This window comes from Budorcas taxicolor, chromosome 5 (genome assembly GCF_023091745.1).
Source record: "Budorcas taxicolor isolate Tak-1 chromosome 5, Takin1.1, whole genome shotgun sequence".
Lineage (NCBI taxonomy): Eukaryota > Metazoa > Chordata > Mammalia > Artiodactyla > Bovidae > Budorcas > Budorcas taxicolor.
The window spans coordinates 155,874,517-155,938,412 of record NC_068914.1 but is presented as its reverse complement, the minus strand read 5'-3'; the positions used below and the strand labels follow the sequence as shown (position 1 = coordinate 155,938,412).

Here is a 63,896-nt window from a genome sequence, read left to right as displayed (position 1 = left end):
TTAACAAATAATGTAGCAATGCCCTCCTACTGGGGGAGGGGGCAGACTCTCCAGCAATGTGGGTAAACCAGGCCCCCTCGCCTCTCTCCAGGAGGAACCCAAGGCCAGCACCCAGTTGGTTCTTGGGACATTCTCTCCGCATTCCTCACGTGTCTGACATAGTTCAGGCATTTGTGTTTGATCTGACTAAATGGCAAGTCTGCAGCCTTGGTAGCTCTTCAGGAAACCAGAATAAATATTGTTATTTATTCCATTCAAAATTGGCAATGAAGTTTGTTTTCAGGCACCAGAATGGAATTTAAAACATTCAGTTCAAATAAACCAAACTAATCAGAGGCAGTCTGCTTTTCTCTTCAAAACATTAAAAAAAGAAAGAAAGCAGACAAAGGGGCCTGGAACAGCCACTCTCCTCTCATTCCCACCTCACACTCAAAAGGTGACTTGTTTTGCATGTGTAATGAAAAGAACCCCAGAGATCTGGCTTCCACTATTTTTTGTCTAAATTACTGTGTAATTTAGGTTATTTGACCTCTGGGCTTAGTTCTCCATTTGCTGAAAAGAGAACAGGGGCTTCCCTGGTTGTTCAGTTGCTAAGACTCGGTGCTCCCAATTCAGGGGGCCCAGGTTCAGCCTTGGTCAACGAACTGAGAGTTTGCACGTGGAAACTAAACGTTCGCATTGCCACAACTAAAGATCTTGCATGCTGCAATTAAGACCCGGTGCAGCCAAATAAATACTAAAAAAAAAAAGAACAACAACAAAAGGAAAGAGGCAAGGGATGGCCTAAGATGGTTCCATCTGTCCATTCCATTCTTTTCTCAGGGTCAGGCAAACAGACTAGTCTCTCTGAAAGAGTGAGTTGGAGAAAGTGAGGGGAAGAGAGAAAGAAGATGCTTGGAAACACTGACGTTTCAGGACTCTGTGTTGCAGGAAGTGGGACCCCTTCCAGGGCCCGAGGATGGGCTCTTGTTTAACACTCGGAAATGAATTGTCCAAGGAGACACAATGCGCTGACAAAGCAAGAGATTTTATTGGGAAGGGGCGCCCAGGCAGAGAGCAATAGGGTAAGGTCACTCAGGAGGGCTGTTCTGCCACGTGGCTTGCAGTCTTGGGTTTTATGGTGATGGGATTAGTTTCTGGGTTGTCTTTAGCCAATGATTCTGACTCAGAGTCCTTCCTGATGGCACACTCATCACATCGCTCAGCCAAGATGGATGCCAGCAAGAAGGATTCTGGAAGGTGGTCGAACACGTGGTGTCTCCTTTTGACCTTTCCCTAACTCTTCCCATTGGTGGTGGCCTATTAGTTCCGTGTTCCTTACCGGGAACTCCTGTCTTAAAACAACTCATGCAAATGGTTACCCAGGTACTTGGTCAGGGTGGGCGATTTCAGTCTGCGTGCTTTCCCTAACATTTGGACTCAGTGTGCAAACCCCCTCCTCCCTTTTAAACTGTAGTCTCCGCATTTTAAAGGGGTCTGAGATAGAATCTAGATTGAGGAGTAACAAACAGAATCTGTGTTGCTAAGGGCCTGGATTTGTGATTTTTAGCTTTGAACGTGAACACCTTCAAGCAGAACACCTACCCATTGGTTCTCCAACAGACGCCGTGGGACCCCGTTACTACCCTGGGCTTTGAAGGCCATTGAGTTTCTGCTAAGAAACTTGCAGTTGTAAAAACCCTGTGATCCGTCACCCAGACAAGGAGGCAGGGATGTTCTGCCACCCACTTCCCTCTTTTCTCTGGGAGGTCCCCATCAGAAGAAAATCTCAGAAAGTAAAACTAGAAGAGGGAGGCTTAGGGTCACCCTAAGGAAAATTCAGGCTGATTTGGTCAGTCCTAGCCAGAATCAGCTCAGGAATAACATCAGGCCTAGTTGGAAGCTTCTCAGCCTTTTCAGATGATGATTCATTTTAAGGAGACATCCTGTGACCCTGACTGAAATCCAGTTCAAATGAGGAAACCTGTGGGCTGGAAGAAGCACAAGCTGGAATCAAGATTGCTGGGAGAAATATCAATAACCTCAGATATGCAGATGACACCACCCTTATGGTAGAAAGTGAAGAAAAACTAAACAGCCTCTTGATGAAAGTGAAAGAGGAGAGTGAAAAAGTTGACTTAAAGCTCAACATCCAGAAAACTAATATCATGGCATCTGGTCCCATCACTTCATGGCAAATAGATGGGGAAACAGTGGAAACAGTGGCTGACTTTATTTTGGGGGGCCCTAAAATCACTGCAGATGGTGATTGCAGCCATGAAATTAAAAGACCCTTGCTCCTTGGAAGGAAAGTTATGGCCAACCTAGACAGCATATTAAAAAGCAGAGACATTACTTTGCCAACAAAGGTCCATCACTAGATGGTTATGGTTTTTCCAGTAGTCATGTATGGATGTGAGAGTTGGACTATAAAGAAAGCTGAGCACTGAAGAATCGATGCTTTTGAACTATGGTGTTGGAGAAGACTCTTGAGAGTCCCTTGGACTGCAAGGAGATCCAACCAGTCCATCCTAAAGGAGATGAGTCCTCGGTGTTCATTGGAAGGACTGATGTTGAAGCTGAAACTCCAGCACTTTAGCCACCTGATGCGAAGAGCTGACTCATTGGGAAAGACCCTGATGCTGGGAAAGATTGAGGGCAGGAGGAGAAGGGGACGACAGAAGATGAGATGGTTGGATGGCATCACTGATTCAATGGACATGAGTTTGGGTAAGCTTCAGGAGTTGGTGATGAACAGGGAGGCCTGGCGTGCTGTGGTTCATGGGGTAGCAAAGAGTCGGACACAACTGAGCAACTGAACTGAACAGAACTGAGGTACCTATGACAGGCCAGGACCCCAGAGAATGTTGCCCAGATAGAAAGAGTGAAGGAGGAAGCTGCCAAGTAGAATGTTAACTCTGTGAAGAAGCTCTCATACCCACTGCTGTGGGGTCTGAAGCTTGCTGGGGGGCCCACAGGAAGCAGATTCATTCAGGTTGGAGTCACCAGGGCAAGGAAAGCCTCCTGGAGGAAGTGGCATTTAATACGGGCTTTGGCTTCCCTGGTGGCTCAGAAGGTAAAGCGTCTGCCTGCCATGCAGGAGGCCTGGGTTCGATCCCTGGGTCAGGAAGATCGCATGGAGAAGGAAATGGCAACCCACTCCAGTACTCTTGCCTGGAAAATCCCATGGACAGAGAGGCCTGGTAGACTACAGTCCATGGGATCGCAAAGAGTTAGACACGACTGAGCAACTTCACTTCACTTCACTTTGCAGGCAGAAGAGGAAAGGCAGAATATAGGATCCATAACTCAGTAGTAGTGTGGACTAGAGTCTGGAGCTTCTGTTTTCTCATCTCTGCCGGGAAGGGTAGCAATGATGCCCTTTTCCTTTGTGGTGGTAAAGATTAATTTAGTTGTATGAGGAAGAATCTGGCACATACTACGTTTAACTCTGCTCTGCTGCTGCTGCTAAGTCGCTTCAGTCTTGTCCGACCCTGTGCGACCCCATAGACGGCAGCCCTCCAGGCTCCCCCGTCCCTGGGGTTCTCCAGGCAAGAACACTGGAGTGGGTTGCCATTTCCTTCTCCAATGCATAGAAGTGAAAAGTGAAAATGAAGTCGCTCAGTCGTGTCCGACTCTTAGCGACCCCGTGGACTGCAGCCTACCAGGCTCCTCGGTCCACGGGATTTTCCAGGCAAGAGTACTGGAGTTGGGTGTCATTGCCTTCTCATTGCAGGTAAAGCAAAAGCGTAAGCGGGTGTGTGGGCCAAGTTGTGAGAGGTAACTTTGGAAGAGAAGTCTGCCTGTGTTGACGGTGCTGATCTCTGGGAACTAGAGTTTCTTGGGTAACATTTACTTTTCTGTTACTATCCTGTTCTATGTTGGTTGAAGTGTTTATAATGAACTCCTTATTTATATAATGGTTAAAAAGTTCTTTGTGGAAAAAAAGCTACTTGTATTCTGTTACTTAAAAATTCGAACCTAGAGAAAAGTAGCAAAAATGTTCAAAGAACTCCCACAGACCCTTCACCCAGATTCACTTGTTAACATTTTGCTATACTTGCGCTTTCTAGCGTTACATATGGATGCATACATTTTTTAAGCCATTCCAGAGTAGGTTCGGTGAAGGCAATGGCACCCCACTTCAGTACTCTTGCCTGGAAAATCCCGTGGATGGAGGAGCCTGGTAGGCTGCAGTTCATGGGATCACTAAGAGTCGGACACGACTGAGCGACTTCATTTTCACTTTTCACTTCCATGCATTGGAGAAGGAAATGGCAACCCACTCTAGTGTTCTTGCCTGGAGAATCCTAGGAACGGGGGTAACCCCAGTCGGCTGCCGTCTATGGGGTCACACAGAGTCGGACACGACTGAAGCGACTTAGCAGAGTAGGTTGCAAACATCATGCCTGTAATTATTTCAGCATGTATTTCCCAAGAACAAGGGCAGTCTCTTACATAATCAGGTACAATTTAAAAGGAACAACAGGTTTAACATGGAAACAATGCTATTATCCTTTTTTTTTTACAACGTTATTATCTAACATACAAATTTTTCTGTCTCAATATTGCCCTTTATAGTGATTCTCTGTACCCCGACCCCAAGATCCAATCCAGGACCACGTGTTGCATTTAATTATCGTGTCTTTTTAGTCACGTTTAATCTGCAACAGCTCCTTAGCTTTTCTGTCTCACGACACAGACATTTTTGGAAGAGTACAGACACATTATTCCGTAACGTGTTCCTCAGTTGGGTAGGTCCGATGGTTCCTCACGATTAGAGTAATTTTATGCGTTGCGGGGACTGGACGGTGACGCTGTGTCCTTCTCAGCACAGCACTGCGGGAGGTGTGCGATGGATGTCAGCGTCTGTGTAGCGTTAACGTGAACGTTAATGTGGTTAAGGGTGGTGTGGCAGAGTTTCTTTGCTACAGAGTTACTATTTCCCCCCGTCCTTTTAATTATCAAGGAATTTGTGGCTGTTTTTGGTAAAGTCCTCGAATGTCCTTCCAATTTCATGGGACAAAAGAAAGCGAGGTTTTCCCTTTAGGAAATGGACACCTCTTAGCTAGCGGAACAGATTGAGCTTCGAGTCTCCGTCAGCACCAGCCTTTGTCAATAAAGTTACGTGAACGTGAACATGTCCGGAAGGGCGGAGCCGGCCCGGCCTCAAGGCATTTAGGGAATTGTAGTCTTCCTGGGAGCTCGCGGTTCAACGCCGCCCAGCGGCCTCCGGGAGAAAGAGCCAGAAGCCGCAAAAGGGAGGGCACAGAGGGACCTAGCGGAGGCGCCGGGACGCCGCGCGGGTATTATGGAAATGGTAGTTCGTGGGCGCGACTCTGCGGTGTCTAGCCGCTCCCCGCGCAGGAGAAGCGGACTACCATACCCGACAGGCCGCGCGCGCGGGGGTAGGGGAAGCCGGACCGGGCCTCCGACAAATCAAATCGAAGGAAAGAAACTGCCGGCTTTCAAAATCCACCTCCCTCCGCCATCATCCGCCGCCGTGCGGGGAGCAGGTGGTGTCGGAGGTGCGAGCGGAGAGAAGCGGTTGGGCAAAGCTGACGGACGTCTACCGGTGGGGCTGAGCATCGGGAGCGCCGGACCGGAGGCGGCGACCCCGATCTGACCTGACCTGACCTGACCCGGACCCTAAATCCGTCCGCGCCCGCCGGACGCACGCGCGCACTCCGGTCGCCCCACGCGGCGGCGCAGCCTGTGTACGGTAGGGTCGGGGATCCCTTTCCTTTCCTTGTCACCTGCCCGGGGATGCAGGCGGGGGTGGCGCGGCCCTGGAACCGGGCGAGGAAGGTGTGGCGCTTTCTGCGTGCCCCCCTCAGCTTTCATCCCCTGTGCCCTCGACCGCCGAGCGCCGAGCCGGGTGGGAGTTGGGGCGCTGTCCCTTTTCCCAAGCGGCGAGGCTGAAGCTTAAGAGAGGGCGTCAGGCCCACCCGGCTCGCCCAGCCGGCAGCGGCGTCCCCTGTTCGCGTCGGTGTCAATCCGAGGGCGGTGAACGTCCGCCTGGGATCCCGGATGGGGCTCTGGTGCGGCCCCGCCTGTCATTGGCGTCCCGAACTCGCGCGTCGCTCTCCCGCCGCCGCCTCGCAAGAGGCCCACACCCGCCGAGGACATGGGCTGGTGCCGCCGCAGCCCCGGGGACCCGCGTGAGTCACTGCCGACGCTGGGCAGGAGTGGTGGATGTGCACGGAGGCAAATGTGCCAGGCTCCTGCTCGGGAGGGAGAGGAGATTTTTGCGTTTACTTCGCCGCTAGCCTTTTGCAGACCTTGGACCAGTCAATTCATCTCTCTGTGGTCCAGTTGCCTAGACTTTATAGTGAGTGGTGTGTGTTGCCTAGTCTTTGTAGTGGATAGGATGGGGGTGTGTGTGTGTGTGTGTGTGTGTGTGTGTGTGTGCACGTACGTACTGGACTTCTCTTCCAGCTGAGAAGTTCTGTGTTCCTGTTTCATCTGGACGCCTCACCACCGTTTTTCTAGCCTTAAATTGTCCCAAACCAGAATTACAAAGAGTGGGGTGGTGGTGTTGTCAGGCTATTTTATGTTCAGTTTCATCCCCTCATTCATTCTTGAAGCAGCTTTGAGATTCCCAGCCTCACGCAGCAGATAGAGTGATCCTGTCAGAACATAACTCACATCACAGTCCCTCTTCTGCTAGAAACCCTCCAGTGGCTCTCTTTGTCATTCAGAGTAAAAGCTTTAGTTCTTAAACTGGCATTTGTGACTGGGGCCTCTTGTTAATTCTCTTTATCTCTTACCTCTTTTCTCCTTCCCTCTCTGTGTTCCAGCTCCACTGGCCTCCTTGCACTTCCTCTGACCCCCACTTCCCCCACGAGAGCCTTTGCAAGAATGTTCTTCCCCCAGATATCTGCGTGGGTCAGTCCCCAATATCCTTCAAATCTTTGTTTCTTTCTTGATAATACCTTCTCTAAGACTCTTGAGAGTCCCCTTGGATTGCAAGGAGATCAAACTAGTCAATCCTAAAGGAAATCAGTCCTGAATATTCGTTGGAAGGGCTGAAACTGAAGCCCCAGGACTTTGGCCACCTGATGTGAAGAACTGACTCCTTGGAAAAGACCCCGATACTGGGAAATATTGAAGGCAGGAGAAGGGGACGACAGAGGACAAGATGGTTGGATGGCGTCACCGACTCAATGGACATGAGTTTGAGCAAGCTGCAGGAGACGGTGAAGGACAGGGAACCCTGGTGTGCTCCAGTCCATGGGGTTGCAAACAGTTGGACGCGACTAAGCGCCTGAACAACAACCACCACTCTAAATTAGATTAAATCCATTCCCCCCTCCCAAGAAAAAAGGAAAACAGCAAAGCTTCTTACCCCTTTTCCTGTTTATTTTTTTTCTTGCCACTGCCTGAGACACTAAATAACCTTGTTCTTCCTGATCACCCATTCCTCTTTGGGGAAATGTAGTGATCCTTTCTGCCAGTCTGCTGAACTACAGGCTGGAAGCTCCTTTTTCTCAACAACTCTGTCCTTAGTCTGTTGTGATGGTGGCTATTGTGATGTAGAGACCTCTGGTCGCCTAGGAACCCCTGAGGTCTGGCCGTCATGGGCTGCCCAGTCTCCTGGCCACGGTTGAAACCAGCTGTGCAGTAGGCTGTGCCCTGTGCCCCACCCCCAGAGTCATGCCAGTGAGGGCAGTGGGGCATTCTTTGGGATGGATAACCTGGATCCCATAGCCATCCATGTCCTGTTTGAGGAATGGGACCCTCAAACAGAGAGCGCCCAACATGATCAGGCAGGTGTGTGCTCTGGGGAGACTCTTCATAGCCGTCAGACTGGGGCTTGACTGCCGTTCCCTGGGGACCCAGTGGTCAACTCACATGGCTCTGCTTGGTACCCTGCCTGGGGCAGTTGGGCAGAGGAGGGCTTGTAGTGGGACAGTAACTCTGCAGAGGTTGAAACCTTTGCCCTTTTAGAACTCTTTCTTGCTCAGTGTTGTTTTTATTTCTCCCAGTGGTTTAGCGCTTGGGATTTCCGTATCCTGGGGGGTGGGATCAGGCAGCTGAAATGGTCCTCCCCGGCCCTCCCCAACCTGGAGATGCCCAGAGATCCTCTCTCTTAATGCACTTTGACCTCTTCAGTCTGCAGATTTCCAGGGGAGCCCACCAACACAGCCACCATGGCCTCTGAAGATATTGCCAAGCTAGCAGAGACGCTTGCCAAGACCCAGGTGGCCGGGGGACAGCTGAGTTTCAAGGGCAAGAGCCTCAAACTCAACACTGCGGATGATGGTGAGTCCCCGTGTGGACTGGCCCTGGAGGGACAGGGAACAAGCGAGAGAGCGCCTCCTCGTCCCACTTGTCAGGCCCAGTTAGCTTCATGATCACACTCGTCCTAGCCCAGTGAGGCTTGAAGATGTTTTGTCCACGAGCACGTGGTGGACATCCCTGCCAGTGGCTTCAGGTCGGCAGATGGGAAGGGCCTTTTTAGGGGAATGGTCGGCAGTGAGGGACCATAGTGAGCTGCAGTCCCGGGATCCAGCCTTGATTTCTTGCTTTAGATCCACCGCTACGTTCACCACACGATCCAGAGCTGGTCTGGGAATAGTCATTGCCTTCCCAAGAGCGGGAAGTTTCTGAGCACTGCACCCCCGAGAGCAGTGAGGCTGCATGAAAGGACAGTCCACGGGTTTCCCTGGCGGTCCAGTGGTTAAGACTCTGCACTTCCACTGCAGGGGCCATAGGTTCAATCCCTGGTCAGGGAACTAAGATCCTACATGCTGTGCAGTGCAGGCCAAAAAAAAGAGAGAAACTCCGGGCCCCCTTGGGAGTCTCGTCCATGCAGTGAATGCCCCTGGGGGAGGGATGGATGTGCCTCTCTGTGAACAGGCATCAGGACCGGACAGAACTAGAAGCAGAATGCAGACCCTGTCTTTGCTTCCGTGGCCAGAGTATGGCTGGCACGGATCCACCCCGAATCCCGGGCATCTGGAAGTGAAGGCGCTTGCATCGGGGCCTCTTGAGGTTCCGGCCCAACCAGAGAAACTGGTCTGGACTTGCCTGGTTGTCCTGGTGTACAGGCAGGCTGGCTCCCGTCCTCCAGGTCAGAGACCGCTTGAGTCCTTGCACATTCCTGATGTCTCTGTAGGGCCTTAACCTCTAGAGTTCCTCCCTGTGCTTTATCACTTTTGACCCTTACATCATCCCTGGGGAAGGGAGGTAAACATGTTGCCATTTAATGAATAAAGAGTAAAGGACTCGGGAGTCTTCAGTAACTTACTCGACTGCAGTAACTTACTCAAGCTGCTGTAGCCCTGAATAGCAGAGCCAGGATTCCGTCAGAGGTACAGCGGAGTCCCTGGTCTGATGTGTCTCAGTGTACATTCAGCCCAGCTTAGTAAACGTGAATTTGCTATTAAATGCTGGTCGTTAACACTGGGTCAGGTAGTCTTCAGTGCTGTACAAAGAGTGTTTCCATTTATCCCCCCCGAAAAGGTCTGGAGGTAGGTTTCACCCCATTTTGAAAATTGGGAAGTTGAGGCCTAGGGAGGGTCGTGATAGGACTTTCCTAAGGCCCAGCTCTAAGCAGTGGAGCTGGGAAGAAAATTCAGGTTTGTCTGCTCCCAAAATCGATGCACATAACCACTTCATTGGCTCAGGCTGGACGTGCCGCCTCCTGCTTTGGTGGTCACCAGGGATGGGCAGCTTAGAGCCCGAGCCTCTGAGGAGCTCCTGACCTGGAGTAGGAGTGAGGTCCTCAGACAGCCAACAGGAGAGGGATGAAACACACTCTCAGAGACGTGGAAGAGCTCTGGGAAGTAAGGTTGGGGAAGGGATCACTTGTTTTCCACTTAGGGAGAGGCTTAGGAGGGCTCCGAAAGCCCCCGAGGATGAGCAGACACTTGAATGAGAGTGGGCACCGCAGGCAGGAGAACCATGTGATTGGGTCAGGAGCTGGGACACACAGGGTGGGCTTGAGAGAGAAGAAGTCAGAATCCCAGAAGGAGCCCTGGGCAGAGGCCCTTGAGTGCTGTATCAGGGGCCCTGGTGGCCTGATCGTGAGCCCAGAAAGGGCCTCTGTCTTGGCTGGGAGTGAGCAGGTGAGGTCCAGGGAAGGCCATGAGGCCATTGATTAGAACTAGGCCCCAAATTGGAAAACAAAGAACTAGGTCCTTGTCTCTCCTCACTGAGTCATGTAAGGACCAAAGTAAGGCCTTGCTGCCTCATGTAGCAGAGCCCCCAGGACTTGTTCCTTTGTGAGGCAGTCGAGGCTGAAAAGAGAAACCCCTTCCACACAGCCTGGTGACAGTTGGTGGTTAGTCAGGGCCAGCTGGGGCCCACCCCTGGCCTGTTTTTAAGTTCTGCGTAAAGTAACTCTGGGTTGCCGGTCAGGTGAGAGGCGACCCGGCTGTGAGCCCACCCTCTCCCGTCCCTGCGCTTTCCATTTGGGTGCTCGTCCTTGCATGCTCACTCTGTGGCTCCCTGGCTAAGCGCACGGCAAGCACAGAACTTTCCGGTCTCTGTACCTGTGTCACATACTCGGCTCCCCCTGGGGCCCTGGCATCTCTCGCCTCGCTCTGAGGACAGTGTAAACATTCCCGTGAGCAGCCATCTTCCCTCCTGGTGAGCCGGCCGTTCCCTGGATGTTAGGGGGACGCCCTGTTGGAGCAGGTCTTCCAAAGGGCTGAGAGGCCACGCCAGCCCTGCCCCTGAGTGCCAGCTGCAGAAGCGGCCTGGACACCTGGCGCTCTGGAGTTGCAGCTCCAAAGGGGGAGAGGGGTTCAGGGGTTTCTCTGCCGAGGTCCCCCTGTGTGAAGTCTGTGCTTGTGCACAGAAGCAAGGCTTTGGGGAGCAGCACATAAGTTCATTTTGGGAAAACCAGTCTGAAGCTCAGTGTTGCCATTTCCCCTGAACTCCTGGGCAGAGTGGCTTCATTCTTTGAAGCCCCAGCGTACCTTCCTAGGAAATGGGAGGCTCGTACCTGTCCAGCCTTTCTCGTCATAAAATGAATGCTGGTCACTACTCTGTAGCTGTGTGACCTTCGCAGGCACTTCCTTACTTCAGGTCACTCAACGAGACCAGACCTGTCAGTGACAACCTTAGGAGATGTGGTGGCAGTGAGCAGAGGCAAAGTGAGAAGAGGAAAGGCCTTTTCTTCACAAACCGATGGCCCAGTGAGGAAGCTGGTATTAATAACGTCTCTGCATAATGATCAAGTATCCATTCAGGGACCTCCCTGGCGGTCCAGTGGATAAGACTCCACACAGTCCATCCCAGCTAAGATCCAGCATACTGCACAACAGGGCTGAAGGAAAAACTGACCTGGCTGGAGGTAGCAAGGGTTTCTGAGGAGGTGCTACTGTTGCGGGGGGCGGGAGGGGGAAGAGGAGGAAGACAGGCGCACGGGGAGACCCCCATCTTTCCCCCAGCTCTGACAGCTTCTCAGGGAGACCCTTAGAGGCTGCAGGTCACAAACTTCCTCTTTTAAAACTGTTTGTTTGTTGGGCTGCACCGGGTCTTCGTTGTAGCTGTAGCCTGTGGGATCTAGTTCCCTGACCAGGGATCGAACCCAGGCCCCCTGCATTGGGAATTTCTTAACCACTGGACCACCAGGGAAGTCCTAGCATATCACAGACTTTCTGACAACCCTTCTGTGGTTGTTGTAGCCTAGAAGGTTGTGTTCCCTCTTCTCTCTCACATTCCTCTCCGTGTCTCCCCACCATGTTACCCCAATCCATCCTGTGCCAGCCAGACTAGGTTTGTCTTTCATGTAACCTGCGTGATTTTTTCAGATTGTGAGATTAATACATGCTCATTGTGGCATATAGAAGAAGCACTGAGAGAAGGGGGGAAGCTATCTTCATTGTAACACAGCCCAGGGGCGTAACTACTGTTAATTTTGATGCATTTTTTTTTCAAGTTTTGTGTTTTTTTCCCAAAACATATAGTTGAGTTCCTTTTTTTTTAAGTAATTGGGATCATAATTACAGATACTTAAAAAGCTGCTTTCTAACCAGACACATTGAGAGTACATTGAACAGATGCTGGGAAAACACAGATTGAGCCAGAATCCCACCACCTGGAGATAACTGCTTTAACGTGCGTGTTTGTGTGTGTGTGTGTCTGTGTGTGTCTGTGTCTATGTGTGTGTGTCTGTGTGTATCTGTGTATCTGTGTCTGTGTGTGTGTCTGTGTGTGTTTATCTCTGTGTGTGTGTGTGTGTGTGTTTTCATACAACGTTTTACAAGACCAAACAGCGTTGGATAACCTCATTTTCCACTTATCACTGTAAAATGATTATTTTTCAAGTCAGGTAAACACCTCTGTTGCCATTCATAGTGACATCAGTGTGACTATTTATATCACACGCCCCAGTGAGTTAACCTGCCCTCCGTTGATTGGCATTTAGAGTGTATGGCATTTTGCATCACAATAAAGCAGCGCTCCGATGCACACGCCAGCCCGAGTCCCTCACCCTAGATGCCTGTGTGCTGCCTCCCTGCCCTGCTGGGGTTCTCCCCTTCTTGGCAGGTTCCACCCACACTGCCAGCAGGGTACTGGTCAGGTCCTCTTTTCCCTTGTTCCCAAGCCTTGCGTACATTACTTGTTTCAACACTCATTACAGAGGAATTGTGACTCAGATGGTCAAGAATCTGCCTACAATGCAGGAGACCCGGGTTCCATTCCTGTGTTGGGAAGATCCTCTGGAGAAGGGAATGGCTGCCCACTCAAGTATTTTTGCCTGGAGAGTCCCATGGACGGGAGCCTGGCGGGGCACAGTCCATGGGGTCTCAAAGAGTCAGACACGACTGAGCGACTAACTGCTAACGACTACAGAGGAACTGCCCGCATAGCCACTTGCCTGCTGTGCTGTGAGCCTGTCTGAGCCCTTGGTGAGCCGGGCCTGGCACCCAGGAGGCGCACTGTAGCCCTGGGAGTCGTGAGGGACGAGGTGGTTGCTAGGCCTCAGCTCCTGCATCTGTGGCCCAGGACTCCAAAAGTCTGAGATTCTGATTTTTTTGGTCCCCGGGCAGCCAAAGACGTGATTAAGGAGATTGAAGACTTTGACGGCTTAGAGGCCCTGCGCCTGGAGGGCAACACGGTGGGCGTGGAGGCAGCCAGGGTCATCGCCAAGGCCTTGGAGAAGAAGTCAGAGCTGAAGGTGAGGTCGGGGGCGAGCAGGCCCAGCCTGGTTGGGGACAGGCCTCCGCTCACACACCACCCCCCAGGCAGGTGCCTGTGTCCAGTCCCTCCTGGGCCCTGGGGTGGTCACCTCGGGGCACAGCGCCGGCCGGGCCCCCTCTGCCCGTGTGATGTGTCTGCTAGAGCCCAGCGGTCATAGACCCGGAGAAGGTGTCAGGAGGATAAGAGGTTTACCGGGTCACGTGAGAAAGGGAAAAAGGAAAGAGCAGAGCTGGAGAGAGCCTGCAGCTGGTGTCGCAGGTCTGGGAGCTGTTCTGACAGGTGCTCAGCCCAGCCTCGGCAAAGACTCCTCAGCAAAGACTGCCCCTCGGAGGAGGCAGGTTTGGGGCAGAAATGGCCCACCCTTCAGCTCAGGTCCTGGTGGTTGGGAGGCTGCTCACTGGGGGCCTTCTAGCTGCCCTTCTCACAGCCGAATGGCTGGTCCTTTCTTGAAGGTTAGACGCAAGCGGTGCCCTCCCTTAGCCAACCCAGAGATTCTTCTGTTTTGGTGTTTGTCAGCGAGTTCCTCTGAATGCTGGCCCTTCAGCATGCTCTGTGAGAGAAGTGCCGTCATAAAGCTGTGTCTCCATCTTGTGAGTCAAGGGAACTGAGGCCTCAGAGCGGCTGAGTCAGCCTCCCTAGAACCTGCTGCTGGTCAGAGGCTGAGCTGTGCTCACATTTCCAAGTCCAGCACACGTTCCGTGGCCCCGAGGGCTCTCTGAAAGGGAAGGCAGACAAGGCCAGGGCCGCGAGAGGAAGCGGAGGGCCCTGAGCTGGTCAACGGCGTGGCCCCTGATGTTCGTGTCCTCAGGAGGATCACGGTTAGGTTAACAGACAGCCAAGGCAGGGCTTCTTCTGCTCTCCTGCCCAGGGCCTGTCCTTTGCCTGCGCATGAGCTGGGACGTTTTTCTGTGAAGGAACTCTGCTCTCCCGGGTGATCCCTGAAGGACAGGAACAGAGGAGACGTGCTTGCGGCTGAGCCTAGGCATCCATTGGCTGCAGGCTACACTGCCTGGCCTTGCGTGGCGTCTGGGCTCCTTGATGCAGAGGAGTTTTTCCTCCGTGGGTGGTTGCCATGGTGACCACAGGCCGGCTGGAGCGAGAGCGCTTGCGCTGTGGGAGCAGGGCCTGTTCTGCATCCCCCTGTGCAGACCCAGGGCCTTGACTCACCTCGCCGCAGAGTCACAAGCTTGCCTCTGCAGGAAGAAGCTGAGGGTGTTGGAGCAGCGGCCGGGGCAGAGGTGCCCGTGAGCCCGGTGCCCTTCTGGGCATAGCGCTGAGGCGAGATAAGATGGTAGCTCCACTCCGGTAGCGCCTCACACGTTAGGTCTTGCCAGGTGAGCGAAGGGTGACCCAGGCTCACCCAGCCCAGACAGTACCCCAGCCTCTCAACTGCTGCGCTGCCCACGTGGAGATGAGTGAGGCCTGAAGCCTGTTTCAGAGATAAGATGCTGGGGCTCAGTCAGGGGGTGGCAGGCCTGGGTCAGCTGAGCCAGGACTAGAAGGCAGCCGCATGCCCTAGAGCCCCTGGCCTCAGCCCGTCAGAGCTGGGTTGGGGAAGCTTCCGGATGAGAACACTGTCTGTAGGGAGGTGCTTGGGCTGGAGCTGCCGGTTCTGACCCCACACACCTGCGTACAGGTGTAGAACGTGTAGAATGTCTGCAGAGGTGTTAGTGATTTGCTTTATTGGAGGATGCGAGAGTTTTGCCAACATCAGCTTCTTTAGTACTTAATGCTGGGTCTGGTTCACACGTGTTGAGGCCTGGGTTTCAGGGGAGAGTTGCTTCTCCTGTGTCCATTTTTCTGAGGGTTGGCCAGGAAAGGCGAGAGCTGCCAGAGGTGATATTTTAAGTGGACACAGAGCTAGCGTTAGAGTTAGGGCTGTGTGCTGGGAGCCTCAACTCTGCTCCCCAGCATGGTATGTGACCCAGCCACGTGGCCACTGCTTTTGTGATATTTAACTGGTATGGCCTTTAAATCAGCTTACTTGGAAGTAATTTAAAAGCAAACACTATTTTTTCTCTAACTGGAAAATCACATCCCTTACTGCAAAGGAAATCAGTGTCATTAAATTCTAGTTCAAGGTCGCCGCCGTGTAAAGGGTCTGAACCTGAAGCCTTCTCTCCCTTTGTTAAAAAGGCAGATGAGCTGGAAGTGGGGGCATGGGTGAGACTCACCAACCCCAAACCAAACCTGTCTTCTGGAGGTGGTAAGGAGGGTTGAAAAGAGTAATTTCTTCACTGCTGGGTTCTATATTATCTCGTTTCCGTTCCTCCACTCTCCAAGATCATGTCCCGTGTTGCTATGGCCCACACCATGGGGGAAAATTGGACTGGGAAGGAGCACTGGGCCAGGAGTCTGGTGTCTTGGTCCTGGTCCTTCCGCTTGCCTTGCCGGGGGGGCCAGGGGCCAGTCCCCTCGCTCTCAGCCTGATTACTTTTTTCTCAGAACTGGAGGGTTTTCCTGACACTGCTGCTGATCCCCATGGTCCTTTCCTCTGGGGCTTCCAGGTCCTGTCAGTGTCCATTGCAGCTGGTCCCAAGTCCATGGGGGTGAGGGGCTGTCTGAAGGCCACCTCTTAGGGTTTCGGCTAACTTTCTTTCTCCTTCCAAAGCGATGCCACTGGAGCGACATGTTCACGGGGAGGCTGCGGTCGGAGATCCCTCCCGCCCTGGTGAGTGAAGGCGACCTCTGCCTGCGACCCGGGCCGCAGGGACCCCTTTAGCGCCTCCCAGGGCTTTCCCTCACAGCCTCCTCTTTGTGGAGGCTGAGAGTGCCCTGGGGGTGGCCGAGATTGTGCCCTGGCAGCCTGGCGAGCACAGTCGCTGTCTGTGTCCTGACAAGCAGGTGGCAGTGCACGCAGTGATGGGGAGCCAGAAGTGAGGACTCAGGGTCCCTGGGAGACTGGGCGGCCCAGTGACAGGAAGTGCAGCAGAGACCTGAGCTCAGAGATTTCGCCTACAAGCAGCGTGGGTCTCCTCCCCAGATGATTATCCCCTCACCCCAGCCCCTCCTTCTCTGCATCCTGAGGTCCCTCTCGACTTGACTCTGCACATAGGCCGCCCTGTCTTCCTCCGGCCCCTCCCTTTCTCCAATGCCACTCTTTCTGCTTTGGTTCTCATCATGGGTGCCTTCTCTCTGTCTGTTTTCCATTTCCCCAGTCCTGGGGCTCAGCTTGGCTTGGATGGCGCTCCCAGCCTGTGTGCATGTGTGGGAGGCACTGGAGGGTCACAGGACCCAACGTGGTTTGCCTGGGGCTCAAGGGGAGGGGGCGGGGCTGGCAGCCTCCCAGTGAGGCCTCCCAGCACAGGGTGCCCTCGGCAAGGTTGCAGTCCTATCTTCTCAGGCCTCTGATCAGTCAGCACCGGCCCTCCTAAGATGCCAGCACTAGCTTCATCTCTAAAGTACTTCTGTCCAATAGACAGTTAAGGGCCATCCAGGATGGGACAGCTGTCCCCACGGGGAAGCTGGAGGGCGGGCTCCCTGGGTGGGAGATTGATGGAGCCCCAGCAGAGTTGCTCAAGCTGGATGCTAGCCCCCAAGGGTGGACAGGAACCAGGGGCGGCTAGGATTCAGAGCGCAGGTTAAATGAATCGATGTGAGTGTGTGCAGAAGGATTTTGAGTTAGAAAAGTTGAAGGAGACTGACTGGCTAGATCCTAGCTGGGCGCCTCTGCACTGTTGTCTTACCTACATTTTAGCCTTTAATCTTCTCAAGTTCTGCAGAAGGCATGATTTCCATGTTAAACTTACAGTGAGAGCAAGTCTCAGAAACAGGAATACGAATTTGGGGTCAGGGAATGGCGTGAAATGCAGGAAGGGTGGAGTGGTATAGAGGGAGGGCTTGAGCTTCTGACTGCCTAAGGGCTGAGGTCAGTTGCCGCCGGATCACTGGGGCTGGGCTTTCTTCAGCGGGGTAGTGGGGGAGCCAGAGAATGGCCCTTCGTTGTCGATCTGGGGTTGGGGGCCGTGGAAACTGCCTCAGCTGCCCTGTCCATTGCCGGGTCAAGGGCAGTGTCTTCCCCATGCCTGCCACCTTGAACCCCTGCCCCCTCCATGCCCAGCCCTGGCAGAGCCGCCTCGCACCACCCACTTGTCCTGGGGAACTTCGGTGTCCCAGCCTGGCAGGTTCCGGGAGAGCTCAGTGCCTTCTGGCCACATCTGGTCCTGAGCTGAGGCAGGGAAAGGGGCACCCACCCCGGGTGCTCAGTCACCACTGGAAACCCTGGGGCATTGGTGGTTCTTCCTCCCCTCCCCGTCCAGTGAACCCGTCTCTGCAGGTCCCCCCTCCCTCTGTGAGAACCCTGCCGAGACTCAGTTTCCCCTCCACCACCTGTCATCACACTGGCCCCCGCAGCCGCTCCTGTTGCCTGGATCCCTATCTCACACCCCGGGTGGGACTCAGCCTCCAGCCTCCCTCCGCCTGTCCGTCTGCCCTCCCCAGGTCTGGGGCCCTGTCTTCTGTACCCTTCACGTGCCTCCAAGCCCACTGTGCTCAGGCCCCAGTTCACAGTTCTTGGCCTGGCGCCTGCCTGAGTTGACCCCACCTCTCGTGGAGGCTTGTCCCCCAGACACACAGCTTGCTGCTTCGTGCTGTGTCCCTCTGCTCCTGGGTTTACTGCTGGCTGGAACTTCCTCATATTCCATGACTGGCTGCTGCTCGTCCAGACTGAGCTCAGATGTGGCCTCCTGCAGAAAGCTTTCCCAAATGACTGAGCCCCAGGCTGCAGCTGAATTAAGAGTCCTCTGCAGGGTTTTCAGTCTGATGTAACATGGTCAGCTCTGTACTGAAACGGTCTGTGTCTCTGCCAGATGCCCCCCGAGGGCAGGAAGGGCCTGGCACAGAAGTAGCACCTGGTCCCTGTCTGTGAAACTAACACGAGCTCCTCTGTGCCCAGATCTCTCTCGGGGAGGGACTCATCACGGCCGGGGCCCAGCTGGTGGAGCTGGACCTGAGTGACAACGCCTTCGGGCCTGACGGTGTGCGAGGCTTCGAGGCCCTGCTCAAGAGCTCCGCCTGCTTCACGCTGCACGAACTCAAGCTCAACAACTGTGGCATGGGCATCGGTGGTGGCAAGGTGGGTGCGGCCACTCTCTCCCCCACATCCCTGTGTCCTCCGCCTTCCTCCCTGCCTGGTCCCCTGCTACGTCTGCATCCGCCTGGAGTATGTGCCCTTGGCCACCCACCGTCTGGGATGGTTCGCCTCTTGTTTTTCTCTTCGAAGGACAAAGGCCTCAAAGGCAGCAGCCTATGGCCAGTGGGGAGAGGAGATGGATCTGTGAGGGTGGGGTTGCCAAGCAACCATCCTCAGTTCTGTGTTGCCTTGGCAACCCACAGGCAGTATTGCAGACGTGCTCCAACCTGCTGGCTCTGCAGAGCACAGGGTTTGGGCATCACCAGACCGGCTGTGCCCTTGGAACAGCTGCCAGAGCCACATGAGGCCTGGCGTGTGCAGTGGCAGAGGGAGCCCAGAGCGAGGGGCCACTCAGGGAGGCCCGGGCACAGCTCACCTCTGTCTCTGGTCAGAGCCTTGCCCAGGGTGCCTCCCCTGTCCTGCCAGCAATGAGGCTGGCCAGGGCAGACGGGCCGGGGAGGCCAGTCTTGATTATTCTCTTCTTGGCCCATTCTGGCTGCTTCTGGCCCAGCTTCTAGAAAGGCCAAGCGCCGGTCTGCATTCCCATTCTTCCCTCACTGTCTGACCAAAAAGAACAGGGGGCCAGGACTTAGGAACTGACAGCAAACAGGGACGTCTTCTCTTTGAAGGTGTGTCACCGTAATTCTCCCCGCTTACTGAGAGGTGAGTGACACTGTCCCTGCCTTTTCGGGTAACGGCACTTGAGCTTAGAGCTCTTGGGTTGAGTGCCTCAGATGATGTAGCTAGCATGGGCCAGATGTGGGATTTGAACCAGCATCCCTGTGGCCGGTCAGAGCAGCAGGAGGCACCTGTGTATGCTTGAGGTGGCCCAGGCTGAGGAGCCACAGTGGCCTGCCCTGCACATGGCCTATCGCCTCCTGCCCCATGGGAGGGTGGGCAGTTCATGCTGGGCTGTCTCAGCCCGCACGCCTCCGGTCTAGGGGCAGTAAGCTGTGTGTTAAGACAGCAGTGTTTGCCTCACCACAGGAGACCAGTCCAGCCCCACGCGGGGTAGAGCCGCCTCTGCAGATCCCTCAGGCTGGCCTGTAGCAAGAGTCGCCGGGCTCTGACCTGAGCACACGCCCGACCCGTCGTGGGGTCAAGCTGGCGGTGTCCCGGGTCCTGTATGTGCCCCAGAGTAGAGCTGTGTGCAGCCACACTGACCCAGCTGCCTCGTTGTAGAGCAAGGCTAATACCTTCTGTCTCCCAGCTGGTTTTGAGGTTGAATGAGGTGTGAAAGCATCTTGGCCGGGAGCGCTCAGGGCCTAGCAGGTGTGTGTAAGCGTCTCTGCTGCTGCGCTGCCCGAGAACCATTAATATTCTCTATACTGCGGTCTCTCCACTTCCAACCCACCAGCCGACTGGTATTTGTGACCTCTTGCTCTGTTGGTGTCACCAGATAGAGGCCGCCTCCTGGCACCACCCCAGGGTCAGGGCAAACCCGGTTTTAGGTTTTTACCCCCAGCAGCTGAGCCCCCGCTGTATGGCTGGTCGGAGCCTGGGCGGGTGTCAGCTGGGTCATGGTGGGGTGAGCCCTGCCCTCTTGGCTGGCTCCCCTGAGGCCTTGCGGAGCGTGGAGGAGATGCCAGAAGGTTCGGGTTCTGTCCAGCGTGTGCTGCTTGCGTGGTATCTGCGGGAAAGTTTCTGTCTCTTTCTGAGCCCGAGTTTCTTCAGCCAGAGTGTGGGAGTTGTGATGGTGCCCACCTGACAGAGGGTCCTGGCGCTAAAGTGGGCTGACCATGAAGCCCCTTGCCCACATCACTCGGTGTTGGTGTCTCCCTCTCCCCGTCCCTACCATGGGGTTAAGCCCCACAGGCTGATGGGACAGGCGGACACAGAGGTGGATGTCACAGCCCGTGTTCCTGCAAACTGCTGGGCCCAGCTGAGGGGCTTGCTGCCGGGCTGTTCCTCGTCCCGCATCCACCCGGGCTGTGTGTGGTGCGGCATGTTGGAGACCAGGGCCTCCTGCCTCCCCCAGATCCTGGCAGCAGCTCTGACCGAGTGCCATCGGAAGTCCAGTGCCCAAGGCAAGCCGCTGGCACTGAAAGTCTTCGTGGCCGGCAGAAACCGTCTGGAGAATGACGGAGCCACCGCCTTGGCAGAAGCTTTCGGGGTGAGTGGTTTCTGCCCTCCCTGCCCTGGGGCGGGCTGAGCATGGCCGGCGGACGCTAGAACTTGGCCAAGAGACCTCGGGCGGCTCGCCTCCCCCTCCGAGGCTGCTAGCTCACCCTCTCGGGACAGGATCCTCATCACTCAGGTCTGAAAGGTGGCGTGATCCGCCTTCTGGGGTGAAGCATCAGTGCTGTTTGTGACCTGCCAGGCTGGGGAACGAGCGGCAGTGCCAGAGCAGCGTGAGTGCTGGCCCCGGCCTGTGGGGTCGCAGTGTCTGGCTCCAGTGAGGAGGGCGCTGGGATGGAGCCCGTGAAGCTGGCCCATGAGCCCGGGAGGAGGGCGGGAGCAGCAGCTGGAGCAGGCGCTCTCAGGCGTCCTTCAGGGCAGGGCGTCTGGCTCAGCTCCGTGGACTTCCCCGGCGGCTCAGTGGTAGAGAGTCTGCCTTCTAATGCAGGAGACACAGGAGACTGGGTTCGATCCCTGGGTCAGGAAGATCCCCCTGAGTAGGAAATGGCAACCCGCGCCAATGTTCTTGCCTGGAAAATCCCACGGACAGAGGAGCCTGGTGGGCTATGGTCCATGGTATTGCATAGAGTTGGACATGACCGAGCATGCACGCTGTGGGACCCCACTGGTTTGTGAACAGAGGTCAGGAATGCTTTGAACGCGGCCAGGGGGATATTGCATGATTGTTTCACTACCAGAGCTAATAAAATGCAGCATTTACCTTCCATGGTGAATGTGGACAGTAAACTTCAGCTTTAGAAATTCTTGTGGCTTTGTTACCAGGAGAAATCACAGGTATCTTCATGTCAAATGATAGCAGTTGTGGATAGACAGAGTTATTTGTTTCTCATACATTAAGGTTAATGGTACACCAAGGTCTTATTATCCGTTGGTTTAAGACGTATGTGTATGACTACAGCAGACATTTAGGCAGTTTTCTAAATGTTTTGATACTTGTCTTCCAGTTGAATTGATTTGTTATTCTGTATAATTTAGCTTAAAATTTAAAAACATCCAGAAGGGGAGCCCCGGGGCTTTACCAGGTTGCCTGATGGTCCGTGGTACAGAAAATATTAAGAGCCCTGACTTGGAATGTGCCTCAGTTGGGCTGCCTGTGTTCATTTGTGAATCCCCATGCTGTGCTGGGTGCCCAGAGCCTACAAGGTGCCTGGGTACAGAGTTAGGCCAGGCCTGTCCTCAGCCCCTCCAGGGTGGTGTTGGAGACTGGCACGTGGGCCTCTCCTTGAGATCTTGGGGGCTGTTGAGATGCAGACAGGAAGGTGGCTTTGACACTTCAGAGGGATAAACACCGTGAGAGGGCAAGGATGAGGCGCTCTGGGGGCAGAGAGGAAGAGTGCTGGGTTGTGCTGGGGTGGGGTTGGGGTAGGGTAATCCAGGAACTCTTCCTGGGGGAGGAGGCATCCAAAATGAGAGCTATTGAACACATGAGGATCAGCCTGTCAAGAAAATGCCAGCAAAAGGAGGAGACAGAGTGTTCCAGGCAGAGAAAAGGAGGTAGGGAAGGCTGGAATGAGGGGGTTCGCTAGGTTCAGGAAGCCCCCTCACTCCCACAAAAGGATGCAGAACATGGGCTGCTACTCGTACCCTGTAAATAAGGCAGCAGGACCCCAATAAAGAAAGGCCAAGCGGCGCTGCATTACACAGAGCAGGGCCTGGGCTGACTGCAGGCCAGAGCCCAGGGTCCCTGCAGTGCAGAGGTGCCAGACAGAGATGCCAGTGCTCAGAGCTGTGTGGCCCTGGGCCAGTGACTTAGCCCCTCTGATCTCAGTCATCTCTCTGGTGACGGTCCTAATCCCAGGTAGGTCTCCCTCGTGAGACTGGAGAGGATCAGGTGTGGTCGTGCCCCGACGGACAAGCCCCTCCCATGCCTGGTGGGTGGTACTGCCCTCTTGCCCGCGGGGTGTCCCCTGGCCCCGCCCCACGCCTCGGGGCCCACTGCTCTCCCTCCTGCCCCCCGCAGATCATCGGGACTCTGGAGGAGGTCCACATGCCCCAGAACGGGATCAACCACCCCGGCGTCACTGCCCTGGCCCAAGCCTTCGCCATCAACCCCTTGCTGCGAGTCATCAACCTGAACGACAACACCTTCACCGAGAAGGGCGCCGTGGCCATGGCCAAGGTGAGAGGGGTGCAGCAGGGCCGGAGTGGGCCACGGGAACCGGGACTGGTGGCTGTCTTTTCTGTGCACCCGTCGGCCGATGGCTGCTCTCCCCCCGGCCCACCCACCTCGTGTGTATCCTGTGGCTTCAGCCACATGCGCGTGTCCTGAATGGGGCAACTGTCACCAGGGGGCCTGGGCTCTGGGGGCAGCTCTGTGTGTCTGCGCTGCCCCATCCTGAGTGGCCTCCATGCGCCCGCAGCTGTTGGTGCTGATTTTGTTCTCAGAGGCCACATAGAGGCTGCTTCTTGTCGATTCTTTCCTCAGCTGTTTATTGAGCCCCTGTCTAGTGCCCAGCGCTGCACCAAGTGCAGGCCACACAGAGCTGAGTCTGAGACTCTGCCTTCAAGGAGCCCCAAGGGCGAGGAGGGAAGGAAGGAGCCACTCAGCTGCGAGCACAGTGGCTGCTAGGCGTCGGGGCCGCTGGGTGGGAACGCCGCTGCTCCCTTCAACCTCAGAGGCCTGCACGACCCCCCAGGAGTCTGGCAGGCCTGCTGTGGGGTCTTAAAGACGCTCACAAGCGTTGGGGAGCACACAGGGAGTTCCAGCCAGACGCAGGGCAGGCTTCCTGAAAGAGGCCACCTTGTGGCCAAGTTCTCCAGGACAAGTGAACTTTGTATGGATAGGGAGGGCAGGAGGGGTGTTTCGGGCAAAGGGGTCAGCAGCCCGTGGGCAGGCCAGAGACGGGAGTGACCCTTGCTCCATTGGGCCTGGTGTGACAGGCCAGGGGTCAAGGTGTGTCTGAGGGCTGGGGGGTGGAGGGGGCCTTGCTGACTCCTTGAGACTTCCCGTGAGCAATAGGGAGCCTTGGAGGGGGCTTAGCCAGAGGCCGGGAGGCCTCCCGGGGGCCACGGGAAGAGCTGATGAGGCAGCTGGACTGGGTGCAGAGCGACAGGCTGCGATGGGGTGTAACGCTGGCTCGAGGGCCTCACCCTGGTCCCCCACCTCCTCCTCCAGACGCTGAAGACCTTGCGGCAGGTGGAGGTGATCAACTTCGGGGACTGCCTGGTGCGTTCCAAGGGCGCCGTCGCCATCGCAGATGCCACCCGCGGGGGCCTGCCGAAGCTGAAGGTGCTGTCCGACCCCCTGCCTCCTCCCTCCGGGGTCCAGGCTCCCCCGTGCTCAGGGTGACAGCTGTGCGGGGAGCAGGGTTCAGGCCTGTCAAGGCAGGTGGGCCTGGCTTCACAGCCCGGCCCTTCCACCTCCTCCTCCCCCGGTGACTCTGCAGGTCTTCACCCCTCCGAGCTAGGGTTTCTGACTTTCCAAAGAGAAGAGTGACTCGGGTCGTTGTGGTTTAGTGGGAGTCGTTGGGTGAATAGCATTCCTTTTGTTGTGGCGATGTTCTGTCTCGCCGGACAGAGTCTGCCTCAAACCCTCACCTGGGGAAGTGGAGGCTCCTGACCCCCGTGTCTCCTGGTCCCCCTGTCTCCTGGCTCCTGTGTCTGCCTGCCTCTACCCCTTCCTGTTATCTTTTAGGAGCTGAACTTGTCATTCGGTGAGATCAAGAGAGAGGCTGCTCTGTCCGTCGCTGAGGCCGTGGCAGACAAGACGGAACTGGAGAAACTGGACCTCAATGGTAGGAGGGGGGTGGCCTCGGCCCCAGCCTGCTCGGTGGGCCCCACCCCGTGCTGACCCCCGGCCCCTCCCCGCGAGCAGGCAACATGCTGGGAGAAGAAGGCTGTGAGCAGCTGCAGGAAGTGCTGGAAGGCTTCAACATGGCCGCGGTGCTGGCGTCCCTCAGGTGGGGGGTCTGGGGCCCTGGCTTCTTTGTTCCTCCCTTCATTCATTCAGAAAACATGGGTGGAGTCCCTGTGGTGTGCCGGGCACCGTGCTGGGCATTAGGGGATTGACAGCGAGACAGTCTAGGTTTCTGACTCGTGAGGCCTTGTTGCCGTGGGCGAGGGACCAAGGAATGAGCCAATGATAATTGAGTGATCGCGTGTAAATATCACAGGGACATAGAGAGGCTGAGGGTAGTCACCCTATTGAGCAGGAGGGTCGGGGAGGCCTCTCAAGGGACGTGCTTCGATCTGAGGTGATGCTACGTGGGGCAGCAGTGATGTGGGGCGCAGTGGCCGTGGGATGGGCCCAGGTTGTCCCTGAGACCAGTCTTGGAGGTCGACTGGAGAAGGCAGAGGTTGATGCAGGAGCGGGGGCCTTCTGGGTTTGAGGGGCGGGGGGCTGCCTCCTCCGTCTGGACGGGAGCTGGCTCGGCAGTCAGCACCCGTCTCCGCCTGCCTCTCTGACCTCTAGACGGCATCATTCCTGTGTCAGGCTCTCCATCGCGTCCCACCAGGGCCAGGCCCCGCGCTGCTGCAAGACCTAGGCCAGGAAGGGATGGGCCCTGAGGGTCCCTGGATTCTTCGTTCCTCCCTTTATTCATTCAGAAAACATGGGTGGAGACCCTGTGATGTGCCGGGCACCGTGCTGGGCATTACGGGATCGACAGTGAGACAGTCAAGGTTTCTGACTCGTGCGGCCTTGTTGCCGTGGGCGAGGGACCAAGGAACGAGACAATGATAGTCGAGTGATCTAGAAGCCCTAGGCCATGAGGGGCCCCCCAGTCCGGGCGAAGTGGAACAGGCTTCATCAGAGGCAGGGCGGCCCCCTTGCTCCGCCTTGACCATAGTTTGCCGTGGTCAGCAAGACATGGGTGGCACCGTCCTGGGCGTCTCAGCCTGGGCAGTGTTCCCACCTGGCCCTGGGCCCCAGCTGTGACAGAGTGCTTCCTTTCCTCCGTCTCCCCCGTGAGACTGCGGGTTCTTTGGGACAAGGACAAGATGCAGCGCAGGTGTCCCTGTGGGATGGGCCTCCAGGTGACTCCCGGGTCCCCAGTCCGGGACAGCTGCTCCCCGGCCCTCCCTGCCCAGCTCCTGCCCGGCTGGGGTCTGTGGGTTCTTGGGGCCAACGTGGGCCACTGGGCAGGGAGGGGTCTGCTTCAGCCAGACCTCCCTTTGCAGTGATGATGAGGGTGAGGACGACGAGGATGAGGATGACGAGGAGGAGGAGGAGGAGGAAGGAGAGGAGGAGGAGGAGGAGGAGGAAGAGGAGGAGGAGGAAGAGGAGCCACAGCAGGAAGAGCAGGGCGAGGAGTCGAACACACCTTCAAGGAGGGGCCAGGGCCCGAGCAGTGGGGTGAGTCCTGCAGGCCAGAGCCCCGCCCCGGGCCCTGGGGTCCTGAGACCGCTCCCCCGGGAGGTGGGGGTGGGGGTGTCTTGGTCACAGGACTGCAGACTCGTTCTGCCTGTGCGCTTCCATGTGGAAAAGGAAATCACCCCAGTGCAGCTGCATTTGTCTGTCCTTAACCCCAGTACGGACGTGTCTGTTCATTTACAAGTTATCCACACGTACAGTGCTGCTGCGTGGCGTGCAGCAGACTGCTGAACAGCATGGGTGTGCCCTGCACGAGCCCACTTCTGTGTGGACGTCTGCGGTAACTGAGCTGCAGCGCGGCTCCGTGATCTGCCGTTGGTTGAATCTGTGGGTGTAGAACCTCAGACACAGAGGCCAACTGTAAAGTCATACCTGGGTTTTCAGTTGTGCTGGAGGCATATAACTGTTTCTAAAAGAGTAAGGTGTCTTCCTCCCCATCTTGGTGACCACTAGGGATGGTCCCCATTCTGGAGATGGTGGCCGGGTTGTGACCCAGCTTGGATACTTGGTGTCCCTTTCCCGGCCAGGAGGCATGTCTGTCCCCTCCGCTTCCCAGGTAGAGCTTCTAGGGGACTTTGGGCTGGGCACAGAGGGCCACGCTATGTTGAGTGTGGCTTACTGTCCAGTGTGGTGGCCAGGCGCCTCTGGTGCCCGCCGGCAGTGGTCATCCCAGCTAAGACAGTAGCTCCTGGCGGGGCCCCTTGAGCCCTGGAGTCATTTCTGCAGTATCTCGTCATCCCAAGGATCCCCTTGGCCGCACCAGGCTCTTAGAGTCTGAAGGAAGTGCTTGCCCACACCCCAGAGGCTCCTACGTGAAGAGCTGACCAGGGGCAGCCTCTGCAGGCCCCTTGCCCTTGGGGAATTGGGGGAAATTCTGGACTCTGAGCCTTGAGCGGCCCGAGGGGGGGCATCCTTCGGGGCGAGGAGTCTGGACGTGGACCTCTCCAGAGCCACCTGTGCCGCCTGTCCCCCAGGAACCAGCTCCTGTCCTGTCCTCCCCGCCTCCCGCAGACGTCTCCACCTTCCTGGCCTTCCCCTCCCCGGAGAAGCTGCTGCGCCTCGGGCCCAAGAGCTCCGTGCTGATAGCCCAGCAGGTAATAGCACCACTGACGCCAGCCCGCTCGGGCCTCGGCTGCTAGAGCCGCCGGAGCAGAGGTTCCGGCGCAGCTCGGGGTTTGGGCAGGGGCGGGGCTGCCAAGCGCCATATCTAATGCACACTCGTGTAATGAGTGTGACCAGCGCTGGCACAGGTCTGCGCACACTGTGGACACAATTTGGGCCGCAAGGAAGGGTAGGCCTGGGGCGTCTCAGGGATAACTGGGGTTTGGGAGTTTTCGCAGGACTGTCGTGGGAGCACACGGTTAGGCTTCCCTCTGCACGTCCTGTAGGACCAGCTGCTTCTGGAACGGCTCTCCTGCCCCAGGCCCCCGAGCAGGTCCCAGGCTGCTCACTTGCTCGTTGTTGGGGCGTGACTCGTTCTCGCTGAGATGATTGCCGAGCCCCCTGAGCTCAGCAGCGCACAGTGCCTGTCTGCCTGCCCTGTTCTGAGCACTTGACATGATTTTATTCAACCTTCTGGGCACCTCGGAATGTAGACCCTTCTTCTGTCATTTGACAGATGAGAAAGCTGAGGCTGCATGTTTGTGTTTTTTACACAAATGGAAGTCCGTGGCAGCTGTGGTGAGCAAGTCTGTTGATGCTGTGGTTGCAGCCGCGTTTGCTCGCTCGGTGTCTCTGTCCCATTTTGGTATTTCTTACAGTGTTTCATACCTTCCACTGACAAAAGATCATGACTTTCTGAAGGCTCAGATAACAGCATGCTCTAGTAAGAGCGTGTTTTTGAGTTAATGTACGTGCTTTTTTAGACGTGACGCTCCTGCACACTTCATAGACGAACACACAGGGAGACCCAAAGTTCACGCGGCTGGCTTTCCTGCGGTATTTGCTTTATTGCTGTGGTCTGGAACCAAGCCCACAGTATCTCTGAGGTGTGTCTAGAAGAAATAAAAGGGGCCACTCGCAGAGTTGGCTTGATATTTTGGCTTTTTATTGCCCTCTTCTGTTCTTCTGTAATCTTTTTTTTTCCTGTAATCTGTTTTTCCCCCATGGTAAATGAGATTTATATGATGCAGACCTTCGTGTGGCCAGACTTTCACTGAACACCATTCATTGTTTTCTGTGTCAGTACAACTCTTCTCACGCCCTTTATGTCAGTGAACAGATGTAGCACTTAAACCATCCGCAGTTTCTGTGGATTGCCAGTATTTCCGCTTTTCCTCTGTTGTCGGTTAAGCTGAGGCAGGTTTCCTTTCGTATGAACGTCGTTTGCATGCTGGTTAGACTGCAAGAGGGGGTCCCTGGAGACAGTGGTTTTTAGCGTGTACACTCTCCGTGGGTGCTGCACACCTGTGGTGGCCGGGCCCCTGCCGGCTCTGGGGGGACAGCGCGTCCCTGCCAAGCAAAGGCCCGTGTCCTGCCAAGGCCTCCTCTAGCCACAGGCAGGTGCCCACGTCTGCCAAGTTCCCTGGTGACCAGCCGTTGTCTCCTGTGTCCTCAGACTGACACGTCTGACCCGGAGAAGGTGGTCTCGGCCTTCCTGAAAGTGTCCTCCGTGTTCAAGGACGAAGCCTCGGTGCGGACGGCTGTGCAGGATGCAGTAGGTGCGTGCGGGGGCGGCTCGGACAGCTGCGGCCTCTTCGCTGCCCCAGGCTTGGCTCAGAGCGCTGCCCTCCCATCTGTTCTCCGTCGGGTTCTCGCCGTAGTTTGGGCCAGGTGCTCGCCTCTCTGTTTTTTGCAGATGGGGAGCCTGAGGCCCTTCCCAAAGCCATACAGTTCTATACGGTGAGAACTCGGGCCAGGTGGCGCCCTCTGCAGGAAGGTCAGACCTCTCCAAGGAGGGGTGATGAGAGCTGAACCCTGTCCCCACCTCCGAGCTGCTGCACACACCGTCCCCTCCACCCGCAGGTCCCCAGGCCTTCCCCAGGCTTCCGAGGGTCTCTGGTTCTGTTGAGACCCTCTCTCGCCACCCCAGCCTCTCAGTTCCTCTCCTCACAGCACCTCTCACCTTCCACCTTGCCAGTGTTTGAGCTGCCAGGTTGGGCCAGGCAGGGAGGGGAGGACAGGCTGGAAGCGATTGGAGAACTGGGTGACGCTTGGTGGGCTGGTGGAGGGGAGGCTGGGAGGGGCCAGGCAGGGGTCTCTGTGTCTGCTCCCTGAGGGCCCAGCCCCGCCCCTCCTGGGGCATTTGTGGGGACAAGTTGCCAGAATTCTGTTTCCCAGAACAGCCTCGCACAGAAGCAGGGGCTCATGGGGTCCCTGCAGGGCCTTGGCCACACCTCCTCCTGCTCCCCCATCCATTCCCCAACCCCCCACCTCCAGAGACCAGCTGAAACCGCCCCAGGGTGACCTGCCTCACCTCATCTCTGCCCACACCCATTCCACCTGAGGCCGGGCCAGGCCCAGGCGTCCCTGTCGGGGCGGGAAGGGGGTTGAGCCCTGACCCTGGTGCTGGCTGTTCCCACCATCTGGCTGCCGCGGCCACGTCCACCCCATGTCCACCTCCTGATGTGACAGGAGGCAGGGCCAGCCTGTGTGCCCGGGGGCCACATGACCTGAGTCCTCTTGACTGCTTCTGCCTTGCAGATGCTTTGATGAAGAAGGCCTTCAGCTCGTCTGCCTTCAACTCCAATGCGTTCCTCACCCGGCTGCTCATCCACATGGGGCTGCTCAAGGTGCGCCAGAAGGAACGTGGCCCAGGCGGGGGGTTGCAGCCCGACATCCGGCACCTCGAGTCCTGCTGGGGCCGCTCGCCCACTGTCCCCAGGCCTGGGTCTGCTTTTAAGCAGGCTCGGCCTTCGTGATGGGATGTGGGATTCAGCTTGACCTCGGCCGTGGGGCTCTCTCAGCAGGGGCTGGGTCGGGGGAGACCTGGCGTCCCCCAGGTGACCTTGACACTCACCCAGCCTTCTGCTGTGCGTCTGCCTCGCAGAGTGAAGACAAGGTCAAGGCCGTCGCCAACCTGTACGGCCCCCTGATGGCGCTGACCCACGTGGTGCAGCAGGACTACTTCCCCAAGGCCCTCGCGCCCCTGCTGCTGGCGTTCATGACCAAGTGAGTGTGCCCCCGCCGGCCCCCGCGGCCAGTGTCCGTGTCCCCGGCCTGGCCACGCGGGCTCCCAGGCTCTCGGCATCTGTGTTTGAATCTCACTAGACCTGGCCAGCTGAGGACACGGTTCAGGCAAAGTATCTTCCCTGAGAGTGGGGACACGGTAGTGGCCCCGTCTTGCAGACAAGGCAGTGAACACCGGGTCAGAGGGGCTCTGCCCACGTCTTGCTGCCAACCCGGGCTCCGTGCCCGGCAGGATCCGGGGAGCAGTTCTGTGTCTGCTCCCTCAGCAGCCTAGGCCAAGGGGGCCTTGTCCTGGAGGTCCTGGGCCTGGTAGGGTGCTGGTCACAGTCAAGGAACAAGGAGCCTCCCGATCTCAGGGCCCAGCAGGGGTATGGTGGGGTGGGAGGCCTGTCCCTGCCCTCACTGAGGCCCCGTGTGGCCCCTAGCCAAGCCCCTGCTTCCCCAGGCCTCAGTCTCCCCATCTGCCAAACTGAGGCGTGGGTGAGGCTGTCTCCGAGGCTCTGACCACCACACTTCTGGTGAAGCCAGGACCTTGGGGGAACGTGGGAGGGTCCAAGGAGAAAGGAGGGGCCCCCGCCTTAGGGGACACGTGACATCGGTGGGCCCCCGGGCATCAATCGGGCGCTTAGAGCTTGTGAGGGAGTATGTGGGGTGGCCTGCGTGGGTGGGGCGAGGAGCACCCACCAGCCCCCAGGACCCAGTTGGTGCCTTGGCCCCTGCCGCTTGGCATCTCGGCTGCCTCCGTGGTCCGGCCTGACGCCCTCGCTGTGTCTGCCTGCCCCTGCCACCACACACCGCCCCTCCACCCCCTGCCCCACCCCAGACCTCCCATTGCACTGCAGCTGCTCCTCTGCCGAAGCCCAGGGCAACTCCGAGCCCCGGGCGTGGTCTCGTGCGGACCGCAGCCGGCCCCCCGCCAGCCCAAGGTGTGCGCTCCCCGCACCTGTCCCCGCTGCAGGAGCTGCTGCCTCAGGCTGTCCAGAGTGTCCCCAGCCGCCACCCCCAGCTGCCCGTGTCCTTCCAGGCCTGGGTTGGGACTGTTGCCTCTGTTCTGGCCCTTGGGCTGGGCATAGACCCCGAATCCATAGAAGACACCCTCGCCCGCTGGTCAGTGACAGACTGCCTCCTCCCGGCTTGTTGCCCGCCCTCCAGTGCAGGCCTCAACGTATCCACATCAGAAAGGGGGGCTCGGGACTGACAGGTGACTGTGGGGGTCACGTGTGTTCCCTTCCCTCAGCTCCAGCCCAGGGCTCTGGGGTCCAGGCCCAGCCTGCACCAGGCAAGGCGTCCGTGGCTTTCAGTCCTGGCTGCTCCCCAGGTTCCCTGTCCCCCTGAACACCTCACTAGTTTCTTTCTTGGCAGTGGAACTAACGATCTCGCTGGTTACCTGTGGCTCTCAGGGGCCCAGCTGGGACTCCCACGGTCCAGTCGCTCACAGGGACCAGTGGCTGAGGGAGGCTCCCTGGCCCTGTGCCCACTGGAGAAGCCCGGGAGAGCCTGTCTGGCGGAGAGGAGGCCAGGTTCCCAGCTCGGGGCCGTGTGGCCTCGGGTGCCTCCCCTACCCCTACCTGTAAAGGCAGGAGCTGACGTCCCCATTGCAGAGTCATCGTGAAAATTAGAAAACCCAAGTGTGGTGTGTGTTCTGGGTAGCGTCACAGCTGGGAAGCTGGCGCCGCGCAGCCAGAGCTTCCTGGGTCCAAAGGGGCCTGCCTGCTGACCCTTCTCTCCCTGCAGGCCCAACGGCGCCCTGGAATCCTGCTCCTTCGCCCGCCACAATCTCCTGCAGACGCTGTACAAGGTCTAGATGCCCAGCTGGCCTTGCCCGCCCCTCGCCTGGACCATGACTCGGGAAGGGACTCAGCTGAAGGACTGTGGCCGGCAGCAGGGACGGGCTTTGTCTCGTGTGTCATGTCTCCCGAGTTTGTGTGTCGGTGTGGCGTACAAGCAGGCGTGTGCTTCTGGTCGGGGTTTGAGTTTCTCATGTCTCCTTGCCGGACTCGCCCTGTTCCTGCTGGAGCGGAGCTGATGGCCTCCAGGCGCCAGGGCTGCAGGTTGCTGTGCCATTAAAGCTGCCGCGTCTGAGGACGCTCTGCTCTCTGCGCAGGCGCCAGGCCCCAGCGGCTGTCCCCCAGCCTGCCTTCCTTGCCCCCGGTGTGGGCCGCACTAGGCCTGGGGCGCTGCTGCCCAGGTGTGTCCTGTCCTGCCTGGGGCTGCTCGCTCAGGGCTGCTCTGCTTCCTGTCGCCAGGCCTGGCTCCTCTGGCCACCCTGCCCTCCCATCCACCCTGCTCTGTGCGGCCCCTCAGCCTGCGGGGCCGGGACCACTCTGGGGCCACGGGGTGGGGCTGGCAGAGAGCAAGACTGGGTGTGGGGGTCCGGCCACACCGCGTGGGCGGGAAGGGAAGCCGGGGGCACGCGCGAAGGTCTGGGAGCTGGACTCGCCTGGGCAGTGCTGGCTCTGCGCCGCGTGCGGGCCGCTGAAGTGCCTGGGCACGGCCTAGGAGCCCTGGTGGAGAGGTGGGGGTCTGGGCAGGCCCACACCTGTTCTCCAGCGGTGCAGGCAGGGACAGGGCCTGCTGGGGCCTGCGGGCCTGGCGCCGGGGCCAGGTGGGGGCTGGGCCGGGCTGAAGGGACCCTGCAGCACTCTGTGCTTTCCCCATGTGCTCTGTGTGTGTCTGGGCTGGGCCCAGGGCTTCACAAATAAAGTGTGGCAGCAGTGAACACTGAGAAGCGTTTCCCCTAAAGCGGGCTGTTCTCAGGCCTTGGTTCCTGGGGTCCTGCCTCACGGGGCCATGGTGATGTGCCCCCCCAACCCCTGCCGCATCTAGGTCTGTAAGGGGCGGTCCGCCTTGCCCAAGAGCTCCCAGGCCAGTCTGTATCATCACGGGGGGGCAGCCTCGTAGCCCCCTCCCTCTGCTGTGGGCCTGCCTGCCTGCCTCGCACAGCTGGGTGGCTGGTACCCAGGAGGGGCAGCCACTCCGGGAGTTCGGGGAGGGTGGGAGGGCTCTGCTCTAGGCAGGTGAGTTGGGCCCTGGTTCACCTGCCTAGCCCCACGTCCCGCCTTACCTAACCTGGGCTCTACCAGCCCTTTCATTATTCCGTTTACGGACCCGGCTGAGTGGAACACAGTCCGGATGTGGCCACAGTCCCTGCTGGCGGCCGAAGCAGGAGCCCCTGGGCCTGCATGGGAAGTGGCCCACAGTGGAGGGCACCACCCCTGGGGTGGTCCTCTCGTTGCCGCAGTGGTATGTCAGCAGCCTACCCCTCTCCTTACTGCCCTAGAGTGAGCCCCAGTGAAGAGCTCCCTCTGAGGTTGCTTAGGGGGTGCTGTGTCTTTACTGGCCACGGACCACTCAGGCAACATCCTTCTTGGCTGGGTGGCAGAGCGATGCCCAGGCCTCGCCCTCCCCCCGCCCCATCCCGGGTGTCAGGCAGGAGGCCAGTGGGGGTCTGGCCATTTTGAGCTCCTGGGCGGCACACACAGCCTCTGGGGAGCTCCAGTCTGGTGCAGGATACCCAGTGTGGGGATGGTGGGCAGTGAGGTCAGAGAAGACGTCTCGAGTTACGGGTTCAAGAGCTGAGTCTTGACCTCCAAGCAGGACCTCTCACAGGTGATTCGTGAGAGATGGAGATAGTGCAGCCCGGAGCCCTCCAGGAGCCTGCCGGGGTTCTCTGGCCTGGGCGTCCCTCCCTCCAGGCCACCTGGAGCTGGCCCTTCCTCCCAGGCTGATGCGGGTCGAGCTACAGCTCAGGCAGGAGCACAGATGTCATCTAATTCACCTCGTAGTGGCTGACAAGTGCCCGGCTTCTCGCCTACACACTGAAGGATGCCCACCCCTGCCCCATCCTTCAGAGCAACTCCAGATGCAGGAAAGGGCCAGGGCCTTCTCCTCTGCCTACTGAGCGCAGACTTTGGAATCTCCTCCCCAGACTCAAATGCCCACGTTTGAGAACGACAGCCAATCCTAGGATTACACCAGGTTCCAGGTCCCTGAACACCCTGAATTGGGGTCTGCGAGATCACGGATGCCTCTGCTGGGGCAGCCTGTGACCCCCCACCAGCTGCAAACCATGGATTCCATCCTGGAAGCCCCAGGCAGTGTGGTCAGGGGCGCCCGGAGCAGCACTGTTCCGACAGCAGGAACCTAGAAATGGCTCACAGGCACGTCAGGAAAGTGGGCCAGGAGCAAAGGCCATGTCTCACAACAGTGAGAGCATGGTGTGGGCTCGAAGCACACCGTGACCCCCACAAATGAATCAACAGCGGCCTCGAATGAAGGCAATCTCAGCCCGGCACCCTGGGTTCTAAGTGAAGTGAAGTGTAGTCGCTCAGTCGTGTCCGACTCTTTGCGACCCCGCAGACTGTAGCCTACCCGGCTTCTCTGTCCATGGGGTTTTCCAGGCAATAGTACCGGAGTGGATTGCCATTTCCTTCTCCAGGGGATCTTGCCAACCCAGGGCTCGAACTTGGGTCTCCTGCATTGTAGACGGACGCTTTACCGTCTGAGCCACCAGGGCAAAGCCAGCATAAATGTGTGTGTGACAAACCCAGCTTTCAGGACGGGAGTTAGCCTGGGGAGGGTGGGGGTCAGGACGGGGTGGAGGCACAGGATGCCTTCATGCACCAATCTTCAAAGTGGTCCAACTCCATCTGCCTAACAGCCATAGCCTTTTTTAAGGGTAAAATTAAACACTGGAGAGCATTTTTGACACACAAAAAGCACAAACCATAAGGAAATTTGCCTTCATCAAAATTAAAAGTGAGGGGACTTCTCTGGTGGTACAGTGGGTAAGAAGAATCTGCCTGGCAATGCAGGGGACGTGGGTTTGATCCTTGGTCAGGGAACTAAGCACATGCCACAGAGCAACTAAGTCCACAGGCTGCAACTACTGAGGCTGCACCCTAGGGCCCATGCGCCGCAATTAACACCGGACACAGCCAAATAAATTTCAAAAAATAAAGTGAAAAGTGACCAGAAATACCGTACAAGTTAACAGACAAGGTGAGAGAGTAGAAAAAGACACTGCAACACAGATAACAAGGAAGGATTCGTGCTGAGAATATGTATCCAATTTGAAGGAAATGCGAAGTAAAACTATAAGTAATACCATTATAGACCAGGCTGGCGAATATGATTGAGAGGTGACACCAGGAAAGAAATGAATCTGGCACGTTTTACACATTGCTGGAAGGATGTCAAGCTAAAGAAGGCCACTTCAGAGTAATCTGGCAGATACTGAGAAAGCTGAAAACACACATAGCCTGTGAGCCCAAGTTCCACATCTAAGGGTCTACTTGAGAGAAGCTTGCACACGGGCACAAGGAGACAAGCAGCTTGGTGAGGAGTGCCAGAAAATTAAATAACCAAATGAGACTCCCCTGGTGGTGCAGCAGCTGAGCCTCCAAGCTCTCAATGCAGGAGGCCTAGGTTCAATTCCCAGTCGGGGAACTTGATTCCCAGATGCCACAACTACAGATTCTGCATGCCACAGCAAAGATCTCACATGTCACAACTAAGGCCCCAGCACAGCCAAAGTAAATGAACCAGACAGCCATCAGTAGAATAGTTGAACTATGGCATCACAGACACGCAGTGAGATATATGTAGCACTCAAAATGAATAAACCAGACACAGAAGCTACATGTATCTACTAAATCTTCAAAAACATGACTGAGTGAAAGAAACATGTTTGCAAAATAATATGGCATTGTTTGATATATTTAAGAACTATACTACTACATGAAAGCCGTTGCCTTTGGGTAGAAAGGAGAGACAAGGAGATGCTACACCTTCTTACCTCCATCCGGGGTGGATCACGCTCCTGCCGCTGTCCCATGCGGCTTGTGGACTATTTACAGAAGGGAATGCTGGATAAAAATGAAAATGAACAAAATTTAAAAATATGCCTCACAGGCGAATCTCACAAACAATACTGATTAAAAAAAAAAAAGCCCAGACGTAAAAGAATACACCCTGTGGGATACTGTGGCTAGAATTTGCTGTGAGATAAAGCACATGTGGAAGTCTGTGTGTGGTGTGACACTGTTTCTTGCTTTTAAAAAAGTTAAAACAATGAAAGCTGCATTTCCACCAGAAACAGATCTAAAGTATAGGGTGTGGAAAAATCACAGGATACATAATTGCTACGGTCTAGATAAACTTTTTTTTAAGTGCACATGTCCCCAGGAAGATAAGTATTTAAGTATTCTGTGGAACACTGTAATAAAAAATGGAGGCAACCATAACATCTAATGGGTAAGTCGATACATTTATACAATGAAATACTATCCAATACTAACTAATCAACTTAGTTCCATGATGTTGAGTGAAAAAAGAACAAGTTTGCAGAATATTTTGTGTAAAATGGTGAACAATGTATGTAAATGTAAGCACAAACAAGGCAGAGTTAACTGTTCTTGAGCCCCTACAGTGTGACCCCACAGCAGCCCTGACCAGTTACTGTGTGTTAGCACGTTAACAGAGGCGCAGCCCTGCCCAAGAACCCACAGCAGGAGGAAGTCTAGGTCTGGGACCCACAGGCTGCCCAGCCCCTCGAGGCCCCCCCTTGCTGGGCTGGTCCAGGGACTTGCGTCTCAGGCCTGGGCCAGGATTCAGAGCAGGAAGCCCTGTAACTCCAGCCACTGCTCCCGCCATGCCCGTCTCTCCCTCACCTCACAAAGCCTCCCATTCAGCTCTGCCCCTGCTGCCAGGTCTGTGGGCCGGGAGGGGGGGCTCCCCCGGCGTCCAGGCGGGGGACCGTCGCCAGCCTTTCCCTGTGCTGCGCCTCCAGGCCGACTGGCCAGGCAATTGGAATGGCGGGGTGAGTCTTGGGGCCCCAGGGTTGCTGGGGGGCGGGGGGCGGTCAGAGAAGCTGCATGGCTGCAGGCAAGCCCCTGTCCCTCTCTGGGCCTCTCAGGGATGGGGGAGAGGGGCTCTGGGATCTTCCCGGACAGAGATTCTCCAAGGGTCTCAAAAGAGGGTTTTGAGGAAGATGGCGGGTGCAGCTGCTCCCAGGAGCTCCGCTGGGCTAGTCCTCCAGGAGCCCGGCTGAGAGCCTGGCAGCCCTCCAAGGCCTGGACGCTTAACCTTGCAGGGATCTGTCCCCATGCAGCCCCCACCCCACTCCAGCCAGCCCTGAGCCTCAACCTCACTACAGATTCTAGAGGATGCTACCAGCCCCAAGGCCAGGCTCGACCCTGGGACTCCAAGGAGACTGCAAAATAGATGGTGACAAGCCAGTGAGCAGAAATGGGGACAGCTCAGGGTAGAAGCCAGCCCAGGGGTCAGGAAGGGGTGCTCAGAGAGAGCTAAGGACAGACATGGGAACAGCTGGTGAGGTTCGCGTGGCAGGCAGACAAGAGGGAGCTGCTCTGCATACTTACGGTAGGGGAGCTAAGGGGGACGCTGAAGGCTCTGAGCAGGTGGGTACCTGTCAGGGAATCAGGACTCAGGACCTCCCAGCAAAGGCAGTGAGGAGATGCTGGAGGGTTTTCAGCTGGGGTGTCAGGGCCCACCTGTATTTCGGAAAGTTCCCTCTGGGTGTTGGCGGTGCGCGGAGGGCTGGTGGAGCAAGGAGTGCCACCGTGGCATGGTGGGCCCCGTGGAGAGGCAGGTAGCAGTTGGGAGATGAAGGGGTCTTGCTGGGCAATGGACAGATGGTGGGAGGACAGATGGATAAGTGGACAGACCTGGCCTAAAGCACAGCTCCAAGGCCATACCCTCAGTTTCCCCCAGGCCAGGCCAGCTGGGAGGCGCTAAGATGGAGAGATGAGAGCAGAGGAATAAGCAGGAGAGAAGTCAGAGCTCCCACCAGTCTGCCTGTCAGAGTGGCGCTGGCCAGCCACCAAGGCTCCTCAAGGCTCTCGGATCCCATGACACCTGGTCCCCCAAAGTCTAGCCTCACTCGGGCCAGGCCTGGGTCCACCCCTCCAGCTGCCGGGTCATCTCCTCAAGGTGGGTGTCGTGCTCCCTGGCACCAGGGTGCCGATGCCACATCGGTCTGAGGAACAGCTGACTCTCCATCGCCAACCTCACCCCAGGAGGACAGGCCTCCCCTGGACCCAGGAGCCTCTGCACTGCCTGTTCACTCCTCTGAACTGACTGGGCAAGGCCTCACCAAGGCACTGGGCAGATAGTCAGAGACTCGCCAGGTCATCCCTCTGATCCCGTCTCCTCTGGTGTAAAACAGGGAATCCCAGCTCTGTGGAGGAGTTGGAGGCTCAGGATAACGAAAGCTTCCCCAGCGCCAAAGGAAGAAGACGTCCGATGGGCTCTGGGACAAGAAGCAGGGCTCAGGGAAGTGGACAGTGTGGGTCTCTTGTTCTGCGAACAATTGGCCCTTCTCTCTGGCAGGCCCCAGAGCGTCTCCCTGGTGCTGTTGATTCCACTGCTGCTGCCGCTGGGGCCAAACCGGTGCGCGGTGGCCCAGCGCTGTCCGCAGGCCTGCGTCTGCGACAATCCCAGGAGGCATGTCGCCTGCCGGCACCAGAACCTCACCGAGGTGCCAACCGCCATCCCTGAGGTCAGCAGGGCAAGGTGGGGTGGAAGAGGACAGCGGGAGGAGCCTGGGCTGGCACCGGAGGATCTGCCACTACCTGGCTGGGGAAGGCCCCAGCAAGTCACTTTTCCTCCCTGAGCCTCCGTCTTCACATCTGTAAGATGGGAATGATAACAGCCAACAACGGAGATGATCTATTTAAAATCCTAAGTGATTGGAACAAGTTATGTGACGTATAATACTGAGTTAATTACAGGCCCTGGGGCAGCGAACTGGGGACCTACTGGGATAAGGTATGGTCTCTGCCCTGCGGAGTCAAGAGCTGGAGAATCAAAGTAGAGGGGGCAGTGACGATTCAATGAGGAAAGTGCCAGAGTGGGGGATACCCGGGTGGCCGTGAAGGAAGGCTTCCTGGAGGAGGCGTCAGGAAGCAGGATGGAGAGAATGAGGGGGAGGAGACTGTTCTCGGTGAGGGAAGAGCAGCTGCCAGCATTAGCAAGGGGCACAGGCTGTGGTCCGGGTGCCCCTCAGCTTCCCCTCCCTCTCCCTGCTCAGCTGACCCAGCGTCTGGACCTGCAGGGCAACGTGCTGCAGGAGATCCCCCCGGCTGCCTTCCGGGACCTGCCTCACCTGACGCACCTGGACCTGCGGCACTGCCAGGTGGGGCTGGTGGCCGAGGGCGCCTTCCGAGGCCTGGGCCGCCTGCTCCTCCTCAACCTGGCCTCCAACCGCCTGCGCGCGCTGCCCCAGGAGGCGCTGGACGGGCTAGGCTCGCTGCAGCGGCTGGAGCTGGCGGGGAACCTGCTGGAGGAGCTACGGCCAGGAACGTTTGGGGCGCTGGGTGCGGTGACCACGCTGAACCTGGCCCACAACGCCCTGGTCTACCTGCCCGCCATGGCCTTCCAGGGGCTGGTGCGCGCCCGCTGGCTGCAGCTGTCGCACAACGCGCTCAGCGTGCTGGCCCCCGAGGCTCTGGCGGGCCTGCCTGCCCTGCGCCGGCTCAGCCTGCACCACAACGAGCTGCAGGCCCTGCCCGGGGCGGCCTTGTCCCAGGCCCGCGGCCTGGCCTGCCTCGAGCTGGGCCACAACCCCTTCACCTACATGGGCGAGGAGGATGAGCTGGCGCTCCCCGGCCTGCGGGAGCTGAGGCTGGACCACGGGGCCCTACAGGCCCTGGATGCCCGGGCCTTTGCCCGCTGCCCCCGCTTGCATACCCTGGATCTCCGCGGGAACCAGCTGGACGCCCTGCCGCCGCTGCAGGGCCCGGGGCAGCTGCGCCGGCTGCGGCTGCAGGGAAATCCGCTCTGGTGCGGCTGCCGGGCCCGGCCGCTGCTGGAGTGGCTGGCGCGGGCGCGCGTGCGCTCGGACGGCGCGTGCTGGGGGCCGCGGCGCCTGCGCGGGGAGGCCCTGGACGCCCTGCGGCCCTCGGACCTGCGCTGCCCCCGGCCCGGGGCGGAGGAGGAGGAGGAGGCCGAAGAGCTGAAGGCCGCGCCGCCCCGCGCCCCTGACGGCGCCCCTGGGGAGGAGGCCGGGGCGGCCGGGCCCTGCCCGCGCACCTGCGTGTGCGTCCCGGAGTCGCGGCACAGCAGCTGTGAGGGCCGGGGCCTGCAGGCAGTGCCCCGCGGCTTCCCCAACGACACCCAGCTCCTGGACCTCAGGCGGAACCGCTTCCCCGTGGTGCCCCAGGCGGCCTTCCCGGGCCTGGGCCGCCTCGTGTCGCTGCACCTGCAGCACTGCGGCCTCACGGAGCTGGAGGCGGGCGCCCTGGCGGGGCTGGACAGCCTCGTCTACCTCTACCTGTCGGACAACCGGCTCTCCGGCCTCAGCGCTGCCGCTCTCGAGGGCGCCCCCCGCCTGGGCTACCTGTACCTGGAGCGGAACCGCTTTGTGCGGGTGCCAGGGGCCGCCCTGCTCGCTCTGCCCAGCCTCTTCTCCCTGCACCTGCAGGACAACGCCCTGGACCACCTGGCGCCCGGTGACCTGGCAGGTGGGCGGGCCCTGCGCTGGCTCTACCTGAGTGGAAACCGCCTCGCCCGAGTGTCCCCTGGGGCGCTGGGCCCCGCTCGGGAGCTGGAGCAGTTGCACCTGGACAGGAACCGGCTGGGCGAGGTGCCCACTGAGGCCCTGGAGGGGCTGCCGGCCCTCCTGGAGCTGCAGCTCTCTGGGAACCCGCTCCGGGCCCTACGAGATGGCGCCTTCCGGCCCGTGGGCCGTTCACTGCAGCACCTCTTCCTGAACAGCAGTGGCCTGGAGCAGGTGGGCGCAGGGGAGGAGGGGCAAGGGGAGGCAGGCTGGGCATGGGGGCCCTGAGATGAGCCGGGCACTGCGCCTGCCCCTAAGAGCTCAGGTGTGGGCCACAGATCAGGCTGAATGCTGTGCCACAGGGAGCAGGGAGGACGCTGCTGAGGCCTGGAGGCGGGAGCTCCCCAGGGTCTGTGGGTTACCTCTGTTACACATGTTGTGGGCAGGGCTTTCGTTATAATTATATGGGGTGTATATATATATATATATAATTATAATTATATTATAAATATTTATAAGTCATATTTATATTTATAATCAAATATTTATAAATAAATTATATTATATGGGGGATAGGGCCTAGCAGAAAGAACCATGAACTGGGGGGTCTGGGTGACTTGCAGAGGGCAAGTGCTTGAGGCCTTAGGCCTAGTGTGGCCCGTCGAGCCTGTCATGGCTCAGGTCAGGTCCCAACAGGACCAGCCTGAGTCTTCCACCAGCACTGCCCTTCCTGCCCCCACCTTGGGCTCGCCACTCCCCAGGCAGGCAGGAGCTCACACCAGGACCTGGCGCCTTCCTGCAGATTTCTCCTGGGGCCTTCTCGGGCCTGGGGCCCCAGCTCCGGAGCCTACACCTGCAGAAGAACCAGCTGCAGACGCTGCCCGCCCTGCCCGGTCTCAGTGAGCTGGAGCTCGTTGACCTCAGCGGCAACCCGTTCCACTGTGACTGCCAGCTGCTTCCGCTTCACAAGTGAGCACCCCCGCCTGAACCCCCCCAGCTAGGGGCCCGGCCAGCTGCTCTCAAGCCCCCACCGTCTCCCTGGGGGCACCAAGTCGGTGCCATCTGAGCACCTTTTGCGGGGGAGGATCCTGCCAGGGCCAGCTACCCTCTGGGGAGCCACCCCACAGGGCTTGGGGTGGGTTTCCCAGAGCCTCTATTCCCTCATCCATAAAGTGGGGGTGAAATCTGCCTGGCTGAGTGGACCTAGTCAGTGTGGGAGCGCTGTACATCATTGCCCAGGAAAGCAGCAAGGGCCCTGGAGCCCAGTGACCGGGGCTCCAACCCGCCTCTGTGATTGTCTCCTTTTGAGGAACGTGGCCTCTCTGCTGTTTCGTTGTCTGTAAAGGGGATGATGGTGACTGTAAAATGGTGTTAAATTCAGTAGCTTGCCTAGATCAGTTTGGCTCACCAGTCCTCGGCCACTGTTTATTACTGGCCCCCTTTTACAGGAAGGGGATTGAGGTTTGACTTGCTCAGGATCACTTAACTGGTGCGTCCACTCTCACCCACTAGGCCCCACCGTCCCCAAATCCCTGAGGACCTCCTCGCTGTCCTCAGGAAAGTTCGGCACGGGGGCTTCCCCACCCCCACTTTTCTTCTCAGGTGGCTGGCTGGGCTGAACTTGCGCGTGGGGGCCACCTGTGCCACCCCTCCCAGTGCCCGTGGCCAGAGGGTGAAGGCCGCAGCTGCTGTCTTTGAAGCCTGCCCAGGCCAGGCTGCCAGGAAAGCCAAGCGGACACCGGCCCCCAGGCCTGGCGCCCGGGGAACCCCCATGAAGGGAAGATGGCAGAGAGGAAACAAGGTTGGCCGAGGGGTGGGGGCGGGAAGGCCTTGGTGGGTGGGTCAGGTTTTAAGGCCGTTATGGTAGTAGGAGTGCGACTTGTCTTGGTCCCAGTTTCATGAGGTTGTAGATCTGGGCAGGGACCAGATCTTCTTCGGGTGGCTTCTGAGAGTGATGTCCACCCTCTCCAGCTCTGGGCTAAGCTCAGAGGGGGCTTATGAGGAAATGACTGCACACCTTTTGTCCCCTGGGCAGTGGCCTGATTAAGCTGCAGCCTCCCGGGACCATGTGTGTCCAGAAGAATCCCACAGTGATGGTCACTGCTGGCTTGCTTCGAGTCAGCCTTTTCCCACCCAATCTCGGGGCCTCGCTTGTTGCTGGGGTGGGAAGAGCAAGGGTACAGGTGTGTTGTTGGCACCACGGATCAGACTCCATCACCCCCTTGACATTACATTTGACAAAACATATAGTTTTCTTTTTTGCTTTTTAAAGTAATTGGGATCATAATTCAGTTCAGTCATTTAGTCGTGTCTGACTCTGCCACCCCATGGACTGCAGCATGCCAGGCCTCCCTGTCCATCACCAACTCCTGGAGTTTACCCAAACTCATGTCCATTGAATCGGTGATGCCATCCAACCATCTCACCCTCTGTTGTCCCCTTCTCCTCCCGCCTTCAGTCATTCACAGCATCAGGGTCTTTTCAAATGAGTCAGTTCTTCGCATCAGGAGGCCGAAGTGTTGGAGTTTCAGCTTCAGCATCAGTCCTTCCAATGAATATTCAGGATTGATTTCCCTTAGAATGGACTGGTTGGATCTCCTTGGAGTCCAAGGGACTCTCAAGAGTCTTCTCCAAAGCCACAGTTCAAAAGCATCAATTCTTTGGCGCTCAGCTTTCTTTATAGTCCAACTCTCAAATCCATACACGACTACTGGAAAAACCAAAGCTTTGACTAGGTGAACCTCTGTCGGCAAAGTAATGTCGCTGCTTTTTAATATGCCGTCTGCTGCTGCTGCTAAGTCACTTCAGTCGTGGTTGGTCATAACTTTTCTTCCAGGGAGCAAGCGTCTTTTAATTTCATGGATGCAGTCACCATCTGCAGTGATTTTAGAGCCCTCCAAAATAAAGTCTGACACTGTTTCCATTGTTTCCCCATCTACTTGCCATGAAGTGATGGGACCAGATGCCATGATCTTAGTTTTCTGAATGTTGAGCTTTAAGCCAACTTTTTCACTCTTTCACTTTCATCAAAAGGCTCTTTAGTTCTTCTTTGCTTTCTGCCATAAGTGTGGTATCATCTGCATATCTGAGGTTATTGATATTTCTCCCCGCAAGCTTGATTCCAGCTTGTGCTTCATCCAGCCCAGCGTTTCTCATGATGGACTCTGCATATAAGTTAAATAAGCAGGGTGACAATATACAGCCTTGACATACTCCTTTCCCGATTTGGAACCAGTCTGTTGTTCCATGTCCAGTTCTAACTGTTGCTTCTTGACCTGCATACAGATTTCTCAGAAGGTAGGTAAGGTGGTCTGATATTCCCATCTCTTTCAGAATTTTCCAGTTTGTTGTGATCCACACAGAAAGGCTTTGGTATAGTCAATAAAGCAGAAATAGACGTTTTGCTGGAACTCTCTTGCTTTTTCTGTGATCCAGGGGATGTTGGCAATTTGATCTCTGGTTCCTCTGCCTTTTCTAAAACCAGCTTGAACATCTGGAAGTTCACTGTTCACATACTATTGAAGCCTGGCTTGGAGAATTTTGAGCATTACTTTACTAGCATGTGAGATGAGTGCAATTGTGCAATAGTTTAGGCATTCTTTGGCATTGCCTTTCTTTGGGATTGGAATGAAAACTGACCTTTTCCAGTCCTGTGGCCACTGTTGAGTTTTCCAAATTTGATGGCATATTGAGTGCAGCACTTTCACAGCATCATCTTTTAGGATTTGAAATAGCTCAACTGGAATTCCATCACCTCCACTAGCTTTGTTCATAGTGATGCTTCCTAAGGCCCACTTGACTTCACATTCCACAATGTCTGGCTCTAGGTGAGTGATCACACCAGGGGTTTATTTTATTTTGGCTGGGCTGGGTCTTGTTGGCTGCACGGGCTTTGCTTGAATCGCAGCAAGTGGGGGCTACTCATTGTGGTGCACAGGCTTCTCACTGTGGTGGCTCTCAGGCTTCAGCAGTTGGCCGCACGTGGGCTCAGTAGTTGTAGCTCCTGGGTTCTAGAACACAGGCTCAGTAGTTGTCCTGCATGTGGCATCTCCCCAGATCAGGGACCAAGCCAGCATCTCCTGCACTGGCAGGCGGATTCTTTACTAAGTCATCAGGGAAGCCCTAGGATTTGTTTCTACTTCTATTGAAAGTAGCTGTTCCTCCTAGGAATACAAAGGCCTTAAAGGACACGGACCCTGATCCCCAGCAGAATGTTCTGCGCTGGGGTGCTCTCCAGATTGAAGCCACTGAGTCTTGGTTGTGACCTGGCCGACGAGCTGGAGTTTAATCCCACTGTTTCCATTTCTTGTCAACTTAGGTCACCAAGTTACTGAACCTTAATGAGCCTTCTCTCTTACATGTAAAATAAAGTCAGCACATCCTCACAGGGTCAAAGATGAAGCAGTGTGAACACCTGTAAACTAGTGTCTGGCATGAGGCTGTCACAAACACGGAATCCCTTGCTTCCCCGTCCCTCGAGCAGCCGAGTCCGACACGGTGACAGTAAAGGAAGGTGCAGGGGGTTCCACCAGGGTTTGCCCCAGAGCGCCGCTCACCGCAGGCTGTTGTCAGGCAGTGGGCAAGGAGTGGAGGGACAAGGTTCATTGTGTGCCTTGAGCTAAAACGTCCTGGAGGTCAACACTGCCATCTGTGACTGGCTAACCTCTAGGTCCCAGGTATGTATGTACACTTGGTCATATACTCGCTGAGGGCAGCTTTGTGCTGGGCATGAGGGGCATGAAGACATGGGCTGGGCCTTTGGGGAGCCCAGGGTCCTGGGAGGGGAGTGGCAGGGACAAAGAACATAGCGTTTTGCTGTGGAGACACGTGTCATTTTGCACTCTTCATGGGTGAACTCTCCCCGTCTGTAGCCGACCTGGAGAGGTGGTGTCTCAGAACAGAAGGAACACTGACACTGACTGCAGCAAGAAAGGGATTTAATCGTCTCACAGGATTTAAGTGTGGGAAGCCCATCTGGGGCTGGAACAGTGGCTAAACTTGTCCTCTAGCCCTGCCTGTGGCGCCCAAGCACTGTGGGCATCAACTTCTTCACTCAGGAAGAAGCAAAACTGAAGGCCAAACAAGTCCCATCTCCCCAGAAGCTCTTCAGTCAGAACTTGACCCTTAAAGGGCAAGAGCATAGGGGACAATGATTCTCCTCAGCTGGGCAAATCACCCTCAACAAAGGCAGGTGATGCAAGCAGGCTGTGGAACTGCAAGCCACTGTCAGCCACCTTCCTCCACCGAGCCACCCGTCACCGTGAGGTGGGTAAGGGGAGGCACAGCCCCTGTCACATTTAGGGGAGTTCAGGCTCCAAGAGCCTCGTTTCTCTTCCATGTGAGCCTGCACAGTGCCTTTGGGAAAGGACATAAGATCTGGTTCTCTGAACTGAAATTGGCTCCCCTTGGGCTGGTCGCCCATCGCTGGGATGACACCCAACAGCAGGGTCCTCAACACACGCAAGGTCAGCACCCCATCTGGCAAGCATGGACCATAGCAGCTATTACAGGGTAACACAGGGACACACCCAGCCATGCTGTCTCTACTCAAACATGTGGAAGGAAAGAAGGGCTGAGGAGAGCAGCCTGTTACCACCTAGGCCCCAGGTCTCCTGAAGAGAGGGTGGGTCCGAGGGAGAAGACAGCTTCAAAGGAGACTTAACTGCAGAGAAGCAGCAGCTGAAATGTGGGCAGACGCTAGATGAAACTTCTAGATTGTACTTTCAGAGGAGCAGCGGAATCAAAATATATTATGGAGTTAAGGACATGCACAGTGAGGAAAAGGACCAAGAAGTATGTCCCCGTCTCCAGGACCTCCTCCATGGCCACGTCAGTCAGCAGGGCAGACCACCCCCTGTGTAGAGGCCCCGAGACCTTCTGGCAAGGCCAGACCTGTTCCTGGTTAACAGAGAAAGAAAAGCACAGGTCCCATCCAGCTGGGCTCCAGAGTGGGTTAAGTTCAACGCTGGTGGCACCTTCTCTCTCAGGATACTTGCATGCCTGTGCACATGCCCACCCCCACCCCCCTTTCCCGTGGCACAGGGACTGGTGTGGTCTCCCCCACCTGAGGCCCTGGCAAGCTCCCTTTCCCAGGGAGCAGACCTTATCTCTGCTCCTCTTGGAAATGGAGTCAGTATTTATGCCAAGGGAAAATAGATCAAGGCCACTTCACAAGTCACCAGGACCTACATGCTGGTCACTGCTGCTCAGCTGCCTGCCAGAGCTGGGTGTGGGTGCTGGCACGGGGCTCCCCAACATCCTGGGGGTGCCAGGAGGAGCAGAGCCCCAACCGAGGCAGGAGGGGCCGCTCCGCATGGAGTCTGGGGCAGAGGCTGTACCTCTCACACCACTCTCGTCCGTCGGGTGACCGTCTGTCCCCACCTCAAGACCTGCTCGGGCCTAACCACTAGCCAGCTTGTCTCCCGTGTGTAGCCCCCACCCTGGCAATGGAGCAGTGTGGGGGGAGTGGAGGGGACTAGTGAGGAAGAGCTTCAGGAATTCGAGCTGGAGAGGGAGCTGCTCGCACGCAGCCCCCGTCACATGGCCTTGCTGGAGAGGCCAGAGGCTAGAGGAGACCCTGGCTGCTCCTTGGGTGCCCAGCCCGCACAGCACCAGGCAAGATGTATGCAAAAAGGCTCAGTCTCCAAAGTAAAGTAGGTTGGCGTGGTGGCCAGAGAGGCGCCCTGGGCTGGCTTCCGGCTGGCAGCGAGGAAGGCTCAGTCGTCCGTCTCCTGTTTGATGTTCTCGACGGGCACCGGCAGCTCTGGACTCGGGGCCTTGTCGCCTGTGGCCACGTCCAGGTGCTCCTCCTTCACATGCACGGCGATGACTGAAGAGGGAGAGAGGTACGGGGCAAGGAGGAGGGAGCATGGAGCTCAGGATCTGAAGGAACCGGGCTTCCTACAGACAGGGGCCCTTGGGTGTGGTGGGCAGCCAAGGCCTAGGGCCCCGTCCCACCAGCCTGACAGGCAGCCCACCCTGCTGAGGGCTGGGGGTGCAGAGGGCCAGGCCGGTGCTCAGCTCCATTCAGAGCTGGGGGTGGGTGTCTGGGAAGCCCTCCAGGCTCAGTGGTCTGAGAGATTTCTTGGTGCCCAGAAAATGCCCTTCAAGCCTGCCTCTGCCCTTCTGTGCCAGGTGGGGAAGGAGAGGACCAGCCTCTGAGCAGGGAGCCGCCCACCGGCCCCGCCCAGGAGGCTCTTACTCTCTTCAGGAGCGGGCTCCGATGGGGCCTTCGCTGCCGCCTGCAGGTCCTCCTCCAGCAGGGCCTTTTTGGACCCCTGTCTGAGGGGCCGCGTCTTGGCCGGTGGTATTCTTTTTCCTTGGAATAAAAACAGAATTCAACCCAGGTGAGGGCTGTATCCATATGCAATAGCGGCCAGGCAGCCCAGCAGAGGGGTAGGTGCCAGCTGGGGAGGACCGAGGCCCAACTCTGACCTTAGCCCTCAGGGCTGTGGGTCCAAGGGGCAGAGCTTCTCCCCAGTAAGGGGTCAGTGCCCCCACCCCGCCATGGTAGTTCAGCTTCCTGTTTCTGCTCCTCACTTTCTTCACTTCTACACCATCACTTTGCCAGCCCTGATTTGGAACGGCACAGAGTCCTGCCACTCGATCCACACCACACCCTCACAAGATCTTAACCCTGCCCAGGGACCGCATGTGTTTCCTCTGTTCCCTCTCGGGACATCCTGTCTTCTGTGGAGACCACGTCAGGGAGCCCAGCTCACTGCAGCTCAGCCTGGGGCCTGCTGAGGTTGGGCCGGCCTGTGAGAGGTCCCTAAGCTTGGTGGTCACCCTCGCTCCCTTCCCCTGGGGATCATGGGAGAATGACTTCTGTCTGTTTGCTCTAACAGTTTTACTTTCATACACTGCAGGTGCACAAGGCCTCAGAGACCAGGCCACCCCTGACCCCTGCTCCAACCCATATAGTCTCTTGTGTCTTTTCCTCAGCATCCTGAACGCTGCCAGAGACCCGAAGACTCCCTCATTGTGCTCTGGGCCCCTAAGATACAGGGTGATGGATGAGCTCATGGGGCAAGGGGCAAAGGAGAGGTGGGAACATGAAGAATGTGACTGATCTGGGTAGTGATCCCCTGCCCAGGGACACAGGCTCAGGTGATCCCAGGTCCCACCCCAGCCGGGTAGCTTTAGAGCACCACTCACGTTTCTTCCCAAACTGTTTCTTTTTCTTCTTTGTGGCCTCTTTGGCTTTCAGAGGTGTGGTGGGCTCTGTTGTTGAAAGACACGGACATGAGGTGAGAAGAGAGTTCTGAGAGGACATAGGCTGCAGGCACGTCCCGAGACCCCTGCCCACCCCTCACGGGCCTCCCTTACACAGGGGACGCTCCTGAAGGAAAGCCAGAGCTGGGCCGTGAGAACAGGGAGGGGCTGCGGGGAGGGACTGGATGACAGCTGTCCCTTCCCACCCGCATCACCAGGGTGCTCAGAGGGGCCTGGGGGATTTACCTGGTGCACAAGGGCACGAGCATATGACAGAGTGGGCAAGGTCAAGGAAGGAGCTCTGCAGGCCAGAGGGAGAGGGAGACAGAGAAGTCAGGAGCAGGAGGGGGGAGACCAGGGCCACTCTCTCCCTAGAAGTGGTCCAGGAGATGCTTGATCTCATGCCAGAGGGCCAAAGGTGGGCATGCAGCACGGGGGGTGGGGTGGAGGGTGGTTGGCAGGAAGGAAAAAGAAAAGGAAAGTCAAGAGCCCCTCAGGGCCAAGAGAGCCCAGACCTGTGGCCACAGGTGGCTGGAGCTGGTAGCCGGTGAGCTCACACCAGCCGACGGGGTAGATGTCCGGGGACTCGCAGTCCACCCACTGGTCGTACTCGCTGTCCCAGCCATCGAAGTGGATGCTAAGGAGCCGGTGCACCACCCGCTTCACAGTGGCCACGCAGATGAGCCGGGGCTCCATCAGGTCCACGGCCTCCAGCTTCATGCCCACCTTGAAGCCGTGGTTGGGGCAGTCCTGGGATGGGGATGAAGGCCAAGCAAATCAGCTAAGTCCCCACGCTGGCAGGGCAGCCCTGGGTGTGGGAGCAGGGGTGGGGGCCTCAGACCAGAAACCCCTCTGCACTGTGATCCCAGGCACCAGCCCCTCTGGGAAAGGGACTGGCTGACCGTTCAGCACGCATCCACATCAGAGTTTGGACTTGTCCCCGAAACAGCTGATCTTAGCAGCAGGGACTCGAGAGAAGGGGTTGGAACCGCCACCTTGGGTGGCAGTGGGCAGGGTTGGTCTGCTCACCATGTTGAAGAGTCTCGATGGAGCTGCCTTTGCCTTGGTCTTCTCCAAGTAGGCCTCCCAGCTGAAAGTGTGAGCCTCGTACCCTGCAGTGGAAGGTGGAGATGAGGGAGGGAGGGAGGTGAGGGGGAGTCCCGGACAGCGCCAAAGGGGCTCCTGCAGCTCCATCAGGACTCAGCCCAAAGTCTCCCCAGCAACCTTCTTCCCTCCTGCCCAGGCTGGTACCTGCTCTAGGACCATGGTCCTGTAGTACAGGGTGTTCACTGCCCAAAGGGACAGGTGGGAGTTCTGCTCACCAAGCCACATGGGGCCATGGGGCCAAGCCAGCCCAGACTAAGGGCTAGTGGTGACCGTGGGGAGTGCTGTCACCTCTCCAGTCCACTCAGACTTCAACTCCGGGGGTCTGGCTTGGCCTGTGGCCTCAACCCTGCTCCCTCCAACTGTATGCCAGTCTTACCTTTCGGGGGTGTGAGCTCAATGTCATTCTTCTGGCAGAAGTTGGCTGGGAAGATGGCATGGGAGGAGGCGTGGTAACAGAACCAGTCGGAGCCATCTGTGGAGGGGCCTCCGTCCACACAGATCATCAGGTAGCCGTCCAGGAGGACCTAGTGGAGGCAGAGAGGGAAACAGAACCTGGTGCTCTAAACCGCACCCCCATTCCAGGGTGAGGCGGCAGGACAGGGACAGGAGACAAAGCTGCTTTTCAGAGCACTCAGCACTCATGTAACCCATAATGGTAACAGGAGACAAAGCTGCTTTTCAGAGCACTCAGCACTCATGTAACCCATAATGGTAAAGTCATCTAGCTTCCTCACGTGTGGTCAGTCATGTCAGACTCTGCAACCCCATGGACTGCAGCCTGCCAGGCTCTTCTGTCCATGGGATTCTCCAGGCAAGAACACTGGAGTGGGTTGCCATTTCTCTTCCAAGGGATCTTCCCGACTCCCTCAATGGACACCACATGCTGTGCCAGCAGGAACTGTGTCTGTCTGTTTGTCACTGTGTTCTCAGGGGTGAACACAGGGGCCCAGCCTGGAGGTTTGCTAGACAGACACATCAGCGTGTCCCCAGGAAGGCCAAGGGGTGGTGGCTGGCTCCGCAGGGTGCAGCAGTAACAGAGGTTTGCAACAACGCCAGCTTGGCTAAGGCGTGGCAAGGCCAGCCCCCAAGGAGACAGCAGACGGTGGCGGGAAGGCCCACACTTGCCCCAGGACCAGGCTCAGGTCAGGTGTTCCATAGCATCCACGGGTGGCTGGCCAGGGACTCGGCTAACCTGCCAGCTTGATGCCGTGGCTGACATGCCTGGACCAGCCCACACGGTTGGCAAGCCTCTGACCCCCGAAGAGAAAGCAGATTCCGAACCAGGAGCCAAGTCTATGTGCATGAAAACCAGTAGGGGGCACTCTGCCACCGCCCTGCCCGTAGGGAGAGCTGCTGGAGGCCCAGGGCGCCCAGACTCACCTTGCAGATGGTCGCCACGCAGATGTTGCCCAGATTCAGGGGGTCAATGGCCTCCAGTTTCATCCCTTCTTCAAACCAGCCACCTTCTGTGTAGACAGCTCGAACCTTAAAGGAATGGGGCAATTGGGCAATCTCTGGGCTGACCCGGGGAGGGGTGGGGAAGAGGCCTCAGCTGCCGACGGCCTGGTAAGGAAAAGGGGAGAGGAAGGGAGATCCGGGGCCTCAGGTCTGGAGTGGACCTGCAGCCAAGGGGCAGTGCCCAGGGCTCGGCCTCACCTTCTTGAACAAGTAAGGAACAGCGTCACAGTAGATCTTCCGGAAGGTGGGGTGGTGGGCCATGTCACTGCGCCTCTCTTTTAGGGAGATAGTGGAGGGAGGAAGGGAGAGAAGTTGAAGCTGCTAACACGACCATCTCCACGCCTCCCCCAGAATGTGGGGCTGCTCAGCAACCTCCCACCCGCACCGAGGAGCTCTCTGTTGGAACTATTCAGCGCTGAGGACCCAGACTCCTCCTACGTCGCAAGGAGAGGATGTGGCCTGGAACCTCTAGTTGTGAATTAACTTTTACCATTTCAGGCTGGAGAAGGAAATGGCAACCCACTCCAATATTCTTGCTTGGAAAATTCCACAGACAGAGGAGCCTGGTGCGCTACAGTCCATGGGGTCACAAAGAGCTGGACATGACTGAGCAACTAACACACACAACACACTTCAGGCTGAGTGTCACTGGTCAAGTCACTCAACCCCTTGGGACACCTGGTCCAGTCCTGCCATCCTCAGGGTAAAGATGACTGCCCCCATTACTCAGAGTAGTTGTGGGGTGCAGATGTGCCCCCCGACCCAGGCCCATGCTGGCCAGGGACTCGGCTAACCTGACAGCTTGATGCCGTGGCCGACTCGCCTGGACCAGCCCACAGGGTGGATCAGGGGACTCCACATATGGCACCAGAAGTCATCGTCGCTGTCACCATCCTCGTAGAGGAGCCGCAGGCGACCCCCGATGACTGTGTCCACCACGGCCATGCGGGTCCGGGACACCTGGGACTTGTCCACCACCTCCAGCCGCATGCCCTGCCGAAAGGGGTACTTCATGCTCTCCACCATCTGCAATGACATCAGAACACAGGCCTGCTGGGGGTGATCCCTCCCTCCCACTGTCCAGTCCTGTCCCTTGGGAGTAACCAGAGGACGGGATGGGGCAGGGGGTGGGAGGAAGCCGGCAGAGGAGTCCCTCCTGCCTGCCAGGTTCCACCCTGGCTCCCAAGTCCCTGGGATGATAGAATATTTACAATGTATGCACCAAAATGTCAGCAACTCATTGTGATGGGAATCACAGACTGCTTTGCAGATTAAGGAAACAAGTGCCCCAGGGAGGTCGTGTGACTCACCTGGAGTCACACTGGATCATTAGTGCCAGAGCTGAGCCACAAATCTTGTCCTGGGGTCCAGCTCTATGCTCCTTCAGGGATCTACACTCTGACCACACGAGTCCCTCCCAGTGCTCTCTACCTTCCGGCCCCTGCTGACAGCACTCACTCAACCAGCCTGGTGTTTAGAGAACTGAGCACCCTTTGCCTCGATACCTCTAATTTCAGCCCTGGCTCCGCTGGGCTGCAGCTCTGAACAGCTCTCCTAGCACCTCAGCAGTAATGCCTGCCTCTCGGACACAGCCAAGGATAGTGACCAAGATCCCACAGCTGCTCTACAGCCCCGGTGGTGGGGCCTGGGTGAAGAGACAGGCAGTTCTGTCTGCTGAGATTCTCATGCTGTCCTGCCTGGGACAGAGGATGATACGGAAGTTCTGTGGCTTTTCCAGCACCGGGGCACTGCGGACTCAGGGAGAGCCATTCCAGTTTCTTAGCGGTGGTGAGGACTGAGCAGTGCAATTCCAAATCCCACCAGGAGGGGGAGCGTGCCAGATGGCAGTGCCTTGTACACAACAAGCACTTAGTCAAATCTACTGAATGAATAGAGGTCTCCTACATTGCAGGCAGGTTCTTTACCACTAGCGCCACCTGGGAAGCCCAGTTGAATGAACGCTCCTGAAAATGCTATGAGCAAAGGGAAGGATCTGGAAGAGCACACCAGCAGACAGAGCAACATGACCGATGGGGCTGGAACAGAGAAGGGAGCAAGCTAATGGTAGAAGATGCCCACCACCCATACTTAGGGAATCTGGAGCTGCTCTGATGGCTAAACCAAGGGGGTCTTAGAAAAAATACTCCAGTGAGCAGCACCAAGGACCGACAGAAGGGGAAAGGGCAGGAGCAGACCAGTCAGGAGACCCCAGGGTGCTCTGCCAGACCTTGATATGGAAGTCCACAGGAAGTGTCCTGGAGCCCACCAGGCGTTTCATGAGGTAGCCCTTCCAGTCGGTGAACTTGGCATGGATGGCTGGGGAGACAGAGCAGAATCCTGAATACAGACTGCCACCACTCTGCTGACGGGTGCCAGTCTGCCCCAGAGAGCAGCAGAGGGCCTGAATGACATATTTCTGCCTTCTCAGGCCGGCAGTCCTGGACTCCCCAACCTGGACCTGCCCTGGGGCCTCTGGACGAGGGAGGAGAGGAAGCGAGGAGGCAGGAGGGCTCTGGGCTAGTCTGACTTCTCCCGGGGGGCCACAGGAACCAGGACGGGGAGCACTCTCATCAACTCACTCCGCGGGGGCACCAGGATCTTGCTGTTGATGGCACACCAGCCGATGGGGTGGACATCCACAGTCCCCAGGTTGCACCAGAAGTCATGGCTGGCATCATTTTCAAAGCCTTCATACCGGAGCAGCACCCGGTACCCTGAGCAGGAGGAAGGGGAGATGAACTCTTAGGCCTTCCTGCTTCTCCAGCCTAAACCAGGCTGCCTACTCCGAGAACCCCTTCTACAACAGCCAGAGCGAAAACAAACCCCTGCCATGTACTGGAAAGCAGTATGGCACAGTAGGGGAGTAATTTTCTACGGCCTGATCGACCCCGGAATGAACTTCAAAATGGGGGTTTCCAAACTCGCCAAGCTCTGTGGCCCCCTCTAAAGTAGGCAGCACGAAAGCATAGCAAGGAGGGAGAACCAAACTCCAGTGGGCGGGTTTGTTTGTTTTATGGAGCTGATGTCTGCTCCGGCACTGCCTGTCCATCTGGAGATGTCGCCCCCAGCCCCTGACCCCGCCTTGGCCAGAGGAGCACCCACCTGCTGCCTGGATGACCGAGGCGATCCAGTACACCCGGCTGGGGAGCACGGCGTCGCTGTTGAGAACCTCTACCTTCATTCCCTTCATCACATCCTCCCACTGGTCATAGAGTGGGACCTGCGCGGGGGTGAGAGGGTTCAAGGCGACAGTGAGCCACCTGGGTGGGCAGAAGAGAGCGGCTGGCCGCAGGGCCTCACAAACGCGCTGTATCCTCTGCCCCTCGGTGTTTCCCCTCACTGTGTGTGGAAGGCCGGGCCCAGCACCAGGGAGGAAGCGATGAACGGATGCACCCGCCTCTGTGAAGAGCCGAGTCAGGGGACAGGAGTCGCAGTGTCAGACAGCCCTGCTAATCTCTACAGGACCGGCTCCCAGTTGTTACCCTCTGGCACATCACACCTGTACCAGCAGACATCTAGCAGTTTCCCACTCTGACTATGTAACAGGCGCTTCTAAGATACAAACAGCACTCCTTCAATCGTCATACCGGGTGGCTGGATTTCTCTCGTGGTACAGTGGGTAAGAATCTGCCTGTCAGTGCAGGACGTGAGCTCAATCCCTGGTTGGGGACTAAGCACCCACAAGCCAAGGGGCAACTAAGCCCTCGCATTGTAACAAGAAGCCCCTGTGCTCCGCAACAAAGACCCAATGCAGCCAAGATAAACTAAATAGGCCTTCTCCAGATTTCCTGGGGTTTAGGAGCCCCCTCGGCCTCTCTCTGCACCTGTGGGGGACCACTGCTCAGGCCTGCACTCCAAGCCCAGCCCTCCAGTCTCAGCCTCGGCCGCTTCTCAGTGACAGCCACCTGGGGCTTCCCAGGTGGCTCAGTGGTAAAGAATCTGCCTGCCAATGCAGGGTTCGATCCCTGAGTCAGGAAGATCTCCTGGAGGAGGGGATGACAACCCACTCTAGTGTTCTTGCCAGGAAAACTCCAGGGATGGAGGAGCCTGGCGGGCTATAGTCCACGGGGTCTCAAGGAGTCAGATGCAACTTAGGCATTGACAGGGAGTCCGGGAGCCTTTAGCAGAAGGGGTTCCAGGAGGCACCCATATCTGCCTCCCAGGAGCCAATGGGCTGGGGGCAGTTCACAGGCACCAAGCTGTCAACAGGAAAGCACTAAAAATGGGGGAAAAGAGAAAGGGATTCTCACAGTTGGCTCTGGATACCAAAGCACAAACTGCCATTATGTGAATCAGCCTGGGGGCGACCTCCGAGGGGAGTGCTCAAAGCCCTCAGTGAGGGTCTTTGGGAGGACTTGGTGAAGAACAAGTGGGCAGAAAGGTGAACTGGAGCGAGTGGCAAAGCCGGGCTTTGAGCACCCAGACTTCATCCTGTTCCCTCCCGGTGCTGAAGCAGTGAGGCAGGTGGGTGAGCCGGCAGCAGCGCCCGGGCCCCTGCCCTCCCTCCCCTCATGCCCAGGGCACTCACATGCTTAAAGCAGCTGACAGGAGCAGCCTTGTAACTGTGATCCTTCAGGAACTTCCCCCAGTCGAAACCCAAGACCAGCGCTGCAGAGCCAAGAGGACCAGAGTTGAGGAGTTGAAGCGCGGAGCTCTCGCAGCACTCGCTCCAGGAAACCAGGTGGGCCTGAGGACTGGGAGCAGCCCGGGCCGACCCCATACCTGCCCCAGCAGTGGCCACTGCAGGAACCCGGGCCTGGGGACCGGGAGCACAGGCCCCTTCCCACCGCGCAGCCTAGGCCCGCCCCATACCTGCCCCAGCAGTGGCCATCAGGATGGGACGGGGAGGACCTCATCCAGAGGTTGCCAGACTCTCAGTAGAGAAAAGACTCAGAGGGAAATGTCTGATCTTTCTCCCTCAAGAGAAAGAGGGAAATTCAAAGACCCTCAAGGCTTAAATTCCTCAGACCGCCCCCAACCTCTCATTGGCCACAGCCAATCTAGATGGGTGGGAGGCACACACACCACAGTCCCTCCAGCCCTGATCTGGGAGCTGTGTCAGACCACCTAGTACACAGCTGCCAGTCTACATTTATTTAGAAACAGCTACTCATGCTCAGAAAGAGAGAAGTTCCTGATCCCATCACCCTTCTTCACACCAGGTCTAGGTCTCCACTGCCCCAGGAAAACAAAAGCCAGAGAGCTACAGGCAATGCTAAACAAAGGAAGCTAACTCTTGGCTTTTCAGTGCTCAAGAGTAGAGTGATTGAGGGATCTTCTGGGCCATCTCACAGTTACTCCCAGGTGAGGAAGATGCCATCTAAAGCGAGCCTGGGCTGGCCCTTTCTAGCTGGCCCTTCTCCAATCCTGGCTCCTAGGGAGCGACCCCTCCCCTCACCTGCAGAGTCCTGGCACCACACCCCACCGGCTTCCTGAGCACCAGTCCCCACTGACTTACCGTCCTGCCCAGTTGGGGTCCCATCAGCAAGCTGTCCTGTCCCCTGGGAGTGGAGGAAGGCTCCAATTTTGGCAGACCAAGCAGCTTTGTGCAGAACTTTGGCCTTCTTGGTAGGTGGTTTTCCCTGGAGGGAGGAGAGCCTGTCGGTAGCCTAAAGGCTGATAACAAGGCTCTGGATTTGGACTGCCCTGGTAATCTCTTTGGGACTCTAGTTTCTTCACTTGTAAATCAAGATGATAACAATTATAATGCTTAGCTCAGGGGGGAGTTGCAAGGGTGAGGGTCACAGATTGTGCTGAACTCAGAAAGCACTTAGCCATTGTTCACCTGCTGGGGTGGGGGTTGGCAGAGCCAGAGGGCAGGGAGGGATACATTTTTCTATCTTTTAAGCTCTGCTACTGCCAGGAAGCTCTCGCTGGTGGCCAAAGCTCTCAGCCATCTCCTTCCCCTGGTGCTCCTATAGGTTTATGGCAAAGAAGGGGCTTCAGAAGGCTCATGAACTGAACAGAGTTTATGAGGTGCTCAAAGGGGTCCTACCCCAGAGTGAAAGGCCACTGACCTGTGTGTATGTTAGTCGCTTAGTCATTTCCAACTCTGCGACCCATGGACTGTAGCCCGCCAGGCTCCTCTGTCCATGGGATTTTTCTTCAGGCAAGTATACTGGAGTGGGTTGCCATTTCCTTCCCCAGGGGATTTGCCAGACCCAGGGGTCGAGCCCAGGTCTCCAGCATCAGAGGCAGATTTTTTTACCATCTGAGCTATAAGGAAAACCTGGTTGGTAATTTGTAGCTTAAGCACTGATCAGAGAGGCCCAGAGAATTTATTAAAGAGATCAATGATTGGGGGAGAATGGACAGACGCATCTGTATGGCTGAATCCCTCTGCTGTTCACCTGAAACGAGCATAACATTGTTAATCTGCTACGTTGTTGTCTAGTCACTCAGTTGTGTCCGACTCATTTGCAACCCCATGGACTGTAGCCAATCAGGCTCCTTTGTCCCTGGGATTTCCCAGGCAAGAATACTGGAGTGGGTTGCCATTTCCTTCTCCAGGGGATCTTCCTGACCCAGGGATCAAACCCACCTCTCTTGCATTGGCAGGCAGATTCTTTACCACTAAGCTGCAAAGGAAGCTACTGTAATACAAAGTAAAAAGTTAAGGAAAAAAAAAAAAGAGAGATCAATGAACTAGAAATGTGGGTTTAAGGAGTTCCCTGATTGTCTAGTGGTTAGGATCTGGTGCTTTCACTGCCATGGACAGGGTTCAATCCCTAGTCAGGGAACTGAGATCCTGCAAGCCAAGTGCACAGCCAAAATTTAAAATAAAAAAATGTCGGTTTAAGTTCCAAAATCACTGCAGATGGTGACTGCAGCCATGAAATAAAAAGACACTCCGTGGAAGAAAAGTTATGACCAACCTAGACAGCATATTAAAAAGCAGAGACATGTCTCTTTGCCAACAAAGGTCTAGTCAAGGCTATGATTTTTCCAGTAGTCATGTAAGAATGTGAGAGTTGGACTATAAAAAAAGCTGAGTGCTGAAGAATTGATGCTTTTGAATTGTGGTGTTGGAGAAGACTCTTGAGAGTCCCTTGGACTTCAAGGAGATCCAAACAGTCTATCCTAAAGGAGATCAGTCCTGAATGTTCATTGGAAGGACTGATGCTGAAACTCCAATACTTTGGCCTCCTGATGCGAAGAACTGACTCCTTTGAAAAGACCCTGATGCTGGGAAAGATTGAAGGTGGGAGAAGAAGGGGACAAGAGAGGAAGAGATGGTTGGATGGCATCACCGACTCAAGGGACATTAGTTTGAGTAAACTCCGGGAGTCAGTGATGGACAGGGAGGCCTGGCATGCCGCAGTCCATGGCGTCGCAAAGAGTCGGACACGACTGAGCGACTGAATTGAACTTAAGTTCCACACAGACCTGGCGCCAAATCCTGGCTCTTCAATTTTATTTGTGTACATCTGAGTAAGTTAGCAAAAATTTTTGAGGCTTTGAAATAGTAATCTTTAAAAATTCATTTAAAAAATTCATTTTTTAGGAATCACTGGTTAGACTGAGGGTGCCAAGCCCTCCGCAAGTATCCCCAGACTGTAGTTAATAACGATGTTATTCTTAGCTCACTGGGAAGGACTTTCTTATGTCTTGACTAAAAGCTGAAAAGTGGGGGAGACAACAGTAACTGTCTCATGAGTGAGAGATAACATGCATGAGGCTTTAACTAGAACAGCTGGGCTGAGGCCCACATCAGGCTTCACAGGACAATTACCTGGGGTGCTCGTTAAAGCCTCCTATGTCTAGGCTGTGCTCCCTCCCAATTAAACCAGAATCTTGATGAGATTTTTGAAACCTTCCAGGTGACCCCTACGTGTAGTCAAGTTTGAAAACCAGTGTAGTGGAGACACAAGGCCAGGCTCCTGAGATGAGGCTCCAGTCTCAGCTCTGTCCTCTTCCTACAGAGCCCACAGGTAGATGATTCTCCCTCTCCGGACCTCAGCACACTTGTCAATTAGTATGTGGGTTAGACAACACATCTCCAAGAATGCTCCCCCTTCTCAGAGTTCTACAAATGTGAATAGTAGAGGCTGGTAAGACTAGCTGGTAATACCAACTAGAGGTTGGTAAGACTTTCTAGGCAGCTGCCTGTGGAATGGAGTCAGAGTCAAGGCACCATCTTCTCAAACCCCCTGTGGCCGGAGAAGCTTGTGGACCATTTCCCAGCTTCCTTTCAGAGCTCTTTTGTAAAAGAGCAACAGGAAGACATGGGTGCCAGACTCCCCCCCAAGTTCTTGTTTACAACTTATTGAGGGCAGCGGTTCCCTGGCGGCCCAGTGGTTAGGACTCTGCACTTCCACTGCAGGGAGCATGGGTTTCATCCCTGGAGCTGAGATTCCCACATGCCATGCAGCACAGCCAAAAAGAGAACTTCCTGAGGACACATCAGACCCTGAGGGGTAAGGGTTGGGGGTGAAGGGAAGCTCCAGGAATCTGCAACTTACTGAGCTCCAGAAATGGGTGCATAAGAAATACCAGGCTGTTTACAACCTCAGAAGGCTACAAGCAACGTCCTGCCCAAGCCCTCTGGGCCCCTCACCAGCACAGGTAGTGGTTCCTGACCCAGCAACCAGGGCCCCAGGAAGGGTCTTCCAAGTGACTGCCTCTCACCTGCAATCTTGCCAAGATACTGGCTTTCTTGGAGTTGGAGGAGTAGCTCCTGGAACAGGAGACACTGCAGAATCTCTTGGTCTTGGAGAAGAAGGCTTCCCTGGTACCCACGATCCCACACATCTCACAGACAGCTGGGAAGAGAATTTAGCACGTGACTCCCTTGATCATCACCCCAGTTCAAACAAAATGATGGGCCCTTCAAACCTGGGGCACTGCATTAACCCCCTAAGACTGACAGAACTGGAATAGGAGGAAGCGATTTGGGTGTGTACCCCTGAAGCTGTGTGGCATCCCTTGGCTCTGTGTGTCAAAATGGGGCCAAGGAGAATCCCTGCAGACAACTGGGGAAAGTCTGCAAAGAGGAAAATGAGAAGACAAAAATGTACCCATATCATTTAATTTCTGTGGGCCTGTTTTCTTCTCATCGCTAAAGAGGCTGAACTAGATCAATGTTTCATCCCTGATATCACATTAGAATCACCTGGAAAGCATTTAAAAATGCCCTGATTAGAATGACCTGCTCTGCGGTGGGACACAGACATCAGTGGTTATGAGAAGTTCCCCAGATGATTCTAATGTGTGGCCAGGCGAGTGCATACCCAGACTAGATGGTCTCTAATAGTTCATTCTAGTTCTATGATTCTAAGAGAATGACTGGAAGAAGGTAGAAGGGAGAAAAATAAAAGAAAGGGGAGACAGGACTTCCCTGGTGGTACAGTGGCTAAGAATCTGCCTGCCAGTGCAGGAGAGGCGGATTTGATCCTTGGCCTGGGAAGATTACACGTGCCACAATGCAGCTAAGCCCGTGCACCAAAACTACTGAGCCCGTGCACTGCAACTACTGAAGCCCGTGCACCTACAGCCTGTGGTCCGTAATAAGAGAAGCCACCACAAGAAGCCCACATACCACAACGAAGTACCCCCATTTGCTTCAACTAGAGAAAGCCCGCGTGCAGCAATGAAGACCCAGCGCAACCAACAGCAACATAAATAATTTAATAAAAATAAAAGGGGAGAGAGGAAAAGAAGACAGGATGAATGGAGAGGCAAAGAGTATTAGATGCTCCTCTTCTAAAGAGTAAAGGGACCAAGAAACAGGAGTGTCATCACAGACCATCTATCCTGCCTCTTTGCACAGGCAGTCCCCACACTGGAGGCCCTGACACCGAGGTCCAGCAGCTGTACAAGCATCACACCTCTGAAGCCAACTGGCTTCCAGATGATTCACGGGGATTCTTATCTGCCCTCATCCTCTTACCTGGAGGTCACTTAATTCTGTATTTCCTTGCCTCTCACTTCCGACTCACGAGCTATTTCTTGTCCCTTCCCAGAGAGTAACCAGATCACATTAGGTGTCGTATATTCTCAAGACCCAGGCTTAGAAATCCACCAACTATTATTATTTACACAAATGCAAAAGCACCACCATGTTAATGATCGGCATCTAATATGTGCTGAATGAATATTAATTGTGAGAAAAGAATGAAATCACAACTTGAAATCAGACTGAAATGACCCTTGGGGATACTTGGGGTGCCTCTGTCTCTCTCACAGGTCCTTAGACATCAGATCAAAGAGCCCTTTACACCTGGACGGCTCCGCCCACCTGGCCTACATCTGCCTCTCCATCCATAGCCTCTGAAACCTCCCTATCTTTGGGGGACACTTTGAAGGCACCTGGCTCAGAACCACTGCCGTCCAAGGACCGGGGCGTCCCAGGGCTGAGCAGATGCAGCGGGGAGGTGGGCAGCTCCCCCGCTTCCCGATCCTCATGTTCTGCTTCGCTTGACTCCTCAAGATAGGAGCTGCTCTCACTGCCCACACTGCTGTTGTAACTCCGGAAGCTGTCATAGCCGCCGAAGAGCTCCAGGTCATCGTCTTCCTCTTCCTCCTCCATCGGTTCTGAAGACGGAGTCTCCTAGGAAAAGGATGACACAAAGCAGGCAGGAGCAATCGTGGTTGGCTTACTGTAAGACAAGGGAAACTGCAGGTCTGCTATCAACTCCCTTTCCAGGTCCTGGTCAAGTCAATGCTTCTGGGCCAAGTGGCAGGTACAATCAAACACCCCTTTCGTAAACACCAGGATCATTACTCTTGTTTATACCTTTCTCAACTGCAAGTCAAAAGAATACCTTAGCCAGACAGAAACATGTATTAGGAATTCACCAGGGTCCTCTGCGGATTTATACATGACGACATTTTACCACAATTCACACAGAACAGAGTGATGTGAAAATATACTAAGCATGGTGCTTCGTGAAGACATTCTGGAAAAGATGTATTCCAGAAACTCATTCTTCCCCCTTCAGCAGGTATACACCAAAGTAATTGCAACTTAAAAACAATTTAAGTCAGACGAAAGTTAATTTGGGGCCCAGACTGCCCTAAAGAGGATTTGAGGCAAATGACATACTAGCACTGTGGGACATACCATAGCTTTGGACTTAGCCCTGATCCTAACTAGCTGTGGGTCCTTGGGCAAGTTGTTTAACCTGTCTGGGTCTCAATTTTCTCATCTATAAAACAAAAAAAAATATTTGGTTCAAAAGATGTGCAATGTGAAATGAGGTACTGTATATGAATCTATGTGGCATGTAGCAGAAAAGGTGTGAAGCGTTTGGGCTCTAGGCCAAGACTCCAAAACCATCCCTACTATATGACCTGCAGCAGTTCAATCTCAGTGCCTCGGTTTCCCCATCTGTAAATGAGGACAATTCCACCTATTTCATAGGCTTTGGGGGAGAAGTAAGGGTTAATATGGGAAAGGCACTCAGACTAGTGACATGCACACAGCAAGTGCTCAATAAATGCTGGTGATCATTACTGGTTAAAAGCACAGGCACTCAAATTGGATATGCCGGAGCTGGAATCCAGGCTCTCCTACTTAGGGCTCTCGGTTTCTCCATCAGTACAATGGCTGTAACAAGCCTTCTTTAGAGGGCTGCTGTGCGCACCCAGGCGCTATGTAAAGCCTAGTTCTGTTCCCAGCAGTCGGTGACAGCTCTGAAACTGGGAGTTATCATTCACACTCTACACTGATGATGATGATTCTTTACTCTCGGAGAGTTTGTGAGCGATTCCACTTTATATTTACACTACATATGCAAATGTGCCAGAAAGGACATTCAAATATAAGGTAACCAGAAGCCAAATGATGAAAAGATATATGGGTTACAGGTGGTGGGAAGAATGGGAAAAGCAAAACCGGGCGAGTTTTGGTACTTGACAGACTTAGTGCCCATCTCCTTCACTTTACAGCTGTGTGACCCTCCTGGGGAGTGGCACTACCCTCTCCAAGCCTCAGGTGCATGATCCATAAAAAAACAGACAATAACACAGGACTTGTTACTGTGGGATAACGCACGAGAACGCTCCAGATACGGAGTGTTTATTAAACTACTTCCCACCAGGATGTGACAGGCCTCACAGCCCCTAAAGACGCCACCATGAGACAAGGGGGAGAAGGAAGATTCAGGAGCTCTCATATCCTGAACCCAGTTCCTCTTCCCCCAGGCCAGTGAAGCTGTTCTTCCCTCAACCTCACTCGGACCCAGGAGAACGGGAGCAAAAGGCGATGCCAATCGCCTCTGGCCTTGCTCAGCCTAACTACCTGTTTACCCATTCTTCCATCCTCCACCCTCCAGGCGTCGCTCAAAGGCCCACCGAGCGAGGCTCTCGGGGTTCCCTTTCCCAGTCACGAGAAGTCCTCTCCCTCTCACCTCGACGCCCCGGGGCTTCTCCATGAGACCTAACACAGTTTCTTCAACCGTCACCAGGTGCAGGAAGCCATATTGGCCTCGCCGCTCTCCCGGAGCGTACTCATTGGCCGCCTCCCAGGGCCGAAGGCCAATCACGCTGCAAGAAAGAGGTAAAGCCGGTTCCGCGCTCGCCTGAGCGCCACCTCCCCTGGAGGCGGGGAAGCCGCGGGTGCTTATGGGACTTGTAGTTTCCTCTGGGCTGTGCGTGGAGGGGGTCGTTGCTATGGCAACGTGAAAATTTCCCCGCCCCAGACCTGCCCGGCCCGGGAGGATAGTTCTTGTTTCTCCACGGTAACCTCTTGTTATCACACCGATTCCGTTCTTCATTAAACAATTATTGAATACCTAAGAAGGTACTAGCAA

The 63,896-nt window shown here is 56.2% G+C and overlaps 3 protein-coding genes and 1 non-coding gene across 7 annotated transcripts; 3 read left to right on the top strand and 1 right to left on the bottom strand.

Annotated features, from left to right (window-relative positions):
* The first annotated feature begins 5,472 nt into the window (after positions 1–5,472).
* RANGAP1 (Ran GTPase activating protein 1) lies at positions 5,473–32,565 on the top strand. Of its 4 annotated transcripts, none has more exons than XM_052640410.1 (16): positions 5,473–5,701; positions 8,095–8,244; positions 12,987–13,114; positions 15,749–15,808; positions 18,032–18,211; positions 20,247–20,381; positions 22,368–22,526; positions 23,523–23,636; positions 24,042–24,141; positions 24,222–24,306; positions 25,526–25,700; positions 26,693–26,812; positions 28,276–28,378; positions 29,361–29,449; positions 29,707–29,828; positions 31,581–32,565. In XM_052640410.1, the coding sequence occupies exons 2-16, from the start codon at positions 8,133–8,135 to the stop codon at positions 31,648–31,650; spliced, it is 1,752 nt and encodes a 583-aa protein (XP_052496370.1). In that variant the 5' UTR covers positions 5,473–5,701; positions 8,095–8,132; the 3' UTR covers positions 31,651–32,565. The 4 variants fall into 4 exon arrangements, with proteins under 4 accessions (XP_052496370.1, XP_052496369.1, XP_052496368.1 ...); XM_052640409.1 differs by lacking the exon at positions 5,473–5,701 and adding an exon at positions 6,083–6,140; XM_052640408.1 differs by lacking the exon at positions 5,473–5,701 and adding an exon at positions 6,981–7,178.
* On the top strand, positions 8,645–8,717 carry TRNAG-UCC (transfer RNA glycine (anticodon UCC)). Its single transcript has one exon. It is a non-coding gene; the product is annotated as a tRNA-Gly (tRNA).
* A 6,213-nt stretch (positions 32,566–38,778) lies between the features above and the next one.
* Positions 38,779–44,706, top strand: CHADL (chondroadherin like). The gene is made up of 4 exons (XM_052641303.1): positions 38,779–40,599; positions 41,168–41,334; positions 41,968–42,166; positions 44,533–44,706. The coding sequence occupies exons 1-4, from the start codon at positions 38,779–38,781 to the stop codon at positions 44,563–44,565; spliced, it is 2,220 nt and encodes a 739-aa protein (XP_052497263.1). The 3' UTR covers positions 44,566–44,706.
* A 600-nt stretch (positions 44,707–45,306) lies between these two features.
* L3MBTL2 (L3MBTL histone methyl-lysine binding protein 2) lies at positions 45,307–63,594 on the bottom strand. The gene is made up of 17 exons (XM_052639797.1): positions 63,495–63,594; positions 61,453–61,693; positions 59,773–59,906; positions 56,603–56,726; positions 55,673–55,752; positions 54,247–54,364; positions 53,724–53,858; positions 53,372–53,460; positions 51,939–52,170; positions 51,343–51,419; positions 51,067–51,171; positions 50,063–50,210; positions 49,609–49,691; positions 49,095–49,329; positions 48,523–48,588; positions 47,567–47,683; positions 45,307–47,194 (listed from the first exon to the last, which is right to left on the bottom strand). The coding sequence occupies exons 1-17, from the start codon at positions 63,516–63,518 to the stop codon at positions 47,082–47,084; spliced, it is 2,121 nt and encodes a 706-aa protein (XP_052495757.1). The 5' UTR covers positions 63,519–63,594; the 3' UTR covers positions 45,307–47,081.
* Between the last annotated feature and the right edge of the window lie 302 nt (positions 63,595–63,896).

Coding starts and splice junctions, on each gene's coding strand:
- RANGAP1 (XM_052640406.1), top strand. CDS start 7,668: ATGGATAACCTGGATCCCATAGCCATCCATGTCCTGTTTGAGGAATGG. Junction 15,809..18,031: donor CGGAGATCCCTCCCGCCCTG/GTGAGTGAAGGC, acceptor CTCTGTGCCCAG/ATCTCTCTCGGGGAGGGACT. Junction 24,307..25,525: donor GCGGTGCTGGCGTCCCTCAG/GTGGGGGGTCTG, acceptor CTCCCTTTGCAG/TGATGATGAGGGTGAGGACG.
- L3MBTL2 (XM_052639797.1), bottom strand. CDS start 63,518: ATGGAGAAGCCCCGGGGCGTCGAG. Junction 56,727..59,772: donor GTATCTTGGCAAGATTGCAG/GTGAGAGGCAGT, acceptor TCCTCCCTCCAG/GGAAAACCACCTACCAAGAA. Junction 47,684..48,522: donor GAAACAGTTTGGGAAGAAAC/GTGAGTGGTGCT, acceptor TTTTATTCCAAG/GAAAAAGAATACCACCGGCC.
- CHADL (XM_052641303.1), top strand. CDS start 38,779: ATGGAGAGAATGAGGGGGAGGAGACTGTTCTCGGTGAGGGAAGAGCAG. Junction 40,600..41,167: donor ACAGCAGTGGCCTGGAGCAG/GTGGGCGCAGGG, acceptor GCCTTCCTGCAG/ATTTCTCCTGGGGCCTTCTC. Junction 41,335..41,967: donor CAGCTGCTTCCGCTTCACAA/GTGAGCACCCCC, acceptor TTTTCTTCTCAG/GTGGCTGGCTGGGCTGAACT.